This window comes from Nicotiana tabacum, chromosome 6, assembly GCF_000715075.1.
Source record: "Nicotiana tabacum cultivar K326 chromosome 6, ASM71507v2, whole genome shotgun sequence".
Classification (NCBI taxonomy): Eukaryota; Viridiplantae; Streptophyta; class Magnoliopsida; order Solanales; family Solanaceae; genus Nicotiana; species Nicotiana tabacum.
Genome location: NC_134085.1, coordinates 159658936 through 159731024, shown reverse-complemented (window position 1 = coordinate 159731024; position 72089 = coordinate 159658936). Strand labels below are relative to the sequence as shown.

At 38.5% G+C, this 72089-nt stretch overlaps 1 long non-coding RNA gene across 2 annotated transcripts; it reads left to right on the top strand.

The window, feature by feature from the left end:
• The first annotated feature begins 41449 nt into the window (after nt 1-41449).
• LOC142181978 (uncharacterized) lies at nt 41450-64194 on the top strand. 2 transcript variants are annotated; one of them, XR_012710878.1, is made up of 7 exons: nt 41450-41696; nt 42604-42703; nt 59659-60719; nt 61579-61665; nt 61748-61871; nt 61972-62412; nt 63971-64194. It is a non-coding gene; the product is annotated as an uncharacterized LOC142181978 (long non-coding RNA). The 2 variants fall into 2 exon arrangements; XR_012710877.1 differs by lacking the exon at nt 61579-61665 and having other exon boundaries at nt 63971-64193.
• Nucleotides 64195-72089: the final 7895 nt, after the last annotated feature.

Genomic DNA, 72089 nt, shown 5'->3' with positions numbered 1-72089 from the left:
AATCTACTTCAAAAAAACCGGTTAAACAGGCTACCCTCGATACAGGTAAAAAGGGCTTTGACCATGTCAGCTACTAAACATAGGCTTCGAGATACTCAGCCTGCGAGCTAAAACCTCCCGAGGTGCTCGATCATTTCCATATAATGACTCACAATCAAGGATTTTAAGCCATCAAAGAGCCGGGAAAACACTATCTCAAAAATCCTTATCGAGGGAAAAATAAAGCCCACATAAAAGATGGCTTCGACCCAAGGCGTAAGAGCCATTGTCGCCAGCTCACACAAACCTGAAAACTTGAGGGTCGATTGAGCTCTAGGAGAAACCCGACTCAAAGACTGAACCCAAAATAGTTAACTACATATGCCTAAGGGAAAAGCGTAAGATCCATTGTTGCCAGCCTAATGAGCCTCAGGGCCACACACGTAAAAGATCGCTTTGATCAAATGCATAAGAGCCATTGTCGCCAACCCATGCAAACATAAAAGCTTGAGGGTCAAATGGGCTCGAGTCAAACCCAACTCAGAGACTAAACCCAAAATAGTTGAACAAAAGCATAAGAGCTCAAACGTCAGCTTGTACTAAATGTCGCATCGACCAAGCGCGTAAGAGCCCACGGGCCAGCCTAATGAGCCTCAGGGCCATATCACGAATCTAAGGATGCACTCCAACTCTGAGACCAGTTCATCTGGCCAAATTCGAGACAGAAAGAGGTACGGAAGAAGTAAAGCCACAAGGTTTTCTTATATACACAAATGCAAAAAAACACAATCTTCATCTACAAACATGCTTTAAAAATGCTACATACAAAATGGCAAAATTTACGCCCTCCCCCTTGGAGTTACGACCTGCCGGCCTCATTTTCACTTTCCTCGGTGTCGGATAGGAGTAACCGAGCATCATGCTCGTTAGCCCTTGCTCGCTCCAACTCTTCCGAGAGAACAAAACCCCTAGTATGGATCTCCTCGAGAATCTTTCTTCGAGACTTGCAACGAGCATATTCTTTGATCCTCTCTTCATGATAGAGGATCCTTCTCAACTCGGCTTGAGCATCAGTAGCTTTAAATAAGTCGCCATCTCCTGATTAGCCTTAGTTTGGCTCACTACTACTCCGGTACGAGCATCAACGATCTTAGCCCTGACCTTCAAAATCTCAAATTGGAGCTTCGTGATCATATCCGCTTGAACTAAAGCATTATCACGAGCTAAGCGGAGTTGAACCTCGAAGGCAGGAACTTTAGCCAAGGCACCCTTCTCCTCTGAAGCCTGAACCTCCGGCCGAGCTCTTAGCTCATCACAGTCACTCTTGGCTCGGTCAGCTTCATCCCGAAGACGTTCCATTGCTTCCGTAATTTTCTACAACAGGGATAGACGAAGTGTTAGCCTCAGAAGCTAAAACGCGGAACACATACTCACCCGGGACGGAAAACTACCTACTTTGTCAAGTAGCTCTTGTAATTAAAGCTCCGGCTTGACTCATATTGCAAGTGTGCCAGCTCGACTTCCTTTTCCTCGCAAAGGAGCCTAAAGGATCTATCCTCATCCATAGCTTCCTGGAGCCTGGCTCCATGACGAAACAGCTCAGACCTAAGCTTGTCGAAGGCCTGCAAAAGAAAACTCGATAAGGAAAGGAAGATGCGAGATTTAAAAGGCCTATGTCGAAACTCGCCATGAAGTGAAGTCGCTGGACGTCATCGAAGGCCAAGCGCACATCTATTAGTCTAGCTCCCTCAGCCTTGGAAGAATCGACTCTGGTCGAGGCACGGTCACTCGGAGAAACCACCTTTCCATAATCAGGAACATCGTCTAGCGCCAATGAAATCACTATAAAAAAGGAAAAACACGGTTACGAGACTAGCCTTTGACATAAACAAATTTGAGAAGGCACGGGATGTACAACTTACGTGTATAGTTCCATTCCTCAAGGAATGGCATAAGTTCCACAAGGATAACATCAGCATTCCGGACCCGGACGAATCGACTCATCAATTCCCTATCTTCATCTTCCTCATCGTCAACAATGAAGGGCGTGGTCGACCAGCCCCGCATGGTTAACAAACCTCAATGGTGAAAGGTCTGATACAGCCTAAGGAGATGACTGAGCATGAATTCAAGCCCCGCCTTCTCCGCAATAGATCTCATCATCAACACTATACGCCAAAACACGAGTGGATTTGTGCCAAGGTAACCCAATACTTTAAACAGAAGTCGAGCACAACCCTATCAAGGGGCCCTGTATGAAAAGATAAGTGTACACATTCAGGAATCCATCAACATGATGTAAGATTCCCTCATCCGAGGAAAGTGTCTGTAACACTACTCTCTCTCCCCATCCGCATTCTCTCCTTACTAACTCAAGGTTCCCCCCTCTTGTCAATGAAGTAATCTCTAAGGTAAGCTCTCGTTGATCCTGAGCATCGGGAGGGAAACTCTCCCCTCTCTGCCAGACAGACCCCGATGTAGCAGTCATGGCTATGGCGAGACTAGAGAACTGAAGCATAAACCTGTGCAAATACTTTAGTGCTAAGGTAATGAAGGGCTCAATGCCGAAACGAAAGGATAACTATCTAAAAAAGTAAGGACTCCAAGGTGGCGGAAGCGACCCAATATATGGAAAGAAACGACATCGACCTGCCTTCCTAAAAGGCCAATGACATCATCACCAATCTCGAGGTGGTACCCGACCTCGAGGATCTCCATCAAAAAGAAGATAGGCTCCAGAAGCCGACGACATCTCGGCCAATCCCAAGGTTGTACCTGACCTCAAAGATCTCCATCAAGGAAAAGTTAGGCTCCAAGAAGCCAACGGTATCATCGCCAATCCCGAGGTAGTACCCGACCTTGAAGATCTCCATCAAGGAGAAGTTAGGCTCCAAGAAGCCAATGACATTATTGCCAATCCCGAGGTGGTACCCGACCTCGAGGACCTCCATCAAAGAAAGGAGTTAGGCTCCAGGAAGCCAATGATATCGTTACAAGTCTCAAGGTGGTACCCGACCTCGGGGACTTTCGCCAAAAAGGAATCAGGCCCCAATGAAATAAGCATTTAAGCTTCACCGGTGTGGGCTTGGCCCTGGGATACTATCTGAGCTCGGACAAACCCTCCTCCAGGATCTATCCATAGCGCCTTAAGGATATCTACTCTAAATTCAAAGCAAGTTTCCAGGTGGTTTAGATTTTTACGAACCTTCACCCGGGGAATGCCCTCAAAAGTTCAAAAATAGTCCCTATCCACGAGCCTTCGAGCAAATTTCTCCTCAAAGGTTACCACGGAGCCTAAGTGGTAACTCACTAATTTAAGGCTCGAAGCGTTACATTCATTCGACTCGAAGTAAGGGGTCTGAAGACCTGGGCTTATCGGCCCGATCCAAGCTTGATATTGGCACCGACCGATAGAGCCATATAGTCAGAGTCTTCATAAACGTAGATAAAAGGGAACATAGCAAGTGTCAAAGACAAAATTGAGGAAACATCTTCGTATTCATAAATATTCAATTACAAAAGCCTAGGAGGCAGGCCTTGGAATGGCCAATAGAAGCACCGCCATACGATCGTGAGGCCATGGGCCTAAAACATGCCAAACGACAGTGGATAAGGATGGAAATAAGAGAAGATAGGATAAATATGGGAAGGCACTTAGATGAACGGTTAATCCTAGGAGGCTCCAATTTATAGGAAGGGCGATAGTGTAACCGACGACGCCATTATTTTCTTCGAAAGACGCAGTGGTAGGCGCGGTTAATGCATACTTGGGAGCTGAATTGACGGCGGCGTTATAGCTTTGATGAATGAAAAATCGTAACACTTTGAATGATTTTGGAAAGGCGAAACGACGGGACATTTTCGACTATTGCGAAGGCTTACAACACAAGTTAACATCATCAGTATGATGCCATCATAGGAAGCTCGAAGAGCCGGATGTCAAGGTCATTTCTTATCGCTCCTCTCTAAGAAATGCGGGGACTATCTGTATATGGCAAAATCGGAGGGCCCAATTTCTCGTCATTAATGCATTTCAGAAGATCATCTCGAAGCCTCGAGGCTGCAAGGTTGTGGCCGAGTCTCCTCCTTCGAGGTTCGTCGACACCCGACCCAGGGGTAATGGTGACCACGACCATGATAGGAAATGGGAGGTTCCCAAGGTACACGGCTAAGACTGACAGAGCCTGCCGATCTACTCTAAACCCGAATCGGGGTGTCATATCTAGCTGTCCCATTCCCATATCTTTGTAATTAATGTATTCTGTACTATGTTAGGATTCTCCTCCTATATAAAGGGGATTCTTACCATTTTGTAAGGTCGGTTGCTCCAATTACTCCACACGAAATATACAAGAACATTCTCTTTGCTCTCTAACATACTCTCTTGATATTATTGCTTCCATTTATTATCTTCATATTTGTTCTTCATTTATTGCTTATCATTGGCCATGAAGAGCCTTCGTTGATTATTTTATAACTATTAATCCCTACCCTGATTACCCTCGATAGCTCGTAGCCGAGCTCTGGGATGGACCTCGAGGCCCCGAATTAACAAGCTCGAGGCCCCGAATAACTAGCCTATCGATTTGATTATAGCTCTCTCATAAACTTTATTTTGTCTTTAAGTCTCACATATCTAGCATCAACTGCTTAACAACTAGCATAAAGATAGATCACATACTTTTAGAGTCCTATCAATAAATCTAATTGTTATTACCATTTTCACGGTAAACAAAAGATGAGAACCATTTCTGAATGGAATCTTAAGGGTCCATAGCTAATAATGGAAAGAGAAGGAAATGATTCAAAACAATAAGACAATATATATTTTTCAATCAACTTTTCTTTAAGAGAAGCTCTTAAATTAATACGAATGAAAAAGTGGTTGGGCCTGTAATGTGACATCTTATCAGATATGACTTAAGAGCCATTTTTTATTGAAAGGGGGGATGTCACGTACAAGGTTTATTAAACTTATCCAATAAACTAAGTAATTAAATAGGTATTATCTCGTTACTCGGTAATTAATTAATTACCCGTATAATTAAGAATTGTCTTAAATTACTTAAAATTTTACTTATTTTTACTACACTTTATATACTGTACTGTTACAGTCATGTGGTACCATGTAAAATAAATTCATACACTATTATTTTATTAAAACATCCATGTAAAAATATATTTATTTTCTCAAATTATAATTTTCTTAATCTCACATAAAGAGTAAAAATTCTCGTAGGCTTAATTCTAAAAATGGTATAAAGATAACATTCTTTTCTTGTGAGAAAATAATTTCTATCTTTACAATAAAGAAAATCTCATAAACTATATCATATTATGTGTACAATTTAAAGCATATTCGGAAAGTAGTAATATTAATAACTATATAAAATCATATTTTTCAATACTTCTACAAAAAAAATTCACTCGAAATACCATATCAAACATATATAACGGTGTCAATGTTGTTAAAATCACGGGATGTAACATCCTTCCCCCCTTTAGAACATTCGTCCTTGAATGTTAACTCTTAGAGATTTTAGAAAATCTTCACTAGGGTCTTCTCTGTAACTAAACTAAAACCCAATCTCTCTCTGAAGTCTCGATTGTTCACAACCTTTTCTACTTGAGTATCACGTATCTTCTTCACCTTTACTTTACTTTCACTTTCTTCAGTGCTACGATAAACAAAAGTTGCACAAGAAGAGACAGACAATGAAAAGGAATTGGTGTAGGAAAGAGTTAAGGTAGCTCTGTGATGAGTAACTTGTATATTCCCCTTAATAAATAATTCTCAATGCCCTTTTTCATAGTAAAGCAAAAATTTATACTCGATAATGAAGACCGACAAATTCAAGAACCAAATAATAATAACAGAACTGACATATTTTGGGGGTAATCAACCTGAAAAACAGGGCAACAATAGTACTATTGTTTTTTATTATTAGAGCATCTTATCTATCTTGATATGTAGGAATAAATACACTAAAAGATTGCTACCATAAACAGAGAAAGACCAAAGCACCATGAACATATTCTACTTGTGAATCCTGAATAGTTGATGGCAAATAATGGACCAAAATTTAAAGCCATTATCAATTTTGGAAAACTAAGCGTAAATGTAATGAACAATAATCCTAGTGAAATCATACATTCTAATTACATGATCATACTATTGCAAAAGAGATGCAGAGAAAATAATATTGTGATTACATGGAACAGCGAGACACTCTACCTGTTGCCATGCCAAATTCCGTTAGTGTAAATTCAACATTTCCAAAACCCCTCCCTCTAACATCGGTGGAGATTACGCCTTAAAGCTCTATAGTAATACTTGTACCTCTAGTGCATACAAAATCTGGCGAAAACTTCATACTGATCTCTTATGACTCAGCTTTCTGGCACGATCTGGAAATTAAAGAAAGGTAACATTTTCTAAATGCCTTATAGCATCTCAATTATAAATGTGGCCTGCAACACAACCCATAAGTGAGACTCCCTTAGGCACGACTTTGTAGACTCTCTAGGACACGAACTGCTCTGATACCACTTATATCAATGAACCATAGTTCATAAAACATGAATAAAGTAGGGTGCGACCTAAACTCGTCTAAACCATTTCGCTTGGTCAAAATTGGCCATTATATCTTTACCCGACAGCTCTTTCATCCTTCCCGGGTAAAGAGGGGCAGTTGTTGATACCCAATTTTTTCCTATATATTTTTAATATGCAAAATACCTTCAAAATAGCATATGTATGCATATATAAGCATGACCAAGGGTTTTATTATTTTTCCATAATTTCAAAGGTTTTAAATTGATTTATTTTTCTTCCTCTTTGTCCATAAAATCCTCAATAATTATTTCCAAAATTATTGTTTTGATAATTCACTTATGGTATTTCTATATTTATGCCAAAATATAGCTAAAGTAATTTTTACAATTATATTTAGTATTTTTAAAGCCAAATTGCACATAATTGCAATATTAGCCATTTTAAGATTTAATTGTGTTTTATACGTATAAAATTGGATCCTGTATTTTTAAATTATTAATTAGGTATTATAAATCACTTTAGTACTTTCAATTTATTTTTCAGAAGCTATTTACTATTTTTTAAAAATTAAAAAGGGAAAAATGGCTATTTAAATAACAGCCCTTTTGTAATTCAATTATAGCCAAATCAAGACCCAATTCCCAGCCCAATTTTAACTAAAAACCGGACCCCAACCCAATTGAAAACCCACCGGGCCCAAGCCCAAACCCGGAACCTTACCTACCCCATTCGATCTTGACCGTTGATCATTCAGATCAACGGTCCCCATTCCCCCTTCCATAATTAAACCCAAATGACCCCCTAACCTAATTCATTTCCTACCAACCCGCCGCCCTTGAATCCCCTTTCCTCTCCAATTCTCTCTGAAACCTAACTCAAACCCTAGCCGCCACCACCCAAACTAACCCTAATCCCCTTCGATCCTCACTCAATCCATGGACTCCCATGGCTGTTTGAGACGTGTAATTGTATCATACGTCTCTTGGTTGCCCGCTTTGTGATTTGATGGAAAGATCTCGAAGAGATCTAGTCTAGACCTTGCTCAACATCTATCCATGGTCTTTTTCCGGCCATCTATGGCCGTTCGAGTCAAATCTATGGCCTTTCCGGCTAAAACCGATAATGATCTAATGTTCTCTCATCCTTCTTTGGGTTATCTGAAAACCTAGCACTTGAGACTTGTTACTTCTCTTTAGATCTGTCTTCGATCTAGGTGTATCCATGGGTTTTAACCGACTTTTTTTCTTCGTCTCTGCTATTTTCTGAAAAAACCTAGTTATAAATCTTCCGATCCTTTTAGATCTGTGATGGATCTATGGGTTTCTTAAGGTTTTCACTTGTTTTCCTCAGATGTCTCTCCGATTTCAGATAGTTTCTTTATTTTTCAAACTAGAGTTTCAAAACCCTTTTGCAAAAAAACGATTTCTTTATGATTACTTTGATTTTAGCATGTTTAAACGTTACCTGAGTCTTTCCTTTTGGCTCGATTCATTTTTTGTCAAGAAAAATACTTCTGGTTCGATTCGAAGTTTGAATTTGTTTGCGGTGTGTTTTCATGACTATTATGAACCTTCTGGGCTTTGTGTGTGTTCTACATGCTCTATTGCTTCCTGTTTTAATTTGTTCTTAAGGTTTCCTTGATTTTGTCCAAACCCGTGTCATTTATGGGTCTGATCATTTATTTTACTGAGTGTTCACATAATTTATGGTGATTCTGTGTAATCTCCTTAAACCTACAGCTTTGATTTTGTGTATTTTCCTTGTAAATCTGTACTGATTTTTCAAAATTGCTTCCTTACTTTTGTGATACTTTCCTTAGTTAGTACTGATTCCCTGTGATTTTTAATTTCATCCATGATTCTTTGAACTAATTTTTAGAATCAAATCGTACTCTGCCTTGTTTATGTGTTGTTAATTAACGGACACTTTTTTTATGTTGAAAACTATTTTGTACTTAGACCCTATTAGATGTTACATGCTTTACTATTCCTATTATAATAAAATCAGTCTTACAAGCAATCCATTTCCTTATTTGATACAACTTGTACCTGTTTGAACTATAACTCCCTAATTGAAGGAAGTTCAGGTCTTTAATTGATTCTAATTTGTATTATTTCTATAATTAGGATAAGTCAGTACTTGTTACCTTATTTTTCTGCCTGTTTTCAAAACTGTAAATGCTCTACCCTCTCTTCTTTAAACACACGAACAATAGTTCAGAGCACACACATACACACTCAAACTCTCTCTTCTTTCTCTACTACTTGTGCTACTGCTTTGTCTAGTCGGCTGAAAGCCAAGGTTAGACCGTGGAACTCTGATTGCTTTACTTTTTCCTGCACTTTGCTTCTTCAATTGGTATGTTCCTAGTTCAAATTCTTAAACTCAACTCTATGTGTCCCCTTGTTTGTCAATCCCCGTCTCCTTCTGCACTGACTTAATGGCTCATGCTGTTAAATTGCACTTCTTGTTTACTACTTTACTTAGCATGCTTAAATTCTGCCCTCCTTTGTTCAAATGTAATTAGCATTTTAATTTCTTTATGTCCCTCAGCTAGTATGTCTCCTAATGTACTTGATTAACACTAATTCATGAATAATTATGTGTTTCTGATTTAGGTCCTCTATGTCCCCAACCCCTACTTCCCTGTTTGTTACTACTGAGGCTGTACTACTCTCTGAACTAGTTCTATGTGTGTTGTTGTTGCTCCTATCCCCTTTCCCTTTCCAAAAACTATTTTCACTAAGCACCACTTCTGCTGTTTTACAAACTCATTTCAAACATGCAGTTTTGAAAAACTGTTTTCCAACTCAACTCATTTAAATCTATGTCAAGCACTCTCACATATACTCTTAGACTACTAGGTTGTGCCCCTTTTTGTGTGAGCCTTGCCTTGGGAGGTCCCTCTGAACTTGGACACATAAGATTTGGCCCTTCCACACTGCACTCATTCTTTTTGGTTATGCAATCTGGGTGTGAGCACTGCCCGGGACCCCTTGAGGTGCTTAGGGAACTCTGACACACCCAATTATGAGAAAGGCTATGGAACAATATTGACATTTGAGGTGGTTTATTACATAACTCAGAGAGGAAGTCCTAATTAGGTTTCCTATAGTGTAGCTTCTTATTATTCATTTTCACTTATGTAATTCAATCACATGGTCTGTAATAATTTGTAAACAAGCATTGGGTTGGCTAGTAAACAGGGATGGGTAAATATGCATGCTATAATTTGTTAAAGGTAGAAACCTGTCATTAGGTTTATATTCCTAATTGTGCAATAAAAACTATGTTTAGGATTCATACATGCATTAGAAATCATGTTCTTAGGACCTATGTTTCTTGCTTCAACACTTCATTTAATAATCCATGCTTTATGTTTATCACTTAGAAATCCTGCTCCTAGGACAATTAGCAACATTGGCATAAAAACTGTTACTCATGAAGTCATATTTCAACAATTCTGCAACTCTTGTGTACATTTAGAAATCATGCCTTAGGGACTCTGTTTTTCAACAACCCTGTCATTTGCATGTGCATGTTAGATATCATGTTCTAGGATCCTGCTTGCATTTCATTTAAAACGCCTAGTTAATTACTGATTCATGAAAAGGTAGTAAAGTGATAATTTTCACATTGTAAAGTTTCTGAATAAATTTGGTAACAATCTCTGCAACTAGAACAACATGTTTTAGGTAAAAATGATCTCCAAACTATCTTAACAACTTGGAATAACTATTGCATATTGCTTTACGCCTAGGCAAGCCTTAGGTAATAACTTGAATAAAATCATAACTGCCTTTGTTTAATTATCAACTATTAAAACCAGTAGGCAAGCCTGATTCGGACTTCTTATCTGAGTCATGCAATAAATTTGGTTCTACTGCAACAACTTAAATGCCCTGCTTTAGGATGCTAAATTCATACTTTAGTTGTGCATGAGTCATGTTGTCTATGTGCATTATTTGTGGAGGTATACCTGAGCCTTCTACTTGTTTCTATGTTTTTCCCCTAAATGCAGTCCTATATGTTCTTGTTTGTCGCTTAGTATTTGCCTTTAAACCTGAGGCACAACCTAGAACCCCTCCCCCCTTATAGGATCGGAGTCCTAAATTTCTCCGGGACTGATAGGAAGGGATGGGTAACAAAATGCAATAAGGAATCGAGACCTACCTACGCTTTAATTACCTTCACGGGGTGGAAAATGGTAGATATGAATATGATGACCAGTGCATTAATACCACATGTGTGAGCACGTGATTTTTGCCTCACATGAATTACTCCTACAGAATTCCAAAGAATTAAATTTTTTCTTTTAATTATTTGTTATTTTAGGAATTATTGTAGAATTTTTCTGATTATTTGTATTTTTGTGTGCATGTTTAATTTTATTTAATTCATGAAAAATACAAAAATACATTGCATTTTAATTTAAAATTTAATTTTGCATTTTAGATTAATTAGTAAATTAGTTGTTTTATAAAAATGAAAAAATAGAAAAAATAGCTCATTTTTGGCATTTTAACTCTTTAATTTTGAATTTTATAGTTCTTCTTTATATTTAGGACTTAATTAATTATTGTAAATATTATGCTTAGTATTTAATATAATTTGGTAGGTTAATTCAATTTTTAAAAGTTAATTTAGATTTATTTTCATTTGAAAAAGAAAAAAATTGGAAAATGAAAAGAAAAGAAAAAGAAATAAAAAGATCTGATTTTCTTGGCTCTTTTAATTAAGTTTCCCCCAAGACCAAATGTTCAAACACCCATTACCCATCCCAAACCAGGCCCAGACCACCCCATACTCAGTCCGCCCGTTCAAGTGACCAAACGACCCTATTTCCTAGCTTTCAATCTGAGCCGTTGATCTTGCTTGATCGAACGGTCCGGAACTGTATTACCTAAATACATATAACTGTCCGAATGGCCTTACCCCCCCCCCCCCCCACGTTCAGTTCTTCACTCTTTCATCTCCTTTCTCAGAGACCTTAAGGAATCCTAGCGCCGCCCTTAAATCTCCAACGTTTTTCGGTGGCGGCGCCACCTCCAACCAACCCCGAACTCACACCCAAGATCCTCACAACCTCCCTTTTCCCAATCCTAACAAGTTTCCCTCGAATCCTTTGGCATCTGCTCAAATCTTTAATCTGAGTTTGAAACCCTAAACCCCAAAATCAGCTTCCATAGAATCTGTAGCATGCAAGGCTAAGGGGGTCGATTAGGCACGAAGCGGACATTGTCCCTTTGTTCTTGACAAGAACACATGGTTGACATCAACGTTGGGCTCAAATCAAAGTAAGCCGGAGTCTCACTGAATCAACTTAGGTATTTTTTTCTTTTGTTTTTCCTTCTACTATCTCATCTTTCTATTTTCTTTCTCTTTCTTCTACTTTTCTTTAGGTAGTTTCTTCTATTTAAAATTTACCGAAGGTTAAAATCTAAACCTAGGTTTTCCCTTTAGATTGATTTTGTGGTCGTATTTGTTCCGTTTTCTTTTCAGTTTTCTTTTCAAACTTCAAAAAGTTGTTCATTGATTTCATTTGGTTTATTCCTCTACATCTTTATTTGTTATTCATGACATTTGAGTTTTCTGATTTTTGTCCTTCATATTCTAGTCGTAAATTAGCTTAATTAGATGTTGTTTGATTTGGTAATCTAGCTTAATTTTAGTTAATTTACATTACTTTAAAAATCAGTCAAGCCTTTAGTTTTGAAAGCATTCAAGTGTTTCTTCTTCTGTTTCTCATTGAATAACTGATTTGGTTTGGGCTTTGGCCATTCTTTTTGGTTTAAGTCTTGGGTCAGAATTGACCCATGTGGTATGTTGGGGTAATTGACAAGGGTTTTAAGGGTAGTCTAGGGATTTTAGTTTAGGGAATCTTGCCTAATGTTGATACTCAATTTTTTTCTATGTATTTTTATACTCAAAATACTTTCAAAATAGCATGTGTATGCATATATAAGCATGCCCACGTGTTTTGGTATTTTTCCAAATTTTTAAAGATTTTTTTAAAAATCAATGCATTGTTTAGTTTAGCAGTACAAAATCCATAATTATTCCCAAAATCGTCAATTTTGGTGAATAATTTATTTTATTCTCATATTTATACCAAAATATAGTTAAGGTAATTTTTGTACGTTTTTTACAAATTTATTTAGTATTTTAAAAGTTAAATTGCATATAATTGCAATAATAGCCTACTTTAAGATTAATAGCATTTTATAATTGTAAAATTGGTTCCAATATTTTTAAATAGATATTTATATATTATTAATTGGGTCAGTACTTTTAATTTGCTTTTAAAATTATTTTTACTATTTTTTATAAAATAAAAGGGAAGAAATGGCTGTTTAAAATTTAGCCTCATTTATTTCAATTACAACCCCTTTTATATTTCAATTTTAACCTCCATTTGACCCAATACCAACCCCAACCGGATCGGCCCACTTTTTAACCTGACCCAACCCATAACCCAATCTAAATGACCCTACCTGATTCCCACCTACCCTTTCAAATGTGGACCGTTGATCATTCAAGATCAACGGCCATAACCCACCCTTCCATAATTAAACCAGATGACCTACCCTAATTCCTTCATTTCCACCTGACCCGTCGCCTTTGAATCCCAAATGCTCTCAGACTCTCTCAAGGTTCTTCGGAACCCTAGCCTCCTCCTACTTTGTTCCACCGTGTTTTCACCGAAGTCCATGGCTTCTCAGGCCATGGACAGCCTATACTCACCTCCTCCGGCTCTTGCATGCCTGATGCTTGAAGGTTCTAGGCCAGACCCTGAAGGTCTTCACTCAGACCTTCACCGATTCGAAGATTCCGGCCATCTCCGACCTTGCTCCGGCGGCTCTTGCTCCTCTGAGCCTGTTTCTGACCTCATCCGACTTAGATCGGACCTTCTTCCAAGCCTTTCTCATTTCTAGGGTTTCTCCAAAACCTTAAGCTATTCGAGGTTCTTTCTTTGTTTGTTTGCTTAGATCTATGCTGTATCTATGCTTTACTTGACATTTAAAAGGTATGCCCCAAATTTTTTTTTAAAATCGTTTACCTTTGATTTAGGGTTTCTGAAAGGTTTTTCAAAAGCATTTTTCTGATTCTTTCTGTTCTTTCTTTATGTGTGTTTGTCTGTGTTAGGCTTGTATGACTTCATTTACTATGCATGTACTGTTCTTCCACTTTTTTTTCTACTATGCATGTTACTCCAGTACTTACATGTTAATCTGTGTTATGTTTTCCTTACTCTTATATGATTACACGAGCATACCATGCATAATTGATTACTATGAAGTCGGATGTCGTCCATGGAGGCTATAAGAGTTTCAGTGTCAAGTGGTATCTCTATTACTTTTTTTTTTACATCAGCTATGTATGATTCTACTTTCTGCCTTACATACCAGTACATTTTTATTCGTACTGATGTCTCGTTGCCTGAAGACACTGCATTTTTGTTTCGTGCGTGCAGGTCCAGGTAGGGACTCTGATCAACCCCTCCGCTAGGATTTCGAGGTTCAGCTGTGAGTTGGTAAGCTCCACCTCTTCCTGGAGCTTTCAAAGAATGGTTACTTTTGTTGTATAGTTTGGGTATAGTCGGGGCCTTGTCTCGGCAGTGCTTATGACACTCTTAGAGGCTATTATAGACACAGTATTCTGGGTTTCATTTTGTAGATTTCAGTCTCCAGCCCATACGCTTGGCATGTATATATATGTGTGTAGGCATGTATGTCTCCAATCACGGCCTCGTCGGCCAGCTAGTACTTTATTATTTTGGCTCGTCAACCTTTGTTTATATGGCTTATTGTTATTCAGGTCATGACCTTAATGGTCCAGGCTTAGTATTTCAGATGTTGTGCTGCCCGATCTGTTGGGCCCCCAGTTTAGTTAGCTAGTATGTCTAATGGATAACTCGATCGAATACAGTATCGAGTGTCAGTCGTACCTCCCCTAGTTTGGGGCGTGACAAACTTGGTATCAGAGCAGGTCGTATCCCAGGGAGTCCACAAGCCGTGTCTAGTAGAGTCTTGCTTATGGGTGTGTTATGCACCACACTTATAATCAGGAGGCTATGAGGCATTTAGGAATGGTTATGTTTCTTTCAATTAATAGATCGTGCTATAGAGCGAAGTTATAAGAACATATGAAATCTAAATCGTGCTTTGTGTTTCTTAGCTAACAAGCTACCTACACTTAGGAGATGGCACAGCGAGAGATAGGTATGAATCCGGGGGTAGGTACCAGTCGTTCTTCACCGGGTCAGAGGGATAGATTTCCCTTAGAGGCACACAGTGAGTCTCCAGTACCCCTAGTTTCAGCTTTTTCAGCGCTTGTTGGAGCCCAGGGAGATGCAATACCCCCAGTCTCACCAGTTCCATTAGCACCTGAGGCAGCTAGAGACACAGGACCTCTAGCGCCTGTTGTTCCCCCATCAGAGACTCGGGAGTAAGGGATGAGGGAGGTAGTTTAGTTGCTGACTAGGATGGTTTCTATTCATGAGCGACAGTTAGGGTCGGGAGCAGATGCCTGGAGAGATCGGTGAGGAAGCTCTACGGTATGAGAGTTTCTTCACTTGTCCCTTCCACTATTTACAGGATCCAGTTCCACTGAGGATCCCCAGGACTTTATAGACCAAATGTATAGAGTATTGAGGGTGATGCATGCCTCAGTCACCGAGGTTGTGGAGTTGGCTTCTTTTCGACTACGTGATGTAGCCATCCTATGGTATGAGGCATGGGAGAGATCTAGAGGACTGATGCTCCGCCAGTAGAGTGGGAGGACTTCTCTGAGGCTTTTTTAGCCCATTATTTGCCACGGGAGGTTAGGGAGGCCCATTTTGACCAGTTTCTTAGCCTGAAGTAGGGGGATATGAGTGTGAGGGATTATAGCCATAAGTTTAATTCTTTGGCGAGGTATGCACCAGATATTGTACGTACCATGAGGGCAAGAGTTCATCATTATGTGGATGGTTTGGGGGATCATCTGATTAGAGACTGTAGGGTAGCATCCCTATCGGATGATGTAGATATTTCCCGCATACAGGCTTTTGCTCAGACCACAGAGGACCTTTCCCATCGGATTCGTGATACTCGTAGGGATAGGGAGCAGAGTAAGAGGGCTCGTACTAAGGGGTCTTATAGGGATCCACAGGGTGATTTTAGTCCCCCACTCCATCGATATCCACCTCGGTCAGCATGTAGTTTCCCACCACAGATGCAGGGCCAGCGGTTTGATCGATATATTTATTTAGGACAGGGGCAGAGCTCAGGCCAGCCTGAGGGCCGTCGACAGGAGCGTTCCGCACAAATGAGACAGCCTACTCCTCCATGTACTTAGTGTGGTAAGCTGCACACCGGGCAGTATAGAAAGGATTCGAGTGCATGTTATCATTGTGAGCAGACAGGACATTTTATTAGCCGGTGCCCGGGGTTAGGCAGAGGTGTATTAGCTCAGCCTTCAGGATCCACAACAGCCTATTTACCCTCAGTCCGTGCTCCCCAACCAGGTCCATAGTCTACTCAGGGCCGTGGTAGGGGGAGAGGTGGAGGAGACACATCAGGTTCGAGTGGTGGCCAGAATCGCTTTTATGCACTCACAGGCCGACAGGATTTAGAGGCATCCTCAGATGTTGTCACAGGTATATTGACAATACATTCTCCTTCCATTTATGCATTGATAGATCCCGTCTCTACATTTTCATATATTACTCTATTTATTGCTGGTAAGCTTGATATGAGATCTGAGTTGTTGCCACAGTCAGTTGAGGTATCTACGCCAGTTGGCGACTTTATTGTAGCTAATCATGTCTATCGAGGTTGTACAGTGTTAAATAATAACCGTCCAACCTTTGTTGATTTAGTTGAATTGGTTATGCTAGATTTCAATGTCATTATCTGTATGGATTGGTTGGCAGCTTGTTATGCTAATATTGATTATCGTGCAAAGGTGGTTTGATTTTATTTTCCTGGTGAGCCTGTCCTTGAATGGAAAGGTAATGTAGCCACGCCCAAGGGTAAGTTTATTTCATACCTTAGGGCTCGAAAGTTTATTTCTAAAGGTTGTATATACCATCTGGTTCATGTCAGGGATATAGATAAGGAGCCAGCGACTCTTCAGTCGGTTCCTATTGTGAATGAATTCCCGATGGTATTCCCTGATGAGCTTCCAGGAATTCCCCCCGAAAGGGAAATCGATTTTGCTATAGATTTTCTTCCTAATACGCAGCCTATATCCATTCCTCCCTACAGAATGGCTCTTGCAGAGCTAAGGGAATTGAAGGAACAACTAAAGGACTTGCTCGATAAAGGCTTTATTAGGCTAAGTACATCCCCATGGGGTGCTCTGGTGCTCTTTGTTCGAAAGAAAGATGGCTTCTTGTGGATGTGTATTGACTACAGGAAACTAAATAAAGTCACTATCAAGAATAAGTATCATCTTCCATGGATTGATGACTTGTTAGACCAGTTACAAGGTGCCAAATGCTTTTCGAAGATCGACTTGCGATTCGGTTATCATCAACTACAAGTCAGGGATATTGATATCCCAAAAACAACATTTAGGATGAGGTATGGCCATTTTGAATTCCTTGTCATGTCTTTCGGGCTTACAAATTATGGATCTTATGAACCGGGTATTCAGACCATTCTTGGATGAATTCGTGATTGTGTTTATTGACGACATCCTGATATATTCACGATCGAAAGCCGAGCATGCAGACCACTTGCGAGCTATATTGCAGACTCTCCAGGACTACAAGTTATATGCTAAATTCTCTAAATATGAATTTTGGCTAACTTCTATAGCTTTTCTTGGTCATGTTATTACCGGTGATGGTATCAAGGTTGATGGCCAAAAGATTGAAGCTGTGATGACTTGGCCTAGGCCCTTGAATCCGACAGAGGTTCGTAGCTTTTTAGGCTTGGAAGGATATTACCGAAGGTTTGTGGAGGGATTTTCCTCTATCTCTGCACCACTAACGAAACTGACACATAAGGGAGCTAAGTTTCAGTGGACTGAGGCATGTGAACAAAGTTTTCAGGAGCTAAAGAAAGGCTTACGACGGCACCTGTCTTAACTCTTCCAGATGGCACCGAGGGTTATGTTGTATATTGTGATGCCTCGAGAATTGACCTAGGTTGTGTTCTTATGCAGCATGGTAAGGTTATCGCGTACACCTCCAGATAGTTGCGGAAACATGAACAGAACTATCCTACACCCGATCTTGAGTTAGTCGCAGTTGTCTTCGCCCTAAAGATTTGGCGGCATTATCTATATGGGGTTTATATTGATGATTTCACTAACCCCCAGAGCCTTCAATATTTATTTAAATAGAGGGAGCTGAACCTACGACAAAGAAGATCGCTAGAATTACTAAAGGACTATGATGTTGATATTTTATATCATCTCGGCAAAGCTAATATTGTTGCTAATGCCCTTAGCCGGAAGTCCATGGGCAGTCTAAGCCATGTTGGAGTTGATAAGGTCAAGATGACCAAATATCTATGCCAACTAGCTAATTTGCAGGTACGTTTGGTAGATGGAGAGGGTGGATGCATTCTTGTTCAAAATACGACAAAATCTTCTTTTGTTACTGAAGTTAAAGAGCAACAACACGAGGATCCTGAGCTTATAAAACTGAGGGAAAGTATTCCACAGCAGCGACAACCTTTATTTGAGCTAACTAGAGATGGAGTCCTTAGATACCAGGGTCGCTTATGTGTACCGACAGTCGGAGAGCTCCGCCCCAAGATTCTTTCGGAGGCCCGTTATGCTAGATATGCAGTTCACCCCGGAGTGACAAAGATGTATCGGGACCTTCGATAGATCTATTGGTGGAATGGAATGAAAAAAGATATCACAGAGATGGTAGCCCAATGTCCCAACTGCCAGCAAGTTAAAGCCGAACATCAGAGGCCTGGAGGCCTAACTCAATATATTGAACTTCCATTATGGAAATGGGACATGATAAATATGGACTTTATCACTGGTTTGCCTTGCACTCCATGGAGGTATGATTCTATTTGTGTAATTATTGATAGGCTTACAAAATCTGCTCATTTCCTGCCAGTCAGGACGACATATTTAGCCGAGGATTATGCCAAGCTTTACATTCGGGAGATTGTTCGCCTTTACGGGGTACCATTATCTATTATCTCTGAACGAGAGGCTCAATTTACAGCACATTTTTGGAAATCTTTTCAGAAGGGTCTAGGCACGCAGGTAAATCTTAGCACCGCTTTTCATCCGCAAACTGATGGATAGGCAGAGCGTACTATTCAGACAGTTGAGGATATGTTACGTGCCTACGTGCTAGATTTTAAAGGAAGTTGTGATGATCATCTACCTCTTATTGAGTTCGCTTATAATAACAGTTTCCAAGCTAGTATTCAGATGGCCCCTTACGAAGCACTATACGGGCAGAAGTGTAGGTCGCCGATCGGTTGGTTCGAGGTCGGGGAAGCAGAGTTGCTAGGTCCTAATTTAGTCCAGCAAGCAATGAAAAAGGTAAAACTTATTAGAGACCGGCTGCGTACAACACAAAGTCAAAAGAAGTCTTATGCAGATGTTCGACGACGAGACTTAGAGTTTGATGTAGAAGATTGGGTTTTCCTGAAAGTATCGCCTATGAAGGGCATCATGCGATTTGTAAAGAAGGGGAAGCTCAGCCTAGGTATGTTGGACTGTATAAGACTATTCGGAGGATTGGTAGGGTCGCATACGAGCTTGATTTGCCTTCAGAATTGGAAGCAATCCATCATGTGTTTCATGTATCTATGTTGCGGAAGTGCATTGGAGATCCTTCACGTATTACGCCCATAGAGGATATTCACATTGCTGAAGACTTATCTTATGTACAGGTACCAGTACCTATTTTAGATCGGCAGGTAAGAAAGCTTCGAACTAAAGAAGTGGCTTCCGTGAAAGTGTTATGGCGAAATAACAACATTGAGGAAATGACCTGAGAAGCTGATGAGGAAATGAGGAAGAAGTACCCCCACTTATTTACGACTTAAGGTGAGTCACATTTAAATAATTGGCAATTATTTCTTTACAGCAACTTAATTGGATTTTAAATGACTTGAAAGTGTAATTTAAATTTCTTATTGCGAGATAGCTATACGAAGCCTATTAGTTGGAATCTTCAGAATTTGATTTGCGCTTTACAATGTAACAAATATAGCCTTGCAAATAACGTATTAGCGGAAAAAAATGAAACCAAGGAATTGACTTGACCCATTCGTGGAGGAATGTTCTTAAGGGGGGGGAGACTGTGAGACCCCATATTTTTTTCTTTTTCTCTTACGTAATATACGTAACGTGGCGTGGTTATATTAGGTATATATAATTGGGTGTAGCACATTGAGAGAATAAGAATGAAAATATGTGGTAATATCAAGGAACTAAACTAAAGCTGTAGGTCAAAGGAATCCTTTAAACAAAGGTTCGTGGTTAAAGAAATGGCTCGGGTGGCACCCCACCCGTTCTGAAGGTTTAAGTTGATTTACACATGTGGGATAAGACCAAGAGTGTCTAATATGCTAAGAATAATATGTTATGAGGTATTATAATATCACACTGGTCACATGTTAAGTTTTGGAATCAAGCAAGTTGCGAAATAAAGGTTGGCAAAAGTTATCGTAAATTTCTCTAATAAATTTTCTAAACTTTGGGTCAAATGTATCAGATCATTTCATCCAATATATAAAGAGTTATGGGACCCACAACCTACCGAATCGAATTTCTATGAGTCTAGTTCACAATCAAAAAAACCTCACATCAATCCGACATCGGAGTAAGAAGTTATGACTGTTTTACCGTGGATTGTCTAGGCTGAAACCGGGGCGCGAACCTGGTCGGGTCAAACAAGTAGTATAAGTCGGCAAATTCGACTTTTCAGACCTAAAAATATTTTGTTTTCGTTCTAAAACAGTAAGAAAGCTGAATAGAAGGTTCCATGGTGTTCTTGAGTGATTAAGGTGCATTTTTAACGATTTCTACCGTTAAAGTTTGCCCCCGTGCCTAGAAACGCAATCTCTACACTTTGCAATCGTTTCCCCCTTCTATTAGCTGTGTTTGGAGCTATTCTTGGAAGATAGGAATTTGTTGTTCTTGCTGGTTCTTTAGGATTTATACTTGGTTTTCCAAGGTAATCATCTTGGGACTCTTTTATGATCATTTTTACTAAGTTCTACGGACGTTTCGTCAAGTTAGGGTCATATGGAAAATCTACCGATTTAAACTCAATTATGAACTGTTTATAGGTGCGTATAAGATGAATATATATAGTGTTTTCTAAGCTTAGGACGTAAGGAACAACTTTTGTGAAGGAACTACATGCATTCAGACGTTCGTTGGAGAGGTATGTTAAGGCTAAACTCTGTCCTTCCTTTTAGCACGAATTCTGGGTAATTCCTAAGACGTCAAATGTGATATTTTACTATTCTATTGCTAGAAAGACCTTCTGTGAAAGGCATTAGGATCGTAGCTGAAGTATTTTCATGATGCTATTAGGTTGATATTCCACTCGTTCGATTAAATAGGGTATTCGACATCTATATATGTCATTTGTTCGGCTTTCTTAACTATATGTCTATATATGTGAATTCTTATTCGTCTTTGGGTTGTGTGACTAGAAAATAAAGGCATTTAGTATTTGCGATCAGTCCTTCTCCCTTGTTAAAGTGTATCTTAAAATCTCTAAAGTGACACGTCGATTTCCAAAAATCTCAAATATAATTTTTATGTTTAAACTACTAAAACACTTGATTTTTGAAATACTTTCTTTTACTAAATATCAAGAAATCAGGTATAAGGACTAAGTGAATCACCTTAAGCTTTTTATGAACATCTTCAGAGTTAAGTTATCTTTCTAAAAGTTGAGTTAACTTTTCAAGCTTACTCAAAAGAAAAAGAAAACATATGAGGCTCCACGAGACAATTGTACGCGATACGAAGATGATTATGAGATTATGAGAATAAGAGTACCTATGATCCAAGATTGGCTAAGTTTTTGTTACGGCCTATTATGTGCATTCAAATTTCATATCATACATGGCATATTATGCATGGACTTCGAGCTATAATCGGAGGTAAGGGGCCTATTTTCCCGAAAAACTATATATATTGTACAGATGGCCACAGGTTGGCGTACAGATGGCCACAGGTTGGCAATATGATACCGGTTAGCTACTGGAAGAGACCGCCATTGCTAGCATTTGGTTAGGTATGTCATGCATTTGCATCAATATATATGTATTCACGATATACGATTACACGAGCATACCATGCATATTTGATTACTATGAGGTTGGATGTCGTCCATGGAGGCTATCAGAGTTTCAGTGTCAAGTGGTATCTCTATTACTTTTTTTTACATCAGCTATGTATGATTCTACTTTCTACCTTACATACCAGTACATTTTTATTTGTACTAATGTCTCGTTGCCCGGGGATACTGCATTTTTGTTTCGTGCGTGCAGGTCCTGGTAGGGACTCTGATCGACCCTTCTGCTAGGATTTCGAGGTTCAGTTGTGAGTTGGTAAGCTCCAACTCTTCCTGGAGCTTTCATATGATGGTTACTTTTGTTGTACAGTTTGGTTTTACTCTGGGCCTTGTCTCGACAGTGCTTATGACACTCTTAGAGGCTATTGTGGACACAGTATTCTGGGTTTCTTTTTGCAGCTTTCAGTTTCCAGCCCATAGGCTTGGCATGTATATATATGTGTGTAGGCATGTATGTCTCCAATCGAGGCCTCGTCGGCCAGCTAGTACTTTATTATTTTGGCTCGTCTACCTTTGTTTATATGGCTTATTGTTATTCAGGTCATGACCTTAATGGTCCAGGCTTAGTATTTCAGATGTTGTGCTGCCCGATCTGTTGGGCCCCCAGTTTAGTTAGCTAGTATGTTTAGTGGCTAACTCTACCGAATACAGTATCGAGTGCCAGACGTGCCTTCCCTAGTTTGGGGCGTGACAACTTGTGGCTAGATTTGGGACATTAGGAGACTGACTCGCGAGGCAAAGGCATTTTGGAGTAGAGTTCTTCTCGGATTGAGGTAAGTAACAATTATAAATCTGGTTCTGAGGGTATGAAACCTCAAATTTTGTGTCATGTGATTATTTTAGAGGTGACGCACATGCTAGGTGACAGGCGCGTGGGCTTGCATCGAAAGGATTGTGACTTGGTCCATCCCGGGAAGTTGTAAAGTTGAATAACTTGTTGTTAGCTATATGTTCTCTATGCATTATAGAAATTTGACTACAAATCATGTTAGAAACCATATTTAAGGTATGTGTTAGTACTATTGGGACCCGCTAAGGTCGTGTACTTGTTGAATTAGCTACTATTTGTTGTCTTGTATTCAGTTATGATTTTACTTGTGTATCATACCTCCGTCCCTTCTTTTTTCTTATTGATAAATGTTATTATCTATGTTTGGGCTAATTTATATGAATTCTGAGAATCCGAAGGACTAGAGAGATTGGTGATTGAGTTAGGGCCTGAGTGCCGATCTATGAGCTATATCAGTGTATATGGATCGGATTGCACGCCGCAACGAGCCATATGACTATTTGTATATTATGGATCGGGTTGCACGCCGAAATGAGACTTATGGCTACTTATATGTTGGATCGGGCTGCATGCTACAACGATATAGCTCTTGGGCTGAAGGAGCCCCTCTGGAGTCTATAAACCCTAGTAAGCGCAGGTACCCATTGAGTGTGAGTAGTGAGGTTTGAGAGCCGTGTGACCGAGCTGTTGAGGGGAGTTGAGTGACTGTTGCCCTAAGAGGCTGTACTTACTTTCATCTGTTGTTGCACTTACTTGCTATCTATCATTTGTTTCTGAAATCATTTTGGAATATTTTGTATCCGGTTTTCTCTACTTGAACGTGAAACTATATAAAACTAATTTGATTTAATTTGCCGGATTCAAAAGTATGTCTACTGGCAGAAATTACTGAATGTGAACCATAACTGTGTAGCTTGTCACTATTTTCAGTTCCCTATTTATTATCGTTACTTACTGAGTTGGATGTACTCACGTTACTCCATGTGCATCGTGTGCAAATCCAGGTGTTATCGGATATGGTGGACATTGATCTCGTGTGTGGTTGAGTATCGGAGACTCACGAGGTAGCTATTGGCATTCGCAGTCCTTGTCTCTCCTTTCTTGTTATCTTTTCTTATCTGTATTGGCATTGTGACACAGGCTATTGTAGACACTGTTTCTAGACTGGATTGTTTAGATGCTCATGACTTAGTGACACCCGATGTCGGGCTATTTTGCCGCACTTATGTTTTGGGTTTACCCCATTTTTATAAAAAACTCTGGTTATTAAAAATGTCTTAATTCATTTCTGTTAAATGTTGAAAGTGTTTTGAAATTATCGGCTTGCCTAGTACCACGATAAGCACTATCACGATAGGTTAGGTTTTGGGGTCGTGACAGATAATGTCGAGGTCGTATGACCCAATCCTGAATAATGTGTACACCGCCGAGGGTCGACCGACACGATCCATATATGCATCTATTATATTGCTGAGGCATTCGACCTGCTCCACAAGAAAGGAAGGAACTTATCAAATTACGATACACGTGCTTACAATACAGTACATGAGCATAAAGTGAATATAACCCTTACCGTTTCTCAAATAGCTTGCCAACATCTCAAGGTGATAAGGCTCGGTCTTATATATATATATATGTGTGTGTGTGTGTGTCTCTCTCTCTCTCTCTCTCTCTCTCTATATATATATATATATATATATATTGAGTTCAAATAATTCAGATATTACATGATAAAGTCCTAAGTCTACCCAGACACAAAATGCTTTAGTTGCGTATGGACTCTCGTCATCTCGTACATAAGTAGCACCCACAACTATTATTCCATAACAATTACATCATCTTGGGGTAGTTTCCCCCTCACAAGGTTAGACATGAGACTTACCTCGCCCCGAAGTTCCAATACCGGCTCCAATGCCTCTTTAACTCTTCAATTCAAATCCAAATGATCCGAAACTAGTCAAACAATGTACAACTCAATCAAAATATACTCCAATGCGTATAATTTAATAATTTATAATGATTCTCAATTCCGCTCGAAAAGTCAACAAGGTCAATCCTCGGACCCACGTACCCGGATTCCAAAAATTCTTGAAGATAAACTTTACCCATAACGTCATGTACTCAAATATATAATTTATCCAAAATTTCATGTCCAATTTCGTGGTCAAAATCCAAAAATACGATTTCTAGAATTTTCTACCAAAATCCCACAATTTCTACTAATTTTCATGTTTAAATCCATATAAAACCATGCATTTAACTCACAATGTGTAGAAATCTCTTACCTCAAGATTGATGATGAAAATGGCTCCTCCAAATTGCCCCAAAAATTGTCCAAGCAAGAGAGGAATGAGTGAAATGAGCAAAAATCCTGTTTTAAAATAATTCTGCCCAGGCCTGTCCTTCATTGCATTCGCGACCACGTGCTCGCGTTCATGATGCCTAGCTGCCCCTTCCATTCACGCTCGCGCTTAGCCCCTCACGTTCACGAAGGCCTTCTGCCTCACAACCACCCAGCCTTCTTCGCGTTTGCGACCTCCACATCGTGTTCATCTAGGTTGCCTTAGCTCTTCTCCGTGTTCGCAACCTTTGTGTCACGTTCGCGATGAGCAAATCCCACAAACCAAAAATTCTTCATCGCGAACGCGTGAGACCCTTCGCATTTGCTAAGAACAAAACCAGACACCAGCACGAGCAATTGCAAAATAAGGAAAAATGGTCTGAAACCACTCCGAATCACACCCTAGGCCCGGGACCCCATCCAATCACACCAACCAGTCCCAAATCATGACACGAACCTGCTCGAGGATTCAAATCACACTAAACAACATCAAAACTATGAATCGACGATCGAAACCTTTTTTCCAACTTTTGAAACATTTAAACTTCGATGAATGCATCCGAATTACACTTAAACATTCCGGAATGACGCCAAACTTTACGCATAAGTCATAAATCACAATACAAACCTATTCCAAGCCTCAGAACCCCAAACGGAGATCGATAACGCCAAAGTCCACCTCAAACGAAACCTAAGAAATTCTAAAACTTTCAAAATGCCAACTTTTCACAATAAGTGCCAAAATGCTCCTGAGCAACCCGATTCCCAACCCAAATATACGCCCAAATCGGGAATCATCATACGAACCTATTTGAACCTTCAAATCATGATTCCGATATCGTACTCAAACGTCAAACCTTAGTCAATTCTTCCAACCTAAAGCTTCTGAAATGAGAATTTTATTCGAATCTACTCCGAACTTCCCAAAATTCAATTCCGACTACGCGTACAAGTCATAATACATGAAGTGAAGCTACCCAAGGCATCAACCAGTCGGGTCGTTATATTCTCCCCCACTTAAATATACATTCATCCTCGAACGTGCAAAGAACCATTCCGAAGTTTCCCAAAATCACTGTTTAACACCTCGTGCACCTACCAGTGCCACCACAATCCATGTGAGCTCATTAGCTCGAGCCAGACTAAATATACTCCCTATAACCTTAGATAACAAGCCTTAGAACCAAATTCCAACATCCGAAATTCTCCACGAGACCCGATTCTAACATAGGAACACCGTATCAATCCCTACACACTGTACCAAAACCTGATCATGCACCTATGCTGAAATCACACCATGCACCACATAAGTCATCTGCCCATAATAACATCCTCCGACCACAATAGTTGCACTTTCACTAATCTGATGCCTGCAATACACCTCATAACACATATAAGCCATGTTCCAACTCTCGCAATACTGTCACGACGAAAGAGATGCATAAAAAATCATTACCATATGCCGAATAAATAAATCATGGAGTATCTCCTCCTGACAAGAACTGTTACGTCATTATGAACTGAATAATGACATTTTCTCTTTAATATTCCCTACATAAGTCTGATTGCACTGATCTCAGGTCTAATAATCTTGTCTCACCCAGTACAAGATGCTCAAGAATAAGCTACCTTAAACACGTTCTAAAATCTCATACAACGTCAACAAGCTACAACTCGAATATGAACCATAAGGCAGAACGAACTTTGGCAAAGAACTATCCAACCCACGTAACGAATTAAACGGCCAAACCGATGTTATCACTCTATCTCAAAGATGGGAAACAAGGTACTCAAAATAAGTATAAGGAACCGTACTTAACATCTTACTGTTGCGGCGTGCAACCTGATCCAACGATGACACTGTTGCGGTGTGCAACAGATCCAAATATGACATTGTTGCAATGTGCAACTCGATCCACACAACATAGTTGTGGCAGTGTGCCACCCGATCCAAACAACATATCTGTGGCAGCGTGCCACCCGATCCACACATAACAGTCAATAAGGAAACACCCATCAAGTCGTACTGCTTATACTTATGAAATTCCCGAATATCGACCACAAGCATGCTAAGTGCATAATACAATCCCTAGGGAGACGGATAGCGCCATACGCTACAGAACCCAAGCACGACTAAGGTGAATAAATAACTAGCACCTTGAGAGCCATCTTGCTTATATAACACCACAAGCTACACAACATATGTGTAAATAATCAAGCCGTCTCATAATCCACATGGCACAATAAAGTATTACATGGAATAACTGACGACAGGAATAACATCCAACGCCCGAAGACTCCTCCATGAGCGATGCTATGGTGAATGAACACATCCGACCTAATGTAGAGCACACATTCATATTAGACCCACCAATAGACCCCAAGCTGATTCCGATCATCCCATGCTTATCCAACAACCTTTCAAGGATCCACAATGGCCTTATTCATGACACACACGAGCAACCATCCAATCTGGACCAAATTCCCATAGTCCACAACTAAATGAGTTGAGCGTCTTTCAAGCATAAACTCTCGCATTAGCGATAGTACCAGAATCTCAATACTTGGTTTCAATCCTGAACAATCAAGTGACTGACATTCCACACTTATACAAATTTCTTGTGGGATACGCTCTCACGACCTTCCGCACCAGGTAGCAAAGTCTGCACCTCCATACTACCAACCGTACTAATTTTATAAAGCAAATCAAGAATCTGCAAATCAATACACAATTCCTCTTCCACAGAACATCATTCTCAGGAGACACTAAGATAATGCCAGCTTACTCTACACATCTGAAATCTTCTACCGCTCAATACCGAGCCACAACCTTGATCCCCCACTTCCAATTCCCATACCGCTTACTGGACTTATCATGTCACGATGCGAGAGTACAAGAATTTATCATAACCCCTGAACTACTAGTAGAATAAGCACTCCATTATCTAGAAACCTTTCCCTTAGTTCATTGAAGAACCATTGCAATATGCACCTGAATTCCCGTAACCACAGAAAATGCAAGCCTCAAGTCGTGGTCTAAACCGCCATAACTCTTTCGGGATTCATTTATTCATAACAAGGCCATTTGGATCAAATACCTCCCAAATCAATCAAATTATGGTGGTTGTAAAGCCCGCACGTACAACCACAAACCACCTGTAAAACTTAACACATTAAAGGAACTGATCACAACGACAATCGTGCTGATTCAAACAATTACTAACCGACCCAACTTCTTCCAATTTTACTCTTGACTTGCCTTAGAAATAATAATAGCCCCATTCAAAAATGTAATGAACTCAATCAGCACCCATATCGAGTGACTCGAATTAAGGGACCACATCGTCGCAATACCCATGAACCATCGCATACCCTCCTCAAGTGCACAATAGCATCTCCAACCAGTACACCCATTCTCCAAGACCTTCCGTGAATCCGAAGCTATTTCTCCTATTCCTCCAATACTACCCCACAGACCCGATGATAAGATAAAAAAGTTCCCAAGTATTCTTCACTCTCTGTTGCAAAATCCCGATCTTTAACGAAACGAACTCGAAAACCTTACACACCGCGCTTACGTCCTTGAACCTATTAGAACCACTATTGAGAGGCACACAATCTGACCTTGTCTAGAATATAATCATACTCCAACACTCTGTTAGCACATGAACACTCCCAAAGAAGCAACCTGATGAATTCTTTTCCTTGTACATCACATCCACAAGAAGCATATACTGTGAGTCATCTCAAAACCTGCACATGAATCGATAAGGCAAAATGTAGCATGCATTCCTCAAGTCCTTTGCTCGAATTGCCCCTAATGTTTTCTTTTCTTAGTCATAAATAATCTGCAAAGGTACAGATAACCATAAAACGTACAACACATAACCATGCGATCCAATCGTAGACGGTGGGCTCCCCCATTTAGCTTTAAACTACAATCACATAAATCTAGAACCCACAAAGATTCCTCCTTCTCAGTTATCATGATCTCGCACCATTAACCAACAATTTTTTTTGTAATCTCTTGTTAAACGTTTTCATGAACATTTCAAATTATCAGTCACAATCGCATATTCGGCCCCTTGCCGGGTAGTAAGTAGAACCCTTCGTAGAAACTTCATCAAAATCACGCAACCGATAACTTTCTCACAGGAGATAGCCCACTTGTGGAATTCCATACTGACATCTCCCAACGATGCTGCACTGGGTACAACTACCACAAAATCAGTAAACTCTCCTGAGCCCATGTTCATAGGGCTGTCCATTTGGATCGGATATCCGAAATCCAAACCGATCCGCTTAATTTTGGATTTCGGATTATGTTTATTAAAATTTTGTATATTCGGATCGGATTTGGATTGGTATAATTTTAACCAGATCCGATTCAAAATTATCAAGGTGTGTATAAATACTAAACTTTAATTTCGGATAGTTAGTACTTTCTTTGCATCTTCCTCCATGTTATTACCTTTACAATTGCTGGATTTAGCTATATTAGCACTATAGTACCCTCATAATTGCAGAAACATAAATTTTTCTTGCTATATTGCCTGTTTTACAAAGAAAATATACGTATGAGTTTGCAACTTTGAGGCATAACAACTCGAACCTCCAGAGTTAATATTTTCTTAGAGATGCAATGCTTATAAAAAGGATGAAAAGCAAAGAGATGTTTGTGTTAGCACATAGCACAGAAGAAGCAGATAAAGCAGATGCATTAGCCGATTAAATTAGCAATAGCCTTAATAATACATATAGTCCGATCCGAAATCCGAAATATTGATCCGATCCAAACTTTAAAATCCAATCCAATCAGATATTAATTCGGATCAGATTCGGATTGCATTTTGTAGAATCCAAAATTCGAAATCTGAATCCGATCTGTTCCATGTACAGCTCTACATGCTCGTCTACCAGTTGTACAAGTCTGTTAATTCCCCATTGACATCAACTGAAAGTCCGACAATACATTCCAAACTCAAAGTCAGTCGCATCCAAAAATGATAATCAAGCCTTCACACCCCTCTTCATCTCAAGCAAACTCCTCTCAGCCATACTCAATCTTCCTCGATATAGTAGCCATCATCACAAATGGAATTTATCGACTTAGTCGTTGTCCACCAATGATCCCTAAATTGCTCTAAACTTTCTCAAGGCATGTGGCTATCCTACCACAGAATTCATACGCTACTCTGCCACTCCTACTCTGTTAAACTATCTCCTTAAGCAACTTCTCGACCTCTATTGTTCATAATTGACCTGCTAGAGATTCAATCACCGCGAGACACCTCCCACCATGTCCTTCCTCATCCTTCGCTGCCCAAAATACTGCCTCAAATCATAATCCATACTTGTTGCACCCGAACGGGTAAATTACCACCAACTCTGAGACTCAATAAAGACCATCTCTCGAGCCCTCAACATTAGAAACACCGATTCGACTCTGGATCCACCTTACACCACTAACTCTGATAATCGCTGCTCATGCATCATTTCACGACACCCTGCCTCAAAGGCAATTCAAGGAGACCATAACACCGAGGAACCTTAATACGTTCAAACAAGGATGAAGACACCACATCACGAATGAGAATCCCACCACGCTCGAAAATATTAAGTCACGTTACTCCATCAACTAAAGCCCGAACATCCATGTCCGATTGCCTTTCCTCCACTGGAATTAAATGTCGAACCTCTAACCCATGAATCGAGAAATTCTCCTTTCAAGTCATCCACTGCCGCGACCCACAAATGAGCAATCTACCATTCATAACAACACGTCACGATAACAATGCACGAACATCATAACAATCTGTGCATAACCTCAAAACCATAGGCAATACTGATATAGGGCTGAAACGACAAAACCCTCTTCCACAAAACGACGATAATAACTTGCTCGAATGTGCAAGGACAAACATCCTGCACCACATCTGCAATACCACTACAACTCCTTTATGCCCAATTGATAATAAGTGCTCCATGTCGTATAAGATTGAGTAGGAAGGAAATGAAGGCATAAGCTTCAATTGAATCAAATCGCATGATGAGGAATCAAGAAGAAAAGTGCTCCTAGAAGCCCTGTAGCCTCTTGAAGATAAGTACATATATCTTCATACCGATCCGCAAGACTCTACTAGACTTGCTCATGACTCGTGAGACCCAAGTGAACCTAGAGCTCTGATACCAAGCTGTCATAACTCAATTTCGCACTGTAGGTCGTGATGGCATTCAACGTCGTTGTTAGTCATGTCAACGGTAAACTATAAATTTAATTATTCATTTTACTATTTTTGAAATCAGGAATCTTGTAAGGCGGGGACATAAATTCATTTAGAAATCATGAATACTTAAAATATTAGTAAGATATAAAATAAGAGATGACAATACCAAGTCGAACCATAAATAACCAATAGAGTATCCCAAAATCCGGTATCACAAGTATATGAGCATTTACTAAGGAGTACAATAATAATACCACATCTGCCTGAAATGTAAATAAGACATGTTAAAGTAATAGTATAATGGAGACTCTGTAGGCTGAGACACATAGCCTGAAATGCAGCTCACCATAAGGTCTCCTCAGCGGTTGCGCCTACGCGCCAAGATGACCACAAAATGAACCTGTCATATGTTGCATATTTAGTGCTGAGTGCAGCATGAGTACGTAAATCAATGCATACCTAGTAAGTATCTATCCACCCCTATAGAAGTAGTGACGAGAGGTCGACATAGACACTTATTGTAGGTCCAATAAAGCAATATGATAAATCATAAACGGATATGAAGCACAACAACAATAATGGGATAAAATGGTAACCAACATATTCTTCCAAAATTTCTTTTAACGATATAAACTTCTCAATCTCATATCCTAACTAAATAGCTCGAAAAATATCAAGTATCAATATCAAATGAATAAGAAATACCAAATAAAATGTCAGGCATCAATGGAAGGATAATCTCATGAATATTCGAACTGCTAGCGATATAGTGAACGATTATGTCGAGGTCGTACGACTCTATTCCAGATAATATATACACCACCGAGGGTCAATCAGCATTAACCATAGATGTATTTATTATACTATCGAGGCGTTCGGCCCGCTCCACATAAAAGGAAGGAACTTATCAAATTACAATACGCGTGCTTACAATATAGTACATGAGCATAAAGTGAATATCACCTTTACTTGATAAATTCCTAAGTCTACCCGGACATAAACATGCTTTAGCTACGTATGGACTCTCGTCACATCGTGCATACGTAGCACCCATAACTAATATCATATCATAATTACATCGCATAGGGGGTAGTTTCCCCCTCACAAGATTAGACATGAGACTTACCTCGCCCCGAAGTTACAATACCAGCTCCCATTCCTTTTTAAATCGTCAATTCAAAGCCAAATGATCTGAAACTAGTCAAATGATGTACAACTCAATTAAAATATACTCCAATGCATATAATTTAACAATTTATAATGATTCTCAACTCCGCTCGAAAAGTCAACAAGGTCAAACCTCGGGGCCACGTGCCTGGATTCCGAAAATTCTTGAAGATAAACTTTACCCATAATGCCACGAACTCAAATATATAATTTATCATAAATTCCATGTCCAATTTTATAGTCAAAATCGAAAAATATTATTTCTAAGTTTTTCAACTAAAATCCCACAATTTCTACTAATTTTTATGTTTAAATCCATATATTAAGCATGTATTTCACTCACAATGTGTAGAAATCTCTTACCTCAAAATTAATGATGAAAATGGCTCCTCCAAATCGCCCAAGCAACATAGAAATGAGTAAAAATCCCGTTTTAAAATAATTCTGCCCAGGGTCATCCTTCATCGCGTTCGCGACCACCTGCTCGTGTTCGCGATGCCTAGCTGCCCCTTCCCTTCGTGTTTGCGCTTAAGCCCTCACATTCTTGAAGGCCTTCTGCCCTGCAACCACCCAGCCTTCTTCGCGTTCGCGACCTCCACGTTGTGTTCGCGTAGGTTGCCTTAGCTATTATCTACGTTTGCGACCTTTGTGTCGCGTTCGCAATGAGAAAATCCCACAACCCAAAAATCCTTCTTCACGAACGCGTGAGACCCTTCGCATTCGCGAAGAACAAACCCGGACACCAGCACCAGCAATTGTAAAATAAGAAAAAATTGTCTGAAACTACTCTGAATCACACCCGAGGCCCCCCGGAACCCATCCAATCACACCAACCAGTGCCAAATCATGACACGACCCTACTTGAGGACTCATATCACACCAAACAACATCAAAATTACGAATCAACGATCGAAATATTTTTTTCTACTTTCAAACATTCAAACTTCGACAAACGCATCTAAATTACACTTAAACGTCCCGGAATGATGCCAAACTTTATGCACAAGTCATACATCACAATACAAACCTATTCCAAGGTTCGAAACCCCAAAAGGACATCGATAACACCATAGTCCACCTCAAACCAAACTTAGAAAATTCTAAAACCTTCAAAATACAAGCTTTCCACAATAATTGCTTAAATGCTCCCGGGCAACCCGATACTCAACCCAAATACATGCCCAAGTTCGGAATCATCATACGAACCCATTTGAACATTCAAATCCCAATTTCGAGATCATTACACAAAAGTCAAACCTTAGCCAACCCTTCCAAACTAAAGCTTCCGAAATGAAAATTTTCATCTGAATCAACTCCGAACTTCCTGAAATTCAATTCTGACTACGCGTACAAGTCATAATATATGAAGTGAAGCTACACCAAGGCCTCAAACCATTGAACGATACGCTAGAGCTCAAAACGACCGGTCGGGTTGTTATAATCTTAGTTGTCAAGTTTTATAGCCATCTTTGTAAAGCAAAAGTTTAAAATTTTCAATCTATGATAATCAAATTAAAGCGTCTAATTAAGCCATTTAATTGTTTTAAAAGCAAATAGAAGATATTGTTTAATTATATATAATCTTACTCTAACATATAAAATAATGTTGTGCCCAAATAGATAAACTATATGTTAATTAAAAACAGTTCAAATTACTTGTCGAACGAATTTGCTCGTTACGAGAGAGAGGGAGAGATTTAGCAAAAAAATAAAAAGATAAAAGAGGGAAATAATGAAGAAAAGAAGAGGTGAAGCCTCGGGTTCAAGACAGAACTAAAGGAAGTACTATAAGTAGGAAAAAAGAAAAGAAACAAAGCGAAGGATGCAATAGAGGGAAAATGCTTCCACGGAATAGAACTCGGATAAATTTTTTAAAGAGAGATCTTAAGGGCTATTCTGAAACAATGCGCACACATCTGATTTGTAAATTATTGGTGGCACTTTATTTTAGCCATTTGACACTATTTTCTTATTAATCTGTTTAAAAAAGAGTGATATATTTTTATATTTAAAAATAATTAATTTTAAACTTCTTATTTTTTTTAACTTTAAAAATAATATTTTTAGCCACACAAATATTATGACTTGGTTAATACCAACAATTTCAGAACTTTTATGGTCATTCAAAAGTTATGGCATGTTTAGGACTATATATTTAAAACTATTCATTTTTTTCCTAAATTTTGTTTAGAGTCAAACTATACTAAACAAATTAAAATAAAAGGAGTACCTTTAGAAATAAATTTGTATACGGTCGAAATCCTATGCCTCCGATCTATAAGCTCGAGGGGTCGTCTTGAGTCTGAGTTCAGGTAAGGTCGAGTTCGAGCTCGAAGGACCAGACCCGAGCTCGAAGGCAGAGCACGGTACATACCGAGGTCGAGTATGCTCGACCCCGAAATAATACCGTTATGAATTTATAACAGAATAAGCTAGATTCCTGCCACATCCCTTAGATCATGACGCAAATCCCGAAATAGGATTGTATGATTCCGTACCAGGCGGTTAGACAGTTGTACCAAGAATATTCCTTACTGTAAATAGAAATATTCCTTATTTAGGGTTCTCATATTATATAAAGGGGACCCCAATTATTTGTAAAATCATCTAATCAATAAGCAAAGAATATACTCTCTACTTGTTCGCCTACTGTTCATCAGAATTGTCCTTAGCTCTACTGCTTTTACTTTACTTTTCTTGGCTAATTGTTCTTATCGTTCTAAATCCACCTCGAGGTCACTAAGCTCGAGGTCACCATTGCTGAGTACCATTGGTTTGATTCACTTATTTCTTTCATTTCTACTTCATATTTCTTGATTATTAATTGGTATGAACTAAATCACATATCTTTAAAACCACTAATAAAATTTAATTTTTACTCGGATTTTTGAGGTAAACAATTTGGCGCCCACCGTGGGGATAAAGATAATAGTGATTATTTCTTTACTGATTCTCATTACACATATTGTTTTTACACTTTTTCTTGTCAAGATTTTTTGATTCTCAGGTTGAAACATGTCTAGCACACAAAACACACCTATCCATGACAATGAAGGTCTTGGAGAAAACAGCAATGCAGAGTCGGTGTACCACAGATAAACCTAGGGGAAGTGCCAAATATGGAACCAGTTGATGTTAGTTCACACATTGCTCTAAACGCAGATTTAGGCACAAACCCCGAAGAGAAGGTACGCAGGGAAGCCTGGTCTGGTGGCTTAAGGACGCAAGGAATGGGAGATGGGGGAATCAGCCTCCAAATGATATTCGAGATGCTGCAAGTTCAGCAAGTCGCCATCGCTCAACTTCAGCGTCAGAACTATGGCTGTCCAACGGGACGGGACGGGATGAGACCAAATTTACGGGACGGGACGGGACGACATTTAAGCGGGATGGAGGCGGGACGGGACGAAACGGGACGGGACAAATGGGACGAAACGTTCGTCCCATCCTGTCCCGCTAACAAACGGGATGGGACGGAACGGGTTCGTGGGCCTTAAGTATATTTTTTTTTTTTTAAATGTCTAGTTTTTTGAAATTTACTATGTTTTTAAAGTTTGCAATGACTAGATTTTTGACTTATTTAATAAACTTAAATGTTACTATGTTAAAATGAAAATTAGAAAACTAAGTAAAGAATTATAAAATATTAAAACAAAAGACTTGTAATGAAATATTCTAGTAATTATAAATTTATAATAGAGTTATAATTTATTTAATATAATTTCAAAGTATTAACTATTAAGTAACTAAGACAATTCATAAATAAAATTCAACGCTTAGAGCCTTTTATTTTATTAATAGAACTTTCAAATCTCAAATACAAATATAATTCTTTTGAAGAGCACCTAATCTACGCAGCCACCTTCTAGGAAGGGTTCTGTTTGAACTAGGCTTCTTAGTATCCAATTACAAATTATCATACTAATATTTGTAAGCTCCTATATAGCTTCTTTGTAACGTATCAATAATATCTCTCAGACATTCTACTGGAATTGGCAATGTTGATTGATGTTCCATGAGCTCCATGCCGTCATCGCTCCCAGTGGTTAGTATCTCATTGTATTCTTCTTCTTCCCTTGTGGTTAATTTTTCAAAACCAAGATTTCTTCTTTCTGCATTAATCCAATCTCTGAATAATACAGAAATCTCTAGACTGTCCTTCGTTAATGAATGTCTATGATCTCCAATTTGAAATCTTGCCACGCTAAAAGCACTCTCCGATGCTACTGATGATGCTTGAATAGCCAGGATATCTCATACCATAATTGAAAGTGTTGGAAAAGCCTTGCCACGCTCCCTCCACCATGACAAAAGTTGTTCCTTGCCTTCTTCGTCTTTAATATTTTCCAATCCTTGATTAAGATAAGAATCAAGTTCATCATCAATAGAGGAATCAAAACCTGTTATATCATCCATATCTTTCCATAAAACTTCTACTCTAGACTTAGAAGTAGAAGGAGCAGTTTCACAACCAGTTGTATCCATAGATTTATATTTATCAAACATTGATCTAGCATAAGAATATATGCTAGCTTGGTACTTTTCGAGAGATGGTTGTTCATTTTCTTAAATTTCTAAATTCTCATAAATTTTACGAACAAGTCCCTTTGCACCTCTTAGTTTTAAAGATGGGTTAAGTAGAGTAGAAATTAAATAAACTTCGGGAACAGGGAAAAAATACTTTTTAAATTTTAAAATTATTTCTTTAATGGCCGGTGCATAAGTTGGATTTGTTTTATTCTTACCAAATACAACAGAAATTCCACAAATATACTATAATATTTGTGTAACAGTAGGATAATATATACCAGAAAATTGTTTTGTAGCATAATAAAAATTTTCTAAAAATTTAGTAAGCTCTCTGATCTCATCCCAATCAGAATCAACAATTTGATCAACAGGGTGAGCATTATGCATATTAAATACTTTTTGGATAGGCACCCGATAATCATAAGCAACTTTAAGCATTTCATAAGTAGAATTCCACCTAGTACAAACATCTTTTGGAACTTTTCTAAATGGAAGGTTAGCACTAGCACATTGTTGAGCAAATTCACGAATTCTACTTTGTTTATGAGCACGAAAAATATAGCCACAAGCATGTTGTATTTTACTACAAGCATCAGAAAATAAATTAAGACCATCTTTTACAACCAAGTTAAAAATATGACATGCACATCTAACATGAAAAATTATTGGATTAATTGGACAATGTCTATATTTTAAGCTATTTGCTGCGGTTGTGTTAGAAGAAGCATTATCTAAGGTGATAGTTAAAACTTTATTAATGAGTCCATAAAAATCAAGTATTTGTAGAACAATAGTTGCAATATATGCTCCAGTGTGTTTTGAATCAACAAATTTATAACCAATAATATGTTTTTGCAAGTTCCAGTGATGATCAACCCAATGACATGTAACAGTTAAATAATCACAACCATTAGGACTACGACCTATATCAGATGTGATAGACACTTTACAATCTAAGTGAAAAAATACACAATGAATATATTGAAGATATTCGGTTTGAAATTTAAAAACATCATTTCTAACCGTGGTCTTAGGAAAACCTAGAAAAGCAGGGTTATAAGTTTCTTGTATATAATGCACAAAAGCAGGGGTGAGAAGGGAAAGTAAAAGGTAAGCCACAGATAGCCACCATTTTTGCTAAGTTCTCACGATCTCTATCTTTGTTATATTTGCATAAAACATGACCAGAAGCAGGGTCAAGTTGTTGTTGAATTTGATTAGAACCAGATCCACTAGGAGTGTCAGTACTGATGGTAGGATCTATAATTTTTCCGGCTTCTATGTTAGCTATCCATCCATAAAGATTTGTGATCCCTTATTAAGTATCTACTTAAACCCTCCGTCTCACCACTTGTTGTGTGTGCAAATACTTGCTTACATTTTTCACATATAGTACGATGATTGACTTTATCATATTTAAAAAATTTCCATACAAGTGATGTTTTGGGACGTTCAGCCTTAGGCTTACCCCTTACAGGGGGTACATGGGGTAAAGCTCCAGACTGAGATTGACTCTGAGTTGGAGCTTGTGTTGCGGGACTAGTGGGTGTTTCATCTAATTCTTCTTCCTCATTTTCTTCATCCTCATTTTCTTCATCCTCAAAAAAATATCATTGCCAAATTGTCTTTGTAAAGTTTCATGATCTAATTGTTCTCCAACATGAACATCACAAAATGTGGGGGGTTGGGAAAATGAAGTTTCATCAACATGAGTCATTTCATCAATATGCTTTCTAATTCTAGGTCTAGGAGAAGGGTTATGATTAGGATTACTACTACTTTCACCTTTACTATTTTTTTACTGCTTTTTTAAAAAATACCAAATATATTTTTAGGTTCCATAATTTAAATATGAAATTAAATTAAAAATCTAACACAAATATTAAACACACAAATGAAATACGAAAATATAACACGTAAAGTAAAAACAAAAATTATATATTAAAATTAGGAGATAGAATGAGTGCACCGTGATTAAATATTGAAACTTGAAGAAATTGTCCAAAATATTGCTCCAAATACTTGACGAATTAATTTGAAGCTTGAAAGTTGCTCCAAAAAATTTGCCCAAATACTTGAAAGTTATCACTTGATACTTGATACTTGATAGTAACAAAATTGAGAGAATAATATAGAATATAGATAGAATATTAGAATATAAGAGATATGAGAGAGAAGATTGATTTTTTGTGAAAAAAAATGAAGAAGAATGGGGGGTATTTATAGTAGAAAATAGGGCCAAAATGTAATTTAAAAAACTTACGGGTTATATTAAAAGTTTGGGGGGTTAGGGGTTGTTTCGGGGGGAGGGGGGTAGGGGCTGTTTGGACCGTTGGCAACGGCTATTTTTGCAATTTAAGTCGTTGCCCAACGGCTAATTTTTAAAAAAAAAAAAAAAAACTGGCGGGACGGGACGGGGGACGGGACGGGATGAAACGGGACAAAACGGGACGGGACAAACGGGACGAAATGGTCGTCCCGTCCCATCCCGTATCCCGTTTAACATTGGCCCATCCCACTTAACTTGAAGCAGGACGGGATGGGACGGGACCGGGACGGGACCCGTTGGACAGCCATAGTCAAAACAAGACTCCAAATACAGTCGAACAAGTAAACTCTCGACGTACTAAATAGGCGTTAGAAATGCCAAATGAAAGCGGCTCTAGGACTGATCCCACAATTATGAGAATACTCGAAGAGCTCACAAAGAGGATCGAGTCCGGAGATAAGAAAATTGAAGACAATGATAAAAAGATGGAAACATATAACTACCGCGTTGACCAAATACCGGGGGCACCTCCAGTTTTGAAAGGTTTAGATGCCAAAAAATTCATACAAAAACCATTCCCTCATAGCGCGGCTCCGATGCCCATTCCCAAAAAGTTTCGCATGTCCGATATACCCAAATATAACAAAACAGCCGACCACAACGAGCATATTACTTCATACACTTGCGGAATCAAAGGAAATGATTTGAATGACGATGAGATTGAATCAGTCTTGTTGAAAAAATTTAGAGAAACATTGTCAAAAGGAGCTATGATTTGGTATCACAGCTTAGCTCCTAACTCTATTTACTCGTTTGCTATATTAGCAGATGCCCTCGTAAAAGCACACACCGGGGTCATAAAGGTGGCTACGAGAAAATTGAATGTCTTCAAAATAAAACAAAGGAACGAAGAGATGCTAAGGGAGTTCGTGTCCAGGTTTCAAATGAAAAGATTGGAATTACCACAGGTATCCGATGACTGGGCAGTGCATGACTTTATGCAGGGTTTGAATGAAAGGAGCTCAATTTTGTCTCGACAATTAAAGCAGAACTTGATCGAGTATCCAGATGTGACATGGTCAGATGTGCATAACCGTTACCAATCAAAAATTTGGGTCGAGGACGACCATTTGGGAGCCCCTTCGGGTTTAGTCCATCCTAACAGGTTCGCAACCAAGCCTCCGAGGGATGCAGACAGGGAATCGAGATTCAACAAAGAACAGTATAAATCATAAGTTGATCGAAGAAACAGCGGCTCGAGCCATAACTCTCCTTGGAATGATCGGAGAAACGATCGAGGCCAAGGTTCTCGAGGACTCATGAGTAAGAGCGGGTTCAATAAGCATACCGACCCTGCTGAGGCTCCTCGATTATCAGAGTACAACTTCATCATAGATGCATGGGATCGTGTCAGCTATTGGGAGAATCAAAGACACCAAATGGCGAAGACCTATACAGACCGATCCTTCTCAAAGAAACCTGAACTTGATGTGCAAGTATCATGGCACACATGGTCATAGAACAGAAGATTGCAGGCAGCTAAGAGAAGAAGTGGCTCGTTTGTTTAACGAGGGCCACCTTCAAGAAATCCTAAGTGATCCGGCTAAGAATCACTTCAAGGAGAGAGGTGTAAGGAAAAATGAGCAAGAAAAACCACAACATGTAATCCACATGATCAGTGGCGGAGTCGATGTCCCTCAACAACCTATATTCAAGCGCACCAAATTATCAATCACTAGAGAAAAATGGACTCAGAGCTATGTGCCCAATGACGTCTTATCATTCTGTGACGAGGAAGCAGAAGGCATATCTCAGCCTTATAATGACTCTCTGGTAATCTCTATCCTTTTAAATAAAATTTAAGTTAAATGTGTTTTAGTGGATCCAAGTAGCTCAGCAAACATAATCACATCGAGCACTACCATAAAATGGGCCTATGGCAATAGTTATTGTAGCAGCGGTTCAACAACCGTTGCCATAGAACCTGTATGGTAACGGTTACAACCGTTACAGTAGCATTTAGGTGATATCAGCACACTTTAACTATAGAACCGTTGCAATTGTAAAACAACCTTTGCCATAGATGCATCAGGCGCAACGATTATATGAACCGTCCCAATAAAAATATCTACGGGAACGCTTTAGTTGTAAAAATTTCTATTGGAACGGTTATTTTCCCTCGTGAATTTTATTATACCCTCCAAAACAATCCCTATTCATTTTATTTTTTAATAATTTTAATAATCTAAATATTAAATAAAAAACTTTTTTGGCACTTTCCCCATTAACTACGATACCCCCAATGCTACCGATACTCCCAAAGTAAAAACATCGAGTCATCTTCTTCTTCTTCACTGATACCCACCCTCATCTCTCTCTCTCTCTCTCTCTCTCCAAAAATTTTCTTCTTTTTCACTGATACACTGTTAAAAACTCTGATACCCCCATATCTCTCTCTCTCTCTCTCTTCGATTCCCTGAAAAACCCTCAATTCTCTCCATAATCATTTACCAACTAAGGAGAAACAATTCGGAGACCCAAAAATATGAAGGTAATAAGATTTGTTTGCTCTCTTTGCACTTTCTGGCTCTTAATCGAGAAATCTAGCCTTATTCATTAGTTCAAGCGAAATAAATTTGGTATTATATATCATGTTTTAGATCTATATAAACTCGTTCTATAATCCTTTAGTCGGTTTGACATCTGTCTTTACACTTCAGATATACTAGTGTTGATGGCTAAAGTTTTTGACTCTTTGTTATCTTGAATAACAATATAGGCATCTTCTCTGTTAAATAACAATATATGCATGCTTCTTTGTATGCTTTATTTTAGAACATTTATCTTTTTTCCCCTAGAATTGATGTCCCAGCTTAATGGTTTATTAAATGATTATTTACATATAAATGGAAGTTACTCCCCGCCTCTATGTTTTAGACTGATAATTGATTAAGTTTTTTCGAATATTGCCAAGATTTTATGTGAATTAGGAGGTAAATCCTGCTGATTTAGCAATATGACAGTGAGTTCTACTTTATATCCTGCAATTTATGAGCACAAAGAAAAATTTAGAATTTTGGATTCTCTATTCAATTGTTCGACTGATTCTTGATTCAATATTTTTGGTATTGGGAGGACAGTGTGATGAAAAATGCAAATTTGAAATTGTTGGTTATTTGCACAAGAATACTGTTTGTTTGCTCCTCTATTAGCTGCAGAAAATTTGCAATTTTGAGTTAAGTTTTGGCTCAGAATATGCACTATTTGAGTGTAATTTATGCACAAAATTTCAGTTGTGATCGGTAGTGGTCTAAACTCCTTTGAGTCTAATTAGTTTGTCTTTATATGTAAGGCAAGATTATTTCTTGTTTTCTTTGCTCGAATGCTCTCCAAGTAATCCTTTTCTGATGTCAATTTTTTTTTTTTTTTTTTGCATGCTACTCCTTGTTGAACTATAGAACCTTCTTTGGTGGTATAGATATTATTAGCTGAGAAAAAGTTTATTTCTAGTAGCCGAGGAGAAATCATTGCTGGTAACTTAGGGAACACTCGTTGCTAGTAAGTTATCTTAATTTAATTTTTTGGTAATGAATTTGTTGGTAGTGTATTTGTGTATTTCACTTATTTATCTTGTTATGTATGTTACCCAAAATTAGTTTATATTGTTATCTTGGGGTTTAACTAATGATGCCTTAAGTTAAGTTACAACATGTTGCTGAAGTCTAATTTTTTTAGAACTGAATGCATGGGTTGAGTACGACTCTAAATTAAAGTACTACAAATGATGGAATAGGCAAGAATTGTTATTTAATATTGTTCTGTAACTTTTTTGTTGCAAGAATACAAAAAAAGTCAACCTATTTCTTAAAGTTACCCAACTAGCTAGATATTTATTATGACAACATGCAGAAAACTCATAAAAATATACAAATGCACCATGTTAAAATTGATTATCTATGTTAAAATTAAAAATCAATATCCCACTTCTCTTTAGTTGCTCCTCCCTCTGAGTTTTCACCTTTAAAAGCATTGGTCAATATCTTATTATATGTAGGTTTATTTGGTTAATTTTGTTGATTTAATTTTATTGTATAGGATTTCAATTGATAATGAAGATAAAAGTTGGATGTATCTCCTAAGATGGACTGATGAGTATATTCGTGGAGTGAAAAATTTTCTTGATAAGGCATTTGAACGAGCTTCCCAGGGAAATAAAATATTATGCCCTTGCAAAAAGTGTATTAATTGCTATTGGCAAGATAGAAATGTGGTGGAAGATCACTTGGTTGTTAATGGTTTTGTAGATGGTTGCACCAAATGGGTTTTCCATGGGGAAGGGTTTTCCTCTATAAATGCACCTAACCAAAGCAATGATGATGAAGGTTCTAACGTGCGTGATGATATTGACGGATTACTTCATGATACCTTTAGAAATATAGAAGGTGAGGCAGAGCAGGAAGAACATATGAGATAGACTCTATCTGAAGATGCTAAGAGATTTTTCAGATTATTAGAGGATGGCAAACAAGAATTATATCCTGGGTGTGAAACCTTCACTAAATTGAGTTTTACTATTTGGTTGTACGTGTTTAAATCCTTTCATGGATTGAGTAATGTGGCCTTTTCAGATATGCTAGAGTTGTTAAAAGAGGAATTTCCATTTGCTCAGTTGCAAGAATCTTTCAACAAGGCTAGAAACATGATAAAAGATTTGGGTCTTCATTATGAAAAAATATATGCATGCCCTAATGATTGCATGTTATTTTGGAAAGACAATGCAAAGGTTGATAATTGCTTTGTTTGTGGAGCTTCTCGATGGAAAGTTGTTTATGCTTCCTTGACTAATACAAGCTCTAAAATCCTAGTAAAGGTTTTAAGGTACTTTCCCTTAAAGCCTAGGCTTCAGAGAATATTCATGTGTCCTGAAACAGCCATTGCAATAAGATGGCATGCTAATGAACGACCCAATGATGGGAATATAAGGCATCCTGCTGATGGAGAAGCTTGTAATGACTTTGATTCTCTACACCCAGACTTCTCCAGAGATCCATGTAATGTTAGGTTGGTCCTTTCAAATGATGGTTTCAACCCATTTCGAACCATGAGCATTTCTCATAGCACGTGGCATGTCATGTTAATGAACTATAATTTATCACCATGGATTTGCATGAAGCCAGAATATATCATGTTATCAATGATCATTCCAGGTCCTTCATCTCCAGGAAATGATATAGATGTGTATCTACAACCATTAATTGAAGAATTGAATGAACTATGGGAAACTAGGATAGAAACATATGATGCTGAGACAAAGAAAACATTCCAAATGTGTGCAGCCTTATTGTGGACAGTTAGTGATTTTATAGTTTTAGCAATGCTTTCAGGCTAGAGCACGAAGGGTAGATTGGCATGCCCCACTTGTAATTATGACACATTCTCACGATATCTCAAACATAGTCATAAGATGTGTTACTTGGGTCATTAAAGATTTTTGCCTCTTGATCATCCATCGAGAAAAGATAAGAAGTCATTTGATGGTAATGAGGAGCATAGACATGCACATACTCCTTTGTCGGGTGTGAAAGTGTTTAAAGAGCTCCGTAAATTTAACAATGTCTTTGGAAAGGGAAAAAAGAAAAGACCTCGGGATAACAAGGGTCCGTGGAAAAAAAGATCTTTTTTTGAATTGCCATATTGGGCGTATAATAAATTAAGGCACAATCTTGATGTGATGCACATCAAGAAAAACATATGTGACAGTTTACTTGGGACTTTGTTGGAAATAGAAAAAAGTCAAAGGATCATCTAAATTCTCACTATGACTTACAAGAAATGGGGATACGAAAGGAGCTACAACCAAGAGAAGATGATGATGGTAGTGTGAGTTTGGCTAAAACTTGTTTCTACATAAAACCAGAATAGAAAAATTTGTTTTGCACCGTTATGAAAAATGCCAAGTTACCAAAAGGGTGTGCTTCGAATATTTCAAATCTCGTGCAAGTGAAGGAGATGAAAATATCAGGGTACAAGAGTCATAATGCTCATTTTATAATGCATTACTTGCTCTAGGTTGTTGTTAGAAAGGCGTTTCCCAAGAACGTCTCGTTGGCCTTGATTACGTTGGGCAATTTCTTTAGAGCCATATGTAGTAAGGTCATAAGGCGAAGAGATCTTGAAAAAATGCAGTCTGAAATTGTTGAAATAACTTGTGAGCTTGAAAAGATTTTGCATCCAACATTTTTTTGACATAATACCAGATTTGCCTATTCATTTGGTGAATGAAATTAAGCTTGGGGGTTCGGATCATCTTCGTTGGATGTATTCCATTGAGAGGAACCTATGTAAGTACAAGGCATTTATTCGTAATCGATGTCATCCAGAAGCATCAATAGCTGAGGGATTTTTGGTAGAAGAGTTCCTGAATTTTTGTTCGAGATACCTATATGATGGCGTGAAGACAAGATTCAGTAGATACATAACTGTGGATGATGAGTGCCCTCAAAATTTGTCACCTATATTCCCTATTATAGGACATCCAATTGGAAGTAAGAAGAAAAATACTTTTCTCATGGATCCACAATTATGTTATGAAGCCCATCGGTATGCTCTGTTCAATACTGGAGATGAACAAGTGGAAAAGTTTATCGAGTAAGATAAATTATATTATATTTATTTAATTTCTATGTTTCTTTTTCTTTATGATTTGATTGATTATATAAAATTCATGATTACAGGGAACATAAGAATTTAATTGGTAGTCACAGTAGATCAAATGCATGGGAAAGGGCAAGGAAGCATAGTCGGGAATTCAACAATTGGTTTGCAGAAAAAGTTAAAAATATTGAAGAACCCGATTATTTAAGATGGCTAGCTAAAGGGCCTAATACGATCGCCAAATGATATATTGCATATTTTATTAATGGATACCGATTTCATACCATAAAACGGGATTCTCGATGCAAGACTCAAAATAGTGGAGTAACTTTATCGGCAACAACCGATAGCTTTGCTAGCTCTAGGGACCAAAATCCCATCGATGATGAGGTTATCTATTATGGAGCTATTCAGGATATCATTAAGATTGATTATTGGGGTTGTTTTAGCATTGTACTATTTAGATGTGATTGGTTTCGTAACGAAATAGATGAATATGGGTTAACTCGTGTATACTTTAACAAATTATATAGTACAGATGACCCTTTTGTGTTGGAATCACAAGTTTATCAAGTTTTTTATGTAGAGGATCCAGTTGAGAAAGATGTTTATTATGCAATGAATAAAGTACTTGTTGATTTGTATGATTTAGAGGAAGAGAATTGCCCTAATATTGAAGAGGCATTTTGGAGAGAGCCTAATGATCACATTGATTCCTTAAGTGGATTAATTGATGCTGACATTAGATGGTCTAGAGATGACGTACCCGTTGATGTCGTTGATATTCCATCTAATGCACAACATTCAAATGATACAATTATAGAAACATCGGAAGAGGATGATGAGTTTGACGATACTGATTGGGACTGGATGGAATCAGATGATTAAAGAGGGAAATTCTGAAATTCTTTTAAATATATTCTGGTTTGAGTGAGTGATAATATTTTTTACCAATATTTTATAATTACTCTTGTTTCTAATATTGCTCTTTTAATATATTTGTATTTGTTTTTTCCTTTAGCATTTTATTCTGATGCTTCAATTTTGCAGGATTTTTGGATCTGGATCTTGTGATATTGTTGCACTTGTTGATAGCAATCGGTCGAGGCTTGAATTGATAGATAATTGAGGTACTGATAATATTTATAACACTTGTCATGTTACATTCTTGTCATGCTATAATACTTATAATTTGAGATCAGTATTCAAGTATTTGCTCTCAAATTCCTCAACCTAAAGCATTTTAATAATCCAATTTAGTAGAGATCTCTGTCCATTTTATAGCCACTCTTTGAATTAGCACACATTTGATTGCTAAATTGGCCCATCAAAGTGTACAGCTCAATACTTGTGTATTCCAATTCCATTGCATGTTATAGCCTCCGGCATATATACAGTTTTCATTCCTTTAATATCATTTCTCAAATGGGGCTTGAGCTTGGCTTCCTTTTCTTGCCCAAGTATTTGATATTTATGTACGGCCATGGACAATCCATCCCGATGCATGCACAAAGAATGCAAAAAAGGGATTTAGGCCTTACTTTGTCTACTGCTTCCTGTCACACATGCTCTTTTTAGCTGTTGCAGCATAGTAAGAGCATATGATTTAGGCCGCGATAACATGCTCATGTGAGTATGTTTCTCCCATTTCTTTCATACCCTTCTCAATGAGCATCTTCTAATGAGTAGAAATAGTGTTCTGTATCGCGGTTAAATCAGCATGTACTTTTTTTCCTCTTCTATGGAGGGAATGAGAGAGGGAGTGAGGGAAAAATATAAGATTGTTCAGCCACAGCGAATAGAAGTGAATCCAATGCCTCGATTTCAGAATCTTAAGATTGTTCAGCCGCAGATTTCAGAAAAATATAAGATTGTTCAGCCACAGCAAATAGAAGTGAATATCAGTATGAAACCTGTCTATGTAACAAACAAAGATTTCTCAGAAGATAATGGTCAGTACTTTGGCTCTTGTTGTGGGGTTTGAGAACCAGCTGAGTAGGAATGTCAACAATCTCGGTTTTGTGATCTTAGCTCTTTACTAATAAACAGACTCACATTTTCACCCACTTTATTGGTGCTTATTAGTAAATATTTCTTACTTTACTAATAAGCACCAAGAAATCAAGTCTTGTGGTACTTGGTTAGGTACTTTCCTAACCATGACTTCAAGTGAAATAAGAATCTAAATCCATCACTTTCTCATTATTAAACTGAAATGGTCCATTATGATTACAACCATCGACAGGCTCAAATGAGAAATCAATGGTGTTGTACTTTCCATCCACCAATTTTCTTGGAGATTTTCAGATAAGGTACAACATCAATTGTGTAAAAATTCTCAAACACTGTTGTTTACTTCTGGCACAGTGTAGCACTGCACTACTATTACTCCATATGGTTTTTTAAGTGTCACGACCCAACTCCTGAATCTGATCGTGATGGTGCCTCTCGTGAAGACAAGGCCAGCCAGTCTAACCCAATTCATCCTTTTAAACAGTTATTTAACACAAATATGGTACAACATGGTTTAATAATACCAAATAGTGGAAAATATAGATAAAATACGGAAACTCAGCCCGACACAGCCCTAACCGGGGTGTCACAAGTCACGAGCATCTACTAGGGTATAAATACAATTGAAAGCCTGGAATGTACAAATACAGACTAATGAAATAAGGAGAGAGAAAAGCAGTGTTGCGAACGCCGGCAGCTACCTTGCTAAACTCTGATGACTCTGCCTCCGATCAGCCAAAACATACCTGAATCTGTACACAAGGTGCAGGGAGTAATGTGAGTACTCCGACTCAGTGAGTAATAAATATAAATAACGGCTGAAAGCAAGAAAACTCGTACAGGTACAAAGCATTCTATACAGAAGCAGTGAAATCACTTAAAACCAGTAAATCAGTGAAGTATCAAATGAAATCTCTTTTAAAATAATTAAAACAGGTAATTTGGCAGTAAATAACAAGTAGAAATCTGCCACTCGGGCTCAGTATCAAAATACAAGTAGAAATCTGCCCCTCGGGCACAGTATCAAAATAACAAGTAGTAATCTTCCCCTCTGGCACCGTATCAAAATAACAAGTAGAAATCTGCCCCTCGGGCACAGTGTCAGTCACTCAATACAGTATAAGCCCATCGGGCTCACTCTCAGAACAGTATCAACCCCGCAGGCTACCTCACAATCACTCATATCAGCCCCTCGGGCATAGTATCAATCACTCAGCATAATGGGTACCCGCGCTCACTGTGGGTGTGCAGACTCCGGAGGGGTCCCTTACGGCCCAAGCGCTATATCAAGCCATCTCGTGGCATCATCACTCAGCATATCCTCACATCACTCAAGCCACCGCGTGGCATATAAAGTATCTCAGGCCATTGGCCTCATATCACTCGGTCTCATATCACTCAAGCCACCGCGTGGCATAAATAGTATCTCAGGCTCTCGTCCTTATATCACTCAGCATATCCTCACATATGGCCCTCAGCCTCACTCAGTCCGAAAATCATCACAAGCCCCTTGGGCATTTGTAAAACATTAGTTCTCAGCCTAAAATATCATTTGAGTTTCAAATCTATATAAAAGTGGCTGAGTTTGTAAAACAATAATCATCAACAGGACTGAGTTTAAATATAAGTAAAAACAGTGAGGAAATAGTGATAAAAATCCCCGAAGGGTTCAAATAATTGGCACGAAGCCCAAATATGGCAATCAGCCCAAATCATGATGATAACAAATCAGTTTCAATCAAATATGCAGTAAAATCATCAATACGGGATGGACCAAGTCACAATCCCCAGTAGTAAAGGACCTCGCACTCATCATTCAGCGTGTGTCTCACCTCAATATAGCACTACAATGTGCAATCCGGGGTTTCAAACCCTCAGGACATCATTTACAATCATTACTCACCTCAATCCGAGCAAAATACTACTCCACAATGCCTTTGTCTCTCAAATCGACCTCCGAATGTCTCGAATCTAGTCATAATAATTCGATACTGTTAATAAAAATTATAGGAATTAATTTCATATGAAATTCTACATTTTCCATTAAAAATCCGAAATTGTACTCAAAATTCGCTCGTGGGGCCCACATTTCGGAACACGACAAAAATTACGAAATATGAAACCTCACCCAACCACGAGTCCAACCATACAAATTTTTCCAAAATCCGACAAAAATTCGGCCTCCAAACCATCAAATCTTATATCAAATCTCTAGGCCCAAATTCCCGATTTATACCTCAAAAACACATATTCTAGCCGGAATATTCAATGATAATTCAATAATATTGACTAACAATGATCATAAGGGACTTACCTCAAGAATTCCCTTGATTTTTCGCTTAAAATTGCCCAAAATCCGAGCTTGGAACTAAGAAAAAAAATGAAGAAAATGGACTGCCCCTTTAACTGCCCAGAAATTTTCGGGGCACTATTCACGCGTGCGGGCACTGTTCATGGGGTACTGTTCACGGTATTGTTCACGGAGTACTGTACACGGTACTGTTCACGGGGGTACTGTTCACCGTACTATTCACGGGGTACTATTTTTGCAATTTTTCTCCAATTTTCCTATGTCCGAAATCACTCCGAGACACCTCCGAAACACTCCCGAGCCCTCGGGGCTCATAACCAAACATATACACTAACTCAAAAACATCCTACGAACTTAACCGTGCAATCAAATTGCCAAAATAACATCATATACCATGAATTAAGCTTTAAAATCCAAGAATTCTTTCAAATTTCATAAAACATCAATTTTTCCATTTTGAGTCCGAAACACGTCAAACACGTCTGTTTTCAACCAAACTTTACAGAAAGTGCTTAAACCATATATAAGACCTGTACCATGTGCCAGAACTAAAATAGGGCCAGATATCATCACTTTCTAATTTAATTTCATTTCCATTTTCCATAAATATTTTTAGAAAATAATTTTACTCAAAAATTCATTTCTAGGGCCTGGGACCTCGGAATTCGATGATTCTTGTTCCTATGAGTCACAAATAATGATACAAATATAGCCCTTCAGTCGAAACTCAATTCAGAGCTCATTTGCTCAGTTCAATACTCATTTCACTCGTTAAACAATTAACTCATGTTTCGTATCAAAAACCCAATCGCGACTTGATGAAATTAGACCAAACTTTCCAGATCAGTGATATAATTCATTATCAAAATTCCAGAAGTTTCGAAATCAAATTTCGATCTCTAGAACTAAAAATGAACCTTTGGATCATTACATGATTATGCTCAAAACGGCAAAATCTTCCAAAAACTCTTCCAAAACTTATCCTAGCCTCATGGGACCCCGACCAAAAATGCCAACATAAGTCATAAAATTATTCAAACCTGCTCCAATCATCAAAACACCTCAAACAACATCAAATTACCCAAAACTCATCGAATTCAAGCCTAAGTTTCTAAAAACTTCCGAAATACTCTTTCGATCAAAAACCCGACCAAACGATGTCCGAATAACATGAAATTTCGCACACACATCACAAATGACATAATGAAGCTACAGTAACTCTCGGAATTCCATTCTAACTACTATATCAAAATCTCGCCTATCAACTGGAATTCACCGAAATACTAACTTCGCCAATTCAAGCCTAATTCTACACCGGACCTCCAAAACCAATTTCGATCACACTCCTAAGTCACAAATCACCTAACGGAGCTAATCAAATCATAAAAATTCCAATCCAAGATTAAATACACATAAGTTAAATTTTGGTCAAACCTTTCAAATTTCAAGCTTCAACTGAGAACTATTCTTCCAAATTCATTCTAATTAACCTAAAACCCAACACCAATGATTTACATAAGTCATAATACACTACACGGGGCAAGTAATGCCCAAGAACTGGCGAGCGAAGTGCAGAAGTTCAAAATGACCGGTCGGGTCGTTACATCCTCCCCCACTTAAACACGTGTTCGTCCTCGAACGTACTTAGAGTTGTTCTAAAAGCCAACCAATAGCTGTATAACTTTACCATGCATATACCCAGGGGTGATCCTACATCACCCTATCTCATATAGGTCCGATAACACAATGTAACTGAACTTTCACAATCAACCTAGCACATAAACCTTAGAACCACATTTCCACTTCTAAAATCGTCTATAAGATCAGAATCTCACATCTATACTTTGAATAAGTCCGAACAAGCTATATTCACCCATACCTGCATCGTCAGGTGCAATTATATCACATACCACATAACTCAAACATATGTAGAGATAAATTCCATTCATAGCAGTTGTACACAACAACCGAATACAGGTAAAAAACCTCTTATCAACTAAAGTCTCATTCCAGCACTTTCATATACTGCCAATGATAATGAAACACGCAATAAGCCATAACCATTTCCCAGATCAACCATTCATGAAGCCACTTTTTTTTTGGCAAATACCAAAGCAAATTTCTGAGCCGAACCTCGATATTATCCTTCCAACATGCTGAAATCGAATCCGTTTTTATTCATTGATGATCCCAACGATCTCATCTAATCCAACACAATTACTCTTCCCGCTCGACTTCCATTATGAAACTCCTATAGAACCGCACCATAGGTGCCTATAACCAACAGATCGTATTGTCTCACAACACAGAAAGGTAACGCATAGATCCTCATAATTGCTAATAGCTCAAAACAACCAAAGAAACACATCCATCGCCAACAGCAACTCGAAGTCAACAAAACCATCTCGATGCTGGACACATATCCCATATAGGTCTACCAATGGACCATACTTCAACTCCAGTTACACACAACAGATAAATAATCCTTCGAAAGTCCACAATGACTGATTCATAGCACATACTAATATCTGACTAACTTACCCACATTTTGCCATCCACAACCATAATCTAACCTTTATATGAGAACTCCTAATATCCAAGTCCATAAAACACATGAATTACCATATCTGATCCCAATTCTGCCACTCTCATATATAACTCACCTCTAGTACCCAATCACCCTACGGGAGATACTCTAAGATTCTTCAGTGCTGCAAAGCAAACCCGAATATCAGCAGCTAACTTGACGAGAAGTGTTGCAATACTACCGAAGTACCATCAAATCAATCACATTGACTCTTTCTGGAACATATACCCTCGTCAAATCACCTCAATTAGCATTACCATTTACTTAATCATCTGGAGATCCCTTCTCAAATCATCTGAAGTTCATTTCTCTAATTATCTGAAACTGCTCGCGCTGCCTAAGAATTTATGACCTTCCATTCAAATCTGAACTGTGGCCTTACACATGCAAATCTCAGTCTTACCCAACATACCGTATAAACCGTACCACTCTAGGATAACTGTGAGAAATTCATATCTTTTCCGAGCCACAAACATCTACGTACTTAATCAGTCAAGAACTTTCCATTGGTCCCATATAGAAGAAAATCACTATACATCCCATGCTACGCATGCCCACAGAAAATATACATCTCCAAACTGCGGAAAAACCATCAAGGACTCTCTGAATTCCCTTTGCACAAATCAGACCTGTCAGGACTGAATCCTCCTAACTCAATCAAGCTAAGCAAACCATCAAAACCTAAGAGCATCGGCGCAAAATACCTGAAAGAACTTATTACCTCGAAAACACCAGGAATTAATCATATCCTTACCATACCGATTCGGTCTACTATAAAGCTACCCTATCTGTCTAAATTTCCTTCTGATTCATCTTCAACTTGATATTCTCTCTTAAATATTCCTAAAAGCACCACATTCGAAATAATTCGCTCTGAAGAACTTCCTGCGGTTCTAAATCCATTACCTCCTGATACTGATACATAGAATCCCATAATTAATATGGAAAACACCATAAGTCTTGACATCTTCCAAGGAAAACTCAGTTTTTATCCATAAGTACAACTTGAAAGCCTCCAATTATTGCATGTAAAATTTTGAACATAATAGGACCATTCTCTAGAGGCATCCACTCTACTCAAATCCCAGTTATATTGATTAACCGAACCACCTGTGCTTCATTTGCAATCTGACACTGCAGAATGTGACCTCATTCCAATATAACTAAGAAACTTCCTGCTCTATGCACCGGGCATTCGTTACCAACCACAACTCAAATCATTCTCCGATTCTCGTACACCCATAAAGCATAACATAGCCTTTATTGAAATTTCCTTTACTCGAGCCACAACTAATTTTCAAATACGCCTCGAACTGGGACCATTAGAGCACATAACCGTGCAATCAACTATTCAATAGTGGACTCCCCCACTTGGCTCAAAGCCATAGGTCAAACACGCACCATAACTCATAACACATACGCTTTATTGCTTCCATAATACCATAGTGAGATTAACTCAATCCTTTATAAGCTCGTGGAACACAGACCATTTGGTACTTCATATCTTCTACAAATCACGTATTTACTCTCATAACAATTAAACCCACTCTCTTAAGTGACCCAAATTAAATTCACATATATATTTCACTTGTAAATGGGATCTTCTAACAGACAACATAAAGATCACACAACTCTAGAACACTTTGCAGGAGATAACCCACCTGCTTCCCCTTAACTAACATTTATGTATACCTTCCACCATCATAAACTATACGCAGTCACTTAGTCTTTCTGAGTCTGAACTCATACCGCAACATGAATTTAGTATTATTTTTTTAATTCACTCACAGCTGGAAACATGAAAAGATTCTTCACACACCTATAACTCGGGGCTATACCTCGAATCAAGATGGAATTCAAGCACCTAATAGTTCTTCTATCCTCCAGTAGACCCTTCTTGGCGTTTCCAAATCATATGAATACATCTCCCAGTACTAACATACTCATCACATAGTTACTCAACCGTCACTTCCATTAATAGGGATAATACCGAACATATAAGTTCAAAACACTTGCTCACACAATCAGTACCTCGGTGCTCAAGCCATAGGCAAATATCCGTCCTCAAGTCCTTCAGACTGGACCAACATCGACTTATAGAGATCACACCTCACCCCTCGATCGGGAAATCACAAACCATCAAGGCACATCTGATACTGAGCGCTCATGCGCGCATACGAACGCGTGGAAGGATTTCAAAAAGTTACATTTCAAGCTGAATCAAAGGACGCACGATAAGAATTCAAGAATGTGAAGTTTTCCTAAAGGTTCTGCAGCCTCTCGAGGATAAATACAGACGTCTCTGTACCGATACGCGAGACTCTACTAAACCTGCTCATGACTCGTGAGATCTATGTAACCTAGGCTCTGATACCAACTTGTCACGACCCAACTCCCAAACCTGGTCGTGATGGCACCTCTCGTGAAGACAAGGCCAGCCAGTCTAACCCAATTCATCCTTTTAAACAGTTATTTAACACAAATAGTACAACATGGTTTAATAATACCAAATAGCGGAAAATATAGATAAAATACGGAAATCCAGCCCGACACAGCCCTAACCGGGGTCTCACAAATCACGAGCATCTACTAGGGTATAAATACAACTAAAAGCCTAGAGTGTACAAATACAGACTAATGAAATGAGGAGAGAGAAAAGCAGTGTTGTGAACGCCGGCAACTACCTTGCTAAACTCTGATGACTCTGCCTCTGATCAGCCAAAACATACCTGAATCTGCACACAAGCTGCTGGGAGTAATGTGAGTACTCCGACTTAGTGAGTAATAAATATAAATAACGGCTGAAACAAAGAAAATAATTACATGCACAAAGCATTCTATACAGAAGCAGTGAAATCACTTAAAACCTGTAAATCAGTGAAGTATCAAATGAAATCTCTTTTAAATAATTAAAACATGTAATTTGGTAGTAAATAACAAGTAGAAATCTGCCCCTTGGGCTCAGTATCAAAATACAAGTAGAAATCTGCCCCTCGGGCACAGTATCAAAATAACAAGTAGAAATCTGCCCCTCGGGCACCGTATCAAAATAACAAGTAGAAATCTGCCTCTCGGGCACAGTATCAGTCACTCAGTACAGTATCAGCCCATCGGGCTCACTCTTAGAACAGTACCAGCCCCGCGGGCTACCTCACAATCGCTCATATTAGCCCCTCAGGCATAGTATCAATCACTCAGCATAATGGGTAGCCGCACTCAATGTGGGTGTGCAGACTTCGGAGGGGCCCCTTACGGCCCAAGCGCTATATCAAGCCACCTCGTGGCATCATCACTCAGCATATCCTCACATCACTCAAGACACCGCGTGGCATATAAAGTATCTCAGGCCATCGGCCTCATATCACTCGGCCTCACATCACTCAAACCACCGCGTGGCATAAATAGTATCTTAGGCCCTCGGCCTCATATCACTCAGCATATCCTCACAAATGGCCCTCAGCCTCACTCAGTCCGAAAATCATCACAAGCCCCTTGGGCATTTGTAAAATAGTAGTTCTCAGCCTAAAATATCATTTAGAAATATCATTTGAGTTTCAAATCTATATAAAAGTGGTTGAGTTTGTAAAACAATAATTATCAACAGGACTGAGTTTAAATATAAGTCAAAACAATGAGGAAATAGTGATAAAAATCCCCGAAGGGTTCAAATAATTGGCACGAAGCCCAAATACGGCAATCAGCCCAAATCATGATGATAACAAATCAATTTCAATCAAATATGCAGTAAAATCATCAATACGGGATGGACCAAGTCACAATCCCCAGTAGTAAAGGACCCCGCGCTAATCATCCAGCATGTGTCTCACCTCAATATAGCACTACAATGTGCAATACGAAATTTCAAACCCTCAGGACATCATTTACAATCATTACTCACCTCAATCCGAGCAAAATACTACTCCACAATGCCTTTGTCTCTCAAATCGACCTCCGAATGTCTCGAATCTAGTCACAATAATTCGATACAGTTAATAAAAATTATAGGAATTAATTTCATATGAAATTCTACATTTTCCATTAAAAATCCGAAATTGTACTCAAAATTCGCCAGTGGGGCCAATATCTCGGAACCCGACAAAAATTACGAAATATGAAACCTCACCCAACCACGAGTCCAACCATACAAATTTTCCCAAAATCCGACAACAATTCGGCCTCCAAACCATCAAATTTTATTTCAAATCTCTAGGCCCAAATTCTCGATTTACACCTCAAAAACACGTAATCTAGCCGGAATATTCAATGATAATTCAATAATATTGACTAACAATGATCATAAGGGACTTACCTCAAGATTTCCCTTGATTTTTCGCACAAAATTGCCCAAAATCCGAGCTTGGAACTAAGAAAAAAAAAATGAAGAAAATGGATTGCCCCTTTAACTGCCCAGAAATTTTCCGGGGAACTATTCACGCGTGCGGACACTGTTCACGGGGGTACTGTTCACGGTACTGTTCACGGGGTACTGTACACAGTACTATTCACGGGGTACTATTTCTGCAATTTTTCTCCAATTTTCCTAAGTCCGAAATCACTCCGAGACACCTCCGAAACACTCTCGAGCCCTCGGGGCTCCTAACCAAATACATACACTAACTCAACAACATCCTACGAACTTAACCGTGCGATCAAATTGCCAAAATAACATCATATACCATGAATTAAGCTTTAAAATCCAAGAATTCTTTCAAATTTCATAAAACATCAATTTTTCCATTTTGAGTCTGACACACGTCAAGCGACGTCCGTATTCAACAAAACTTTACAGAAAGTGCTTAAACCATATATAAGACCTATACCGGGTGCCGAAACTAAAATATGGGTCCGATATCATCACTTTCTAATCAAATTTCATTTCCATTTTCCTTAAATATTTTCAGAAAATAATTTTACTCAAAAATTCATTTCTCGGGCCTGGGACCTCGGAATTCGATGATTCTTGTTCCTATGAGTCACAAATAATGATACAAACATAGCCCTTCAGTCAAAACTCAATTCGGAGCTCATTTGCTCAGTTCAATACTCATTTCACTCGTTAAACAATTAACACATATTTCATGTCAAAACCCAATCGTGACTTGATGAAATTAGACCAAACTTTCCAGATCAGTCCTATAATTCATTATCAAAATTTTAGAAGTCTCGAAATCAAATTTCGATCTCTAGAACTAAAAATAGACCTTTGGATCATTACATGATTATGCTCAAAACGGCAAAATCTTCCAAAAACTTTTCCAAAACTTATCCGAGCCTCATGGAACCCCGACCAAAAATGCCAACATCATTCAAACCTTCTCCAATCATCAAAACACCTCAAACAACATCAAATTACCCAAAACTCATCGAATTCAAGCCTAAGTTTCTAAAAACTTCCGAAATACTCTTTCGATCAAACACCCGACCAAACGATGTCCGAATAACCTGAAATTTCGCACACACATCACAAATGACATAATGAAGCTACAACAACTCTCCGAATTCCATTCTAACTACTATATCAAAATCTCGCCTATTAACCGGAATTCACCGTAATACTAACTTCGCCAATTCAAGCCTAATTCTACACCGGACCTCCAAAACCAATTTCGATCACACTCCTAAGTCACAAATTACCTAATGGAGCTAATCAAATCATAAAAATTTCAATCCAAGATCATATACACATAAGTCAAATTTTGGTCAAACCTTTCAAATTTCAAGCTTCAATTGAGAACTGTTCTTCCAAATTCATTCTGATTAACCTGAAACCCAACACCGATGATTTACATAAGTTATAATACACCACACGGGTCAAGTAATGCCCAAAAACTGGCGAGCGAAGTGCAAAAGCTCAAAACGAACGGTCGGGTCGTTACATTAAGTAACCATTTTGCTTGTTGATAAAATGTTGGGAGATCAAGCCAATGCATTACTTGAGCAATTGAAACCAAATCTATACTTGACTCTGCTCCGTTTTTTATTTCAATTTCAGCCATTGACATCTTCAAAGAGGTACATATGTATTGAACATTCGAAATCTTTGCTGCAAATTGCAGCTGCTTTGGACTTCTATATGTGGCTATAACATTCTTGTAGATCTTAGCCAACTGAGAAAAACAATAATTTAAGAGCATTCAGGATAACAAAAACAGTTTGGAACAACAAGGATGCATATTTTTTGAACTCTTAAATATATTATGCGACGATTAAACATCCCCCAACAGAACATAAATTTTGATAAGTAAGTCAAAAAAAATATTGTTATGTATGTACCTCTTAACTTAGTAGTGGATATCAAAACAGAGGAAAGTCATTTTACTTTACTTAATTAAGTTTTATCAATCCGTTTGTCCATATAATTGTTGTTTGTTTTTATAGTTATAGTTTTTTACAACATTAATCTTTTATTTTTTTCTTCATCTGTGCCTATTTTTAAAAAAACACTTGCTTTAAATATGTTTTGTGCTTAAAGTCCTCAGATCTGGCGATCCTCGATACTTTTCGTCTTTGACTAGCTGGTTTCACTAAAGTTGAGTAAGTTCAGGCTAAATTTTTTGTGCCAAAAATAAATTTCTTTTCAAACTTCAAGGGGTAGGAAAGGGATGTCCAAACATTTAGTGCTTAGTGGATGCAACATAGATATTTGTTCCATTGTGATGCCATCAAGTGATTTTTTATAGAGATTTTTTGTTTTAAAGAGAAAACTTTAAACTTGTATCACTCAAAGGAAGGTATAGTACATCTTTATGGCTCCAGATGTTACTCTTTATTCTTTTCTTTCTTTCAGAATCTAAAGATTGTTCAAAAAATATAAGATTGTTCAGCCACAGGGTTTACCATGACTCTTGTACCTACTGTTTGTATCTTAGCAGTATGAAGTTACTCAATTGATTCTATTGTTAGTATTCAAATACTTCTTGGCTCTCATGTGTATCTAATTTTGAACAGAGGACAGCGGATCATGAATTAGGAAGGGCGCTCAAGTAAAAATAAAAAATTAATAAAATGCATTGCAGCTGGATCGCTTGCATCTTTGTGAAACCTAAAGGTTTCGTCATTGAAAACAAACAGATTTATTAAAGCTCCAAGGTCACTACCTCTGCATTCTACTTCTACACCAGCACAAACAGTACATGAGCAAGTGCAACAAATGCCACTGAACTCTACACCTTCTGCATCACAAGTAGTGCGTGAACAATTGCAGCATTCTACTTCTGCACCAGTACAAACAGTACATGAGCAAGTTCAATAACAGTACACTGAACTCTACCTCTCTTGCATCACAAGAAGTACGTAAATAATTGCAACAACTACTACTGGATTCCACCACTCGTACTTCACAAACGGTACAAGAACAAGTTGAGGATTCTTTCAATCATGAAACAAACGAGCAATCCGAGAAAAAAGGAAAGAACATATAGATTTCAATCATCAAATTCAATAACGTAATGACATTTGGTGATTATTCTTACTTCATATTAATGTAGGTCCTTCTTCTGAAAAACGAAAAAGAGGAAAAACACAAATGCAAAGTGTTAATGGTAGGAAAGACCGAAAGCAAATTGTGCTAAATGAGAACAATCAACCCATAGGTCCTACTAATGATTATGTAAATAAGTTGGGTAGCTTCCTTGGTACATTGGCAAGGAATGCGACATTTTGTCCTCTTAATGTGTTTGATTGGAGGAAACCTGAGACAAAAGAAGATATGTGGAAATATGTCAAGGGCTAAAATTCGCAATATTCAATAGGTGTGTGTGGATATTTCATTTTGTTTACACCAACCTAACTTCTCTAAATTTGTAGGGAAAATATGACATTCATGAAGGTGCAAAAAAGTGGCTTTTTCAATCAATTTCAAATGCTTGGAGAAAGTAAAAAACCAGTTATATAAAGACCATTTTGCACCCTATGAGAATAACAAGCTTCGAACAGAGAATATGCCAGTTGATGTTCCGGATTCTCAATTTAGGGAACTTCTTAGATATTGGAACTCTGATACCTACACGGTAAAACTGAATATTGTTCCATGATTTGCTTAAAATGTCTGATTTTTGTTTATTTAGAAAGCATGTTCTTAGGCGAGAACGAAATGGAATGAATAGTTTGCAATTCATTACACATTTACATGTTGTAGATATTTCTGTGTTCAGAAAGGGAAGTTATAACTTGGTGTTCAGAATTCCAACTTTTGCTTTCTCTACTTGTTATCATTTTAAAATGTTATTCTACTGCATTGTAGCTGACTGGATAAAACAATGTGGAGTAAATCATTTCAAGTTTCAATACTTCAAAACTACTGCATGCTAAACACTGTTACACAAGTTTTAACGTAAGTTGTTGAGATGCTAAATTTCTGTAGACAGTTATCTGAAGTAACTTGCATATAAGTAGCACTTGACTAGTAATACAGTGTATCTATCTCTAGATTATAATTTGCGCTTTAATAAAGAACCAGATATACCATTTTTGAATTCTTTAAGATTGACATACAAAGAGTCAGTATGGTGGTTGTTCAAATATAGAACATGTTATCAACTGCTGCTTTAATGGGAATGACAAGCAAATGATCTTTTTGAGGAAGATAAATTAATGGAACTAGATGGAGAGTAAGCACTAAGAAGCAAGGAGGCTTAATTTGATCTTTTAGCCCAAGTGTAATTTGGCTTCCCCTCTACGCGTCTCTATACTGTTTAGTTTACCAACAAAAAAAGTACAACCAAAGCGCTAAATCCTTGATTGATCTGGTAAAAAATTCCATTAAGAGAATAAAACATTAAAAACTATTCATTCCATTAGGTTGTGCTTATTCATGCTTATTTATTTATGACTAGAGAACGAAATGTTCATTTACACTTGACTTTGCAGAAAATGAAAGAAATCAACACTGAGAATCGCAAAAAGTTGAGATGTCTAAACACTGCTGGCAAAAAACGTTTTTCTAGAATATGCGAGGTTTTATATTTTTTTTCTTATTATTCTTTTAAATTTGCTAGCCATAATCTGAACTATTTTATACCACTTTTTATGTAACCAGGGAAAAAAGAAAGAAACTTCTGAACCTCCATCAAGTAAGGACATATTTGTGGCTACAAGAAAAAGAAAGCCTGATCGAGTATGCAAGGCCTCGTAATCGGATACTCTTAATAAAATTGGATGAGGTACTAATTTAAAGTTTGTTGATATCATTTGTCTATTATTAGTTATTGACTCAATTTTATATACTTTCTAATCTAAAATTGACTCAATTTGGTCTTGTAGGCTGAAATGGATAGAATACAATCAACAAAAGAAACTAAAGATAGTTGTCAATCAGTTGACGAGTTTGCGTTCGTCATGGGACCTGAGCATCCAGGACGCCTAAGATTGTACGGACGTGGGGTTACCAAGACTTCTTAAAAAGAAAAGTGGGGGATATTGGAACCTCTTTAAGTTCTACCGATGAGATGCTACAATAAAAAATGGTAGAAATGGAAGAAAGGATGCAACAAAGAATGCAGGAAAAGTTTAATGCACAAAAAGATGCCATGGAACTACAAGTTGCAGTTAACATCATTTCACAACTTAAGCGTCTGAATCCATATTTACAGGTTGATCCCAGCATGCTAGCTTTCAATGGTCGTTCACCTGGAGATACTTCCTCTGCACAACAAGTTGTTGTGTAACTAATCAATCGTCTATCTACTGGGAGTAATAATCGAGGTCAGTACGTACTCTTCTTCTCTTCCACCTCCTCCTTCTTCTTCTTCTTCTTCTTCTTCTTCTTCTTCTTCTTCTTCTTCTTCTTCTTCTTCTTCTTCTTCTTCTTCTTCTTCTTCTTCTTCTTCTCCTTCTGTTGGTTTTCTACTACCACTGCTCTTTTTGATAAGGCATAGTAACTATTTGACGGGAAATATTTTGGTAGTAGAGCTAGAAATATTTTTGATAAGCAGTAGAGCGCAAATTGGTGTGCTCACGTGAAAGTAGAGCGCAATTTTATATGCTTCTTATTGGTTCTCCAATCAAAAATAAAAGAAAAGTCTCCTGCTTAAAGTTCCCCTCCGAACAAAAAACAAGAAATCATGCACTGTACCTTGGTATCTTAATAAACAACAAAAAATAAATTCATGTGAGGAGCATAGCCTCCTTTTAAAATTTGATGCAAAGGAGTATATGTTCTAGAATCAACAACAATCGTCTGACATAAGATAAAATCTTTTCAATGCCTTTTTTTGGATCTCCACAAAAAGCTGGTTCCCATAGTGCTCAGCTTGTTACTTGATAAAAATTCTATGCTAATTAATCCTTCTTTTTAGCATCACCATCAGACTTTTCCACAGTTTCAGCAACACTTTCGGATGGACCATCTTCTGATGGCTTTGCGCTCTCTGATGCAACACCTTCTAAGATTGGCTGATATGATAGTTCTATTTAACTGTATATCTAAATGTATTTATATTGTTTGATAACTTTAGGTTGTCTTAATATTGGATGGACTTCACAAAAGTCAGGCATTGGCCTTGGCAGTAGGATTTTTCATTTATCCCCTATCCCCCATTTTTTGTCGTTTGCTCTTTCCATTATATTTGGCATTAGCTTATAAAAGCCAAGGCTAGAATGGTTAAAAGTTGTTATTAGTTATTGTTTAGGGTCATGGTCTAACTTTTCTTTGTAGCTACTGATATATAGAAATCATTCTCTAGCCAACAAAGGCTAAAGTTATTTATACAGTTCTCACAACTAGAAAGTATAGGGGAATCTATACAATATTTGTGTAGCGTGGGTGGAAGGTCTGATTACTATAATGCATTCTGATTGAAATCAATTGGACTTGTTCTCATTCATAATGGAATCTTAGATGTATATTAGGGATATGTCTTGACCTGGTTGTTTGTATGCATGTAGTTCACAAGCATATATCTGAAATCAGCTACATATCTGGTCTTTATAATTTTATAATTTGTTAGTCATAGCAGTGATGTAATCTTAGGTTGTGATATTTTTGCAGTGATCCTAAAAATAGTTGGAAACATAATCTCTTGGCTACTTTATATTACAATAAATTATATTCTTTAAGAGATATGACATGTTGCGTCTAGTATACTTCAAAACTGCCTGTTTTAAGTGCTGAAATGTTGGAATTTTCTCAACTTACAAAGTTACAATTAGAAGAATGAAAGGGAAGATGCAACCAACCCATTCTCTACTTATAAAGTTACAATTAGAGAAAATTCTACTATACCCATTCTTATTTAATGACTTTATTTATTCTCTTTTGTAGGTGGAGCAACTGAAGAAAGGGAAAATGGAGAAGGTGGAGCAACTGAAGAAAGGGAAGATGGAGATAGTAAAGATCTAGACCTTACTTAAGAAGAACTTTGAGTTATTATCGATATTCTTGGAGTCTTTTGTTATAACATTTGAAATTTTAACTTTTGAAGTGTTGAACTATAAAACTTATGTAATTGGGTTAAAACATTTGTTATTATCGTTATTCTTAGATTATTGGACATGAAAGATTATGAAGTGTTTTATCTTTTTATTTATATAATTTCCAGGTTATAATTACAAATATTTCCACGTAGTAATGTCAATAAAACGTTTAAAATAGCCTAATAGAACCGTTGCAATAAGCAAAAATGTCGTTTCCATAGACATTCTAAATCGTTCCTATTGGTCTTCAAATCATTCCAAAAAGTGTGATAAACTGATGTAATTAGCAATTGAAACCGATGCAATAGAAACAAAACTGTTACAATAGTTGTAAATAAACGTTGCAATAGCATATACAACCGTTGCAACAAACTAAATTGTAACAGTTTCTAACCATTGTAGTAAATAATATGGTAACAGTTTACAACCGTTGCATAAACTATATGGTAACGGTTTTCAACCGTTCCAGTTGAAATGAACACTCGTCGCTTCAGACAAAAGGAAAACCATTGCGATAGCTGGATCTATAGCAACGATGTGGTCAATCGTTGCTAAAACCGTTGTTGTAGATCTATTGGCACGCGAGCGGATGTCACAGCCGCTGAACCGTTCCAATATATCTATGGCAACGGTTAACCTATCAATTGCAACGGTTTACCTGCTGTTGCCATAGGCCTATTTTCCAGTAGTGTATAACAGAGACATTCCCGAATGAACATCATATTGTACCTGCATCTCAGGTCCTAAATGGCTTCAACATGGCAAGCGAAACAACAAAGGGAGAGATTATTTTGCTAGTAAATGTAGCCGGGACCATACAAGACACTATATTCCATGTCATCGAATGTGACATGAGGTATAACGCACTCCTTGGGAGACCATGGATACACAACATGAGGGTAATGTCTTCAACTCTTCACCAGATGATGAAATTTCCAACAGAGGAAGGAGTGAAAACACTCTACGGAGAGCAACAAAATCAACTATCGAAGAGCTAGATCAGGTCATCTTGATCGAATACATGCCCGAGAAAAAGGTATACCTGGGAATGGGATTGACCCCCGAACTCAGGAAAAACTCATTCAATTTCTTATTGACAATATGGATTTCTTTGCTTAGTCCCATTTAGATATGACAGGGATTCCATCGGAAATCAACACGCATCGGCTAAGAACTGATCCCAGGTTCAAATCGGTAAAGCAAAAAATGAGGCCTCAATCCAAGGTAAAGCATGCTTTCATAAAAGACGAGGTAACCAAACTTCTTAAAATAGGATCTATTCGGGAGGTAAAGTACCTCGAGTGGTTAGCCAATGTAGTTGTAGTTCCTAAAAGAGAAAACAAACTTAGAATGTGCGTAAAATATAAGGACTTGAACAAAGCATGTCCGAAAGATTCTTTCCCCTTGCCAAACTCGTATGATTGATGCCACCGCTGGCCACGAGACCCTAACTTTTCTCGATGCCTACTCCGGGTACAATCAGATTCAGATGAATCCGGGGGACCAGGAAAAGATTTCGTTTATTACTAAATTTGGAACTTATTGTTACAATGTAATGCCCTTCGGGCTAAAAAATGCAGGAGTTACATACCAATACCTAGTTAACAAAATGTTCGAAGAACAAATAGATAAAACAATGGAAGTCTATATTGACGATATGTTGGTTAAGTCCCTGCGCGTAGAGGACCATTTAGTTCATTTGCAAGAAATATTTACAATCTTGAGGAAATACAACATGAAGCTTAACCCGGATAAATGTGCTTTCAGAGTCGGTTCGGGTAAGTTCCTCGGCTTTATGGTGTCAAATCTAGGTATCGAAATCAACCCTGATAAGATCAAGGTTATCGAGGATATCACGATCATGGATAGTGTGAAGGTCGTGCAAAGGCTAACATGGTGAATAGCTGTTTTGGGTCGATTCATTTCGAGGTCATCAGATCGGAGTCACCGGTTCTTTTCCTTGCTCCAAAAGAAAAAGGATTTCGTGTGGATCGTGGAATGTCAGCAAGCCTTAGAAGAATTAAAGCTATATTTGTCGAGCCCGCCTTTGCTTCATACCCCGAAGGTAGATGAAAAACTTTATCTATACTTGGCAGTGTTCGAGATAGCGGTAAGTGGGGTACTAGTTCGAGAAGAGCAAGGTACGCAATTTTCTATTTATTAACTCTAGGAGATGCTGAAACTAGATACCCTCACGTAGAAAAATTAGCGCTTGCATAGATAAGCGCATATAGAAAGCTAAACCATATTTTCAATATCATCCTATATGTGTTTTAACCACTTACCCCCTTCGAAATATTTTGCATAAGCCCGAGCTATCGGGCCGATTGGCCAAATGAGCCATCGAACTTAGCGGGCACGATATCAAATATCAACCCTGAACAACCATCAAGTCTTAAATCCTAGCTGACTTCATGGCCGATTTTACGCCGACCCTCGTACCCGAAGTAGAGAAAGAACGCTTGCTAAGCTCGGGTACAACATCGGGGGTATGGAACCTTTTCACAGACGGTGCCTCGAATGTAAAGAGGTCCGGCTTGGTATTGTCTTGAAGCCACCCACGGGTGATGCCATTAGGAAATCTATCAAAACTCCAAGATTAACTAACAATGAGGCCGAGTATGAGGCCATGATTGCAGGTCTCGAGCTAGCTAAAAGCTCGGGAGCAAAAGTCATTGAGGCCAAGTGCGATTCTCTATTGGTGGTAAACCAAGTGAACAAAAGCTTCGAGGCTCGAGAGTATAGAATGCAACGGTACTTGGATAAACTACAGGTAACTTTACACTGATTCAAGGAGAGGACTTTGGTTCATGTGGCTCGAGAGCAAAGAGCAAGGCCGATGCACTTGCTAATCGGGGATCCTCGGTCGAAGAGGATGATATCATCCCGGGGACTATCGTCCAATTATCAAGGTTTGTAGTTGAAGAGGGTCATGCTGAGATAAATTCAACAAGTTTAACGTGGGACTGGAGAAATAAGTAAATTGACTATTTGTAGAGTGGAAGACTCCCATCGAACCACAAATAATCGAGGGCCCTACAAGCCAAGGGTGCTAGATTTGCATTAGATGAAGATGGAACATTGTACTGAAGAGTGTTCGATGGACCAGTGGCGGTAAGCTTAAGGCTAGGGGACACCAATTATGTTCTACGAGAAATCCACGAATGCACTTGTGGGAACCATTCCGGTGCCGAATCTTTGGTCTGCAAAATTATCAGAGATGGTTATTACTAGGATTGGATAGAAAAAGATACTAAGGAATTTGTCAAAAATGTGATAAGTTCAATGATTTGCACCGATTATCCATCAGCCCGGAGAACAACTCCATTCGGCCCTATCCCTATGGCCTTTCATGAAATGGGGAATGGATATAGTCGGCCCTCTACCAACAGCCCCAGGTAAAGCTAAATTCATTTTGTTTATGACTGATTATTTTTCTAAGTGGGTGGAAGCACATGCCTTCAAGAAGGTCCGAGAAAAAGAAGTTATTAATTTATCTGGGACCACATCATATGCCAATTCGGGATACCTGCCGAGATTGTATGTGACAATGGAAAACAATTCATCGGTAGCAAGGTGACAGAGTTTCTCGAGGCACACAAAATAAAGAGGATTTTGTCAACACCGTACCACCCAACTGGAAATGGGTAGGCCGAGTCAACAAACAAAACTATCATTCAAAACCTGAAGAAAACGTTAGACGATGCAAAGGGGAAATGGAGGGAAGTTCTACCCGAGGTCCTCTGGGCATATCGGACAACATCGAAGTCTAGCACGGGGGCCACTCCATTTTCTCTAGTATATGGATTCGAGGCCCTCATCCCCATCGAGGTCGTAGAACCCAGTGTCGGGTTTCAACATGCATCAGAGGAGACAAATCACGAGTCCATGAATGCTAGCCTCAAGTTACTAGATGAAAAGCGAGAAGCAGCGCTTGTTCGGATGGCCGTGCAGAAGCAAAGGATCGAAAGATACTACAATAGAAGGACCAACCTTCGACACTTTGGAATTGGGGACTTAGTTATACGAAAGGTCACCCTCAATACTCGAGACCCGAATGAAGGGAAACTGGGCCCGAATTGGGAAGGACCATACCGAGTCCTCAGAGTTGTTGGTAAGGGATCTTACAAACTTAGCACAATGGAAGGTGAACAACTGCCAAACAATTGGAACATATCATTACTCAAATGATTCTACTGCTAAGGTATGACTTTATCCTTTTGTCCATTTTAGTTTAAAACTAACTTATTACATATTTTCGATCGAAGCTATCGAAGACACGCGATCTCGAAGACACCCTTTTTACACGAAGGCCTTAGGTTTTAAAGCATGCGTTGCACTCTTTTTCCCTTAGATCAGATTTTATCCCAAATGGATTTTACCAGCAAGGTTTTAAATGAGGCAACAACTATGTGCTACCTAAGGAGAATTCAACAGTATCCAAGGCTTCTTTTCAATCAACCTTGAATACTGGGGGGCATTACCCTCGGAGGTTATATTTTTAGGAAAATACTTTACTTCATGCCAAAGAGGGCCTCGATAGGAGAACTTTGTAATGGGCCAAACGGTTAGATGAACCGTGTCCATATAGAATAGTCGAGCCCCAACGGCAAAATATGTACGCATGTATCAATTATTTGAAGAAGCATTCTGGTTTTATATCAAAAACACTTTGTGTCTCAAAGAAGTTCACTATCATACGAGCTTCACACTTGTAATCCTATGGGAAACGGCTCAAGAGCCAAAACATAAATGCACCCCGAAATACTCGGGGACTGTCATCGACAGTCAGCACATCCGAGTCATCAAAAACTCGGACTCATAAGACCTCAAAGAGGCAGCCCCTCGAAATAAAGGTCAAGGCCAATATACTCGGGGACTAACTTTTCGGACAAGTTCGAAAAATTATCGGGAAATAAGTCCAAGTGACATACCCAAAGGCTACGACCATATTAAAGACTATGGTCATATAAAAAGGCTACAGCTAAAATAATGCGGCTCGGAGACGTCCGACTTCTGCCATAAATTAAAGGCCTTCAAACAATTTGAAAAAATCGGTTAAATCAGGCTACTCTTGGCAAAAGAAAAATATAAAGGGTTTCGATAAATTCAGCCTCAAATAATTTAAAGGGCTTCGATAAATTCAGCCCTCGAATAATTTAAAGGCTTCGATAAACATCAGCCTTCAAAAAAACCTGAAGAGGTATTCGATTATGCTAACACAAACTAATTACTAATAAGGTTTCGATACGTAGAACCTTCGAAAAACCCAAACGGGTACCAAAAAAACACACATGCCAAGGCATACAAAAATTTTCACTAAGTCTTTTAGCCGAAAAGAGGGAAATATTATAGACACTTTAGAGGCTGAATCAGCCCAACTTAAAGAGCCTAAGGGCCAGCTTAAAGATCCTAAGGGCCGATATATAAGGGCCGGCGTATAGGAGCCTAATGGCCAACTTAAAAGAGCTTAAGGGCCAAAAACATATAGAGTTCAAGACCTCGTTCTCACTCAAATCAGACCCAAGAATCTCATTGTTCTGAGCTCGCATCAAATTGATTTAAGCTTAACTCGAGGATTATCTAAAACCTTAAGGGGTATTATATTAATTAATAAAAACCTAAGGGTTTATTATGTTTTGAGTCCAAACCAATGCTCGGACTGATCATTTAAGGTACACAACTAAATTTTTTCACAAATGAAGACAAAAAGAGATTCAACACAAAGCCAAAACTAAAACAAAAAGGTCCTTTTGTATTTCCAAAGAGACGCTTTCAAAAAAATATTTACAATACCCATGATGGGTCCTTACACAAAAGCAAAAAAAAAGAAACCTAAAACTACTCTAGGGCCGCATCTTTGGCAGCTGCATCTCTGGGAGCCGGCCTTCGAGAGCCTCATCGTGGGGTCTTCATCTTCATCTCCCCCACTATCGGAGCCACTGACTGAATCCTCATCATTAAAAAGCAAAGCTGCAGAATTTCTTCCAAAGTCTTTGCCTTTTCAATATCAGCCGAGAGATCGAAACCGTGAGCATGCACCTCCTCGAGAGTCTCCCTCTAGGATTGTCGCTTGGCGTGGTCAAGTGCACAGGATAACTTGACTTCAGGCGTAATACTGATCTCTTTTTCCCAGGTTTTAGCTGCTTCAGCGTCGGCTCTGTATGAAGATATAATTGCCTTAGTGTCAGATTTGGCCTTGGCCAGCTCGACAACGAATTTAGCTTTAAGCTCCTCGATTTTGCGGCCTAGAACTAGGCTCTCCTCCTTCACACTTTGAAATCGGCGTTCAAGTGAAGCCATCTGCTCTCGAAGAGTTTCTTTCTCATAGGTGAGACTGTTCATGCCTTGCCTCCACCCCAGGGTCTCGGCCTCCTTCATCTTAAGCTCCTCTCGAAGCTGCTCCATCAACTTGCCCTTCTACTGAAACTGCAAAATTGAAGTATTAGTCATCAAAACAAATAAGTACACAGTAGACCCTCAAAGTCTATATTACTTTTTCAACGAGCTCGGTCCTTTCTTGACAAGCCTTTGTCAATTCAACTCGGAGATCACTGATCTCCCTCTTTCTTGACATAGATGATTTTAAGACTGTCCCTCTCTTCCGATATCTTCTTAATCTCGGCCTCACATCGCGCAAGATTGGTTTTGGACTTAGAGAATGCTTTCTTATGGAGCAAGACGACCTTAACAAAAGGGGATAGATTAGACTTAGAACAACAAGGTTAAAGTACAAGCGTGATTTCAAAAGACAAAAACTTACTTGTTTGAAGAGCCAGGGGGCCTCATCGACAATGAAAGAAGCATCTGGGTCGGGCCATCCTCGATCCCAGCAAGGCATTCCCGAAAGATATCATGCCCTTCGTGGCTCGTCCCCACATCGGAAGTACTCATGTTCCAAGCATCTTGTAAATGCCCCTCGGAGAACTCAGGGCTAGGCAACCAATTATCTATATTGATTAACACAAGTGATCCACTCGGGGCGTTCTCTTCTATTTGAAGGGGTTTGGGACCAGGACCCTCGGTCTCACCTTCCAAATGACCTCCAAAACGAGGTGCTTTTTTGGTTCATGATGGCTCAGGGACTTTGCTCGAGCTCCCCTCAGAGATTTCTTCAGTTCTAGAATGAATTGCATCTGCCACCACCGGTTCGACAGATTTTGAAGCACCAGTGCTTCCTCTTTTATGAGCTACCAACAGGAAATCGTCATCATCTTCTTCTACTTCCTGGTCCCGGAGGCGTTGGGATGTTTCTAGAGATAAGGCCACAGTATCGGCCTTAGGATTTCGATCCGTGCTCTTCTTTGACTTCAGGGTATTTGCAAAAGACCCCCTCTTTCTCTTATTTTCTTTGGAAGGCTTTGGGATCTCTTCTTCACCAGGTGGGGGTGTCCGCATTTCGACAGCATCTCCGAGGCCTGCATAAAGATAAAGTAAGTATTGCATTGAGAAACTTAAGTAAGAAAAAAAAAAGAAAACTCACCATGGTTTTTTTCCTCCCATCAGCCCTTGACTAAATTGCGCCAGCAGCGCTCCGCATATGAAGAAGTAGAGGCCAGTTTACGGACCCAACCTTCAAGGTCTGGGACTGCTCCAGGAAACCAAGAGACGAATGCAACATCAGAAAGGGTTTATAGCAAGAAAAGTATAAAACCATGAAAGAAAAAGGGAAGCAAGGTATAAAGTTACTATGTATTTACTTTTCATGTTCCATTCCTCGGGGAATGACATCCTCTCTGTAGGAATCAGGTCAAAGGTCCTGACTCGGACAAACCGGATTATCCATCCTCAGTCTTTGTCCTTATTAATGCTGGAGAAGAGAGATTTTGAAGATCGGCGTTGTAGTTTTATCAAGCCACCTCGGTATAGTCGAGGACTGTACAACCTGATTATATGGTTGAGGGTGAAAGGCATCCCCTTGACCTAGCTCGAGAAGAATCTGATCAAATGTACACTACTCCAAAATG